Here is a 72,089-nt window from a genome sequence, read left to right on the forward strand (position 1 = left end):
CTTCTTCGTGATTGGAAATTAGAGTGACATGTGCCTGTCCAAGCACCTAGAGCTAGTCTCTCATTGGTTGCCCCTCTTCCCGTTCATGCTCTGGACAAATTGCAAACTCTATGAAACAGGGAGTTATAGGTGCTGATTCTCCAAGTGGGGAGATTGCTTGTGAAGCGGCTGGAATGGCCACCCCGAGGACCAGCAGATCAGAAGTGAGGTGCGTTTTAGAAACCTTTCCCGATCACACGGTGTACCATCCTCTGGGTTTCCCATGCATGTTTTAGATGTAGGAAGATTCCCTTGAACCTGGAGATTTGGGACTCTTGGAAAGGATAACATGCAGTATGACTTTAAAGGGTCTGAATTTGCTCACCCAACCTCAACAATCCTCTCAGCCTCAAGAGTGTCCAGCCTTATGTCTCATCCAGCTGGGGCCTAGGTTTGCTCAATCCAGGTTGCGTCACATCCCCTGAACGAATTTTGTAAGAATTTCTCCCTCTTTCACTGTCTTTTTTTTTTTTAATAATGGAGTTTAGCTGATTTTCACTGCTGTGTTTATGCCGCTTTTCACCCTCTTGATTCACTTACAGAGAGATATCAATAAATACTTTTTAGGATTCTTACCAGTCAGATATATGGTTCTGTGGAGAATAGAGTGTGTTGAGTCCAGTTCATTGAGCAATGAGTAGGTCTTGTCTATTGCATATATGGTTTATGGAACGGTGTCTGTGCTAATTTCAAACTGTTGCTTTATGCATCACCCCACCTCTCCTTTCCCCTTAAGCAGCCATAAGTGTGTTTTCTCAATGTGTGACTCTCTTCTGTTTTGTAATTCCGTTCACGTGGAGCGATTTTTACCTTCCCTCTGTAAGTGATATCTTGTGATAAGTTTCTTTTTCTCTGTGACTTATTCCCCTTAAAAGCATCATAACTAAATCCACTCATTATGCTGCTACTAGCCTTATGACATTGATTTCATGGCTGAGTGATATTCCATTGTACATAATTACCACAGCTTCTTTATCCATTTTTCTCTTTCCTGGGATATTTAAGGTGTACCGAAGTCGAGGTTCTTGTAAAGAGAGCAACCTTAAACTTTGGGGTGCCTGTGTCCTGTCGATGTTTCTTTTTCCCATGATATAAGCCCATGAGTGGAAGTGCCGTATGCTCTGTAGCTCTGTTTTTTAGATGTTTGAGGAAACACCATACACTTCTCCAGAGTGACCACTGGCAATTGACATCCCGCCCATCAGCGTAACAAAGCTCCCGTTTCTCCATGGCCTGTCCTGCATTAATGCTTTTTCCACTTTTTCAGAGTGGCCATTTTGACCAATGCGAAGTGAGACTTCTTTGTAGTGTCGATTTGCCTTGCCCCCTTGTTTGGTTGGCTAAAAAGGGCATGTGTTGTTTTTCCTGAATGTATTCCGGAAAAAACGCATACACCCTTTTTGGTCCACAGCATCATAGTGGACGTTTTCCTGCTTTTCATGTGCTTTAAAGGCGATTCCAATCTACCTCTTGAAAACTGGTTCCTGCTATTCTGCCTTTTGTTCAAATCCTCTTCATTGCCTTACCTCAGTATATTTTTGGACGATAGTTATCATTTATAACACTGCAGGTCTGTGAATAGCAGTGCCCCTGAGCTCCATTTTGCAACTCGGTTTTGTGGGAGCTGGCCGCAAAACCGCAGCATTGCTTCAGGCCCTATTCTGGTTCCGGGGGGCAGGCTGAGCCTTTGGTTAATTCTTCTTCCTGATTGGAAATTAGAGTGACATGTGCTTGTCCAAACACCTAGATCTAGACTCTCATTGGTTGCGCCTCTTCCTATTCATGCTCTGGACAAATTGCAAACTCTATGAAACAGGGAGTTATAGGTGCTGATTCTCCAAGTGGGGAGATTGTTTGTGAAGCGGCTGGAATGGCCACCCTGAGCACCAGCAGATCAGAAGTGAGGTGCGTTTTAGAAAACTTTCCCGATCACACGGTGTACCATCCTCTGGGTTTCGCATGCATGTTTTAGCTGTAGAAAGTTTCCCTTGAACCTGGAGATTTGGGACTCTTGGAAAGGATAACATGCAGTATGACTTTAAAGGGTCTGCATTTGCTCACCCAACCTCAACAATCCTCTCAGCCCCAAGAGTATCCATCCTTATGTCTCATCCAGCTGGAGTCTAGATGTGATCAATGCAGGTTGCATCACATCCCCTGAACGAATTTTGTAAGTATTTCTCTCTCTTTCATTGTCTTTTTTTTTGGAATTTATTTTTATAATGGGGTTTAGCTGATTTACACCGCTGTGTTTATGCCGCTTTACACCCACTTGATTCACTTACAAAGAGATATCAATAAATAATTTTTAAGATTCTTACTAGTCAGATATATGCTTCTGCGGAGAATAGAGTGTGTTGAGTCCAGTTCATTGAGCAATGAGTAGGTCTTCTCTATTGCATAGTTGTTATATGGAACGGTGTCTGTGCGAATTTCAAACTCTTGTTTTATGCATCACCCCACCTCTCCTTTCCCCTTAAGCAGCCATAAGTGTGTTTTCTCAATGTGTGACTCTCTTCTGTTTTGTAATTCCGTTCACGTGGAGCGATTTTTACCTTCCCTCTGTAAGTGATATCTTGTGATAAGTTTCTTTTTCTGTGTGACTTATTTCCCTTAGAATCATTGTACCTCAATCCACTCATTATGCTGCTACTAGCCTTATGACATTGATTTCATGGCTGAGTGATATTCCATTGTACATAAGTACCACAGCTTCTTTATCCATTTTACTCTTTCCTGGGATATTTAAGGTGTACCGAAGTCGAGGTTCTTGTAAACAGAGCAGCCCTACACTTTGGGGTGCCTTTGTCCTGTCAATGTTTGGTTTTCCCAAGAAAGAAGCCCAGGAGTGGAAGTGCCGTATGCTCAGTAGCTCTGTTTTTTCGATATTTCAGCAAACACCATACACTTCTCCAGAGGGGCCGTTGGCAATTGACATCCCGCCCATCAGCGTAACAAGGCTGCCGTTTCTCCATTGCCTGTCCTGCATTTCTGCTTTTTCCACTTTTTCAGGATGGCCCTTCTGCCCGATGCGAAGTGACACTTCTTTGTCGTGCTGATTTGCCTTGCCCTGTTGTTTGGTTGTCCAAAAAGGGCGTTTGCGTTTTTTCCTGAATACATTCCAGAAAAAACGCATCCGCCCTTTTTGGCCAGTTGCATCATAGTTGACGTTTTGCCGCTTTTAATGTGCTTTAAAGGCGATTCCAATCTACCTCTTGACAACTGTTTCCTGCAATTCTGCTTTGCTTTCAAATCCTGTTTGTTGTCTTAGCTCAATATGCTTTTTGACGATAGTTATCATTTATAACCCTGCAGGTTTGTGAATTGCAGTGCCCCTGAGCTCCAATTTGCAACTCGGTTTTTTGGGTGCTGGCCCCAAAACCGCAGGATTGCTTCAGGCCCTATTCCGGTTCCGAGGGCACGCTGAGCCTTTGGTTAATTCTTCTTCGTGATTGGAAATTAGAGTGACATGTGCCTGTCCAAGCACCTAGAGCTAGTCTCTCATTGGTTGCCCCTCTTCCCGTTCATGCTCTGGACAAATTGCAAACTCTATGAAACAGGGAGTTATAGGTGCTGATTCTCCAAGTGGGGAGATTGCTTGTGAAGCGGCTGGAATGGCCACCCCGAGGACCAGCAGATCAGAAGTGAGGTGCGTTTTAGAAACCTTTCCCGATCACACGGTGTACCATCCTCTGGGTTTCCCATGCATGTTTTAGATGTAGGAAGATTCCCTTGAACCTGGAGATTTGGGACTCTTGGAAAGGATAACATGCAGTATGACTTTAAAGGGTCTGAATTTGCTCACCCAACCTCAACAATCCTCTCAGCCTCAAGAGTGTCCAGCCTTATGTCTCATCCAGCTGGGGCCTAGGTTTGCTCAATCCAGGTTGCGTCACATCCCCTGAACGAATTTTGTAAGAATTTCTCCCTCTTTCACTGTCTTTTTTTTTTTTTAATAATGGAGTTTAGCTGATTTTCACTGCTGTGTTTATGCCGCTTTTCACCCTCTTGATTCACTTACAGAGAGATATCAATAAATACTTTTTAGGATTCTTACCAGTCAGATATATGGTTCTGTGGAGAATAGAGTGTGTTGAGTCCAGTTCATTGAGCAATGAGTAGGTCTTGTCTATTGCATATATGGTTTATGGAACGGTGTCTGTGCTAATTTCAAACTGTTGCTTTATGCATCACCCCACCTCTCCTTTCCCCTTAAGCAGCCATAAGTGTGTTTTCTCAATGTGTGACTCTCTTCTGTTTTGTAATTCCGTTCACGTGGAGCGATTTTTACCTTCCCTCTGTAAGTGATATCTTGTGATAAGTTTCTTTTTCTCTGTGACTTATTCCCCTTAAAAGCATCATAACTAAATCCACTCATTATGCTGCTACTAGCCTTATGACATTGATTTCATGGCTGAGTGATATTCCATTGTACATAATTACCACAGCTTCTTTATCCATTTTTCTCTTTCCTGGGATATTTAAGGTGTACCGAAGTCGAGGTTCTTGTAAACAGAGCAGCCCTACACTTTGGGGTGCCTTTGTCCTGTCAATGTTTGGCTTTCCGAAGAAAGAAGCCCAGGAGTGGAAGTGCCGTATGCTCTGTAGCTCTGTTTTTTCGATATTTCAGCGAACACCATACACTTCTCCAGAGGGGCTGTTGGCAATTGACATCCCGCCCATCAGCGTAACAAGGCTGCCGTTTCTCCATTGCCTGTCCTGCATTTCTGCTTTTTCCACTTTTTCAGGATGGCCCTTTTGACCGATGCGAAGTGATACTTCTTTGTAGTGCTGATTTGTCTTGCCCTCTTGTTTGGTTGGCCAAAAAGGGCGTTTGCGTTTTTTCCTGAATACATTCCGGAAAAAACGCATCCGCCCTTTTTGGCCAGTTGCATCACAGTTGACGTTTTGCCGCTTTTCATGTGTTTTAAAGTCGATTCCAATCTACCTCTTGATAAGTGTTTCCTGCAATTCTGCTTTGCTTTCAAATCCTTTTCGTTGTCTTAGCTCAATATGCTTTTTGACGATAGTTATCATTTATAACCCTGCAGGTTTGTGAATTGCAGTGCCCCTGAGCTCCATTTTGCAACTCGGTTTTTTGGGTGCTGGCCCCAAAACCGCAGGATTGCTTCAGGCCCTATTCCGGTTCCGAGGGCACGCTGAGCCTTTGGTTAATTCTTCTTCCTGATTGGAAATTAGAGTGACATGTGCCTGTCCAAGCACCTAGAGCTAGTCTCTCATTGGTTGCCCCTCTTCCCGTTCATGCTCTGGACAAATTGCAAACTCTATGAAACAGGGGGTTATAGGTGCTGATTCTCCAAGTGGGGAGATTGTTTGTGAAGCGGCTGGAATGGCCACCCCGAGGACCAGCAGATCAGAAGTGAGGTGCGTTTTAGAAACCTTTCCCGATCACATGGTGTACCATCCTCTGGGTTTCCCATGCATGTTTTAGGTGTAGGAAGATTCCCTTGAACCTGGAGATTTGGGACTCTTGGAAAGGATAACCTGCAGTATGACTTTAAAGTGTCTGAATTTGCTCACCCAACCTCAACAATCCTCTCAGCCTCAAGAGTGTCCAGCCTTATGTCTCATCCAGCTGGGGCCTAGGTTTGCTCAATCCAGGTTGCGTCACATCCCCTGAACGAATTTTGTAAGAATTTCTCCCTCTTTCACTGTCTTTTTTTTTTTTTTTAATAATGGGGTTTAGCTGATTTTCACTGCTGTGTTTATGCCGCTTTTCACCCTCTTGATTCACTTACAGAGAGATATCAATAAATACTTTTTAGGATTCTTACCAGTCAGATATATGGTTCTGTGGAGAATAGAGTGTGTTGAGTCCAGTTCATTGAGCAATGAGTAGGTCTTGTCTATTGCATATATGGTTTATGGAACGGTGTCTGTGCTAATTTCAAACTGTTGCTTTATGCATCACCCCACCTCTCCTTTCCCCTTAAGCAGCCATAAGTGTGTTTTCTCAATGTGTGACTCTCTTCTGTTTTGTAATTCCGTTCACGTGGAGCGATTTTTACCTTCCCTCTGTAAGTGATATCTTGTGATAAGTTTCTTTTTCTCTGTGACTTATTCCCCTTAAAAGCATCATAACTAAATCCACTCATTATGCTGCTACTAGCCTTATGACATTGATTTCATGGCTGAGTGATATTCCATTGTACATAATTACCACAGCTTCTTTATCCATTTTTCTCTTTCCTGGGATATTTAAGGTGTACTGAAGTCGAGGTTCTTGTAAAGAGAGCAACCTTAAACTTTGGGGTGCCTGTGTCCTGTCGATGTTTCTTTTTCCCATGATATAAGCCCATGAGTGGAAGTGCCGTATGCTCTGTAGCTCTGTTTTTTAGATGTTTGAGGAAACACCATACACTTCTCCAGAGTGACCACTGGCAATTGACATCCCGCCCATCAGCGTAACAAAGCTCCCGTTTCTCCATGGCCTGTCCTGCATTAATGCTTTTTCCACTTTTTCAGAGTGGCCGTTTTGACCAATGCGAAGTGAGACTTCTTTGTAGTGTCGATTTGCCTTGCCCCCTTGTTTGGTTGGCTAAAAAGGGCATGTGTTTTTTTTCCTGAATGTATTCCGGAAAAAACGCATACACCCTTTTTGGTCCACAGCATCATAGTGGACGTTTTCCTGCTTTTCATGTGCTTTAAAGGCGATTCCAATCTACCTCTTGAAAACTGGTTCCTGCTATTCTGCCTTTTGTTCAAATCCTCTTCATTGCCTTACCTCAGTATTATTTTGGACGATAGTTATCATTTATAACACTGCAGGTCTGTGAATAGCAGTGCCCCTGAGCTCCATTTTGCAACTCGGTTTTGTGGGAGCTGGCCGCAAAACCGCAGCATTGCTTCAGGCCCTCTTCTGGTTCCGGAGGGCAGGCTGAGCCTTTGGTTAATTCTTCTTCCTGATTGGAAATTAGAGTGACATGTGCCTGTCCAAACACCTAGAGCTAGTCTTTCATTGGTTGCGCCTCTTCCCGTTCATGCTCTGGACAAATTGCAAACTCTACGAAACAGGGAGTTATAGGTGCTGATTCTCCAAGTGGGGAGATTGTTTGTGAAGCGGCTGGAATGGCCATCCCGAGCACCAGCAGATCAGAAGTGAGGTGCGTTTTAGAAACCTTTCCCGATCACACGGTGTACCATCCTCTGGGTTTCGCATGCATGTTTTAGCTGTAGGAAGATTCCCTTGAACCTGGAGATTTGGGACTCTTGGAAAGGATAACATGCAGTATGACTTTAAAGGGTCTGCATTTGCTCACCCAACCTCAACAATCCTCTCAGCCTCAAGAGTTTCCAGCCTTATGTTTCATCCAGCTGGGGCCTAGGTTTGCTCAATCCAGGTTGCGTCACATCCCCTGAAAGAATTTTGTAAGAATTTCTCCCTCTTTCACTGTCTTTTTTTTTAATAATCGAGTTAAGCTGATTTTCACCGCTGTGTTTATGCCGCTTTACACCCACTTGATTCACTTACAAAGAGATATCAATAAATAATTTTTAAGATTCTTACTAGTCAGATATATGCTTCTGCGGAGAATAGAGTGTGTTGAGTCCAGTTCATTGAGCAATGAGTAGGTCTTCTCTATTGCATAGTTGTTTTATGGAAGGGTGTCTGCGAATTTCAAACTCTTGTTTTATGCATCACCCCACCTCTCCTTTCCCCTTAAGCAGCCATAAGTGTGTTTTCTCAATGTGTGACTCTCTTCTGTTTTGTAATTCCGTTCACGTGTAACGATTTTTACCTTCCCTCTGTGATATCTTTGATAAGTTTCATTTTCTGTGTGACTTATTTCCCTTAGAATCATTGTACCTCAATCCACTCATTATGCTGCTACTAGCCTTATGACATTGATTTCAGGGCTGAGAGATATTCCATTGTACATAAGTACCACAGCTTCTTTATCCATTTTTCTCTTTCCTGGGATATTTAAGGTGTACCGAAGTCGAGGTTCTTGTAAACAGAGCAGCCCTACACTTTGGGGTGCCTTTGTCCTGTCAATGTTTGGTTTTCCCAAGAAAGAAGCCCAGGAGTGGAAGTGCCGTATGCTCAGTAGCTCTGTTTTTTCGATATTTCAGCAAACACCATACACTTCTCCAGAGGGGCCGTTGGCAATTGACATCCCGCCCATCAGCGTAACAAGGCTGCCGTTTCTCCATTGCCTGTCCTGCATTTCTGCTTTTTCCACTTTTTCAGGATGGCCCTTCTGCCCGATGCGAAGTGACACTTCTTTGTCGTGCTGATTTGCCTTGCCCTGTTGTTTGGTTGTCCAAAAAGGGCGTTTGTGTTTTTTCCTGAATACATTCCAGAAAAAACGCATCCGCCCTTTTTGGCCAGTTGCATCATAGTTGACGTTTTGCCGCTTTTAATGTGCTTTAAAGGCGATTCCAATCTACCTCTTGACAACTGTTTCCTGCAATTCTGCTTTGCTTTCAAATCCTGTTTGTTGTCTTAGCTCAATATGCTTTTTGACGATAGTTATCATTTATAACCCTGCAGGTTTGTGAATTGCAGTGCCCCTTAGGTCCAATTTGCAACTCGGTTTTTTGGGTGCTGGCCCCAAAACCGCAGGATTGCTTCAGGCCCTATTCCGGTTCCGAGGGCACGCTGAGCCTTTGGTTAATTCTTCTTCGTGATTGGAAATTAGAGTGACATGTGCCTGTCCAAGCACCTAGAGCTAGTCTCTCATTGGTTGCCCCTCTTCCCGTTCATGCTCTGGACAAATTGCAAACTCTATGAAACAGGGAGTTATAGGTGCTGATTCTCCAAGTGGGGAGATTGCTTGTGAAGCGGCTGGAATGGCCACCCCGAGGACCAGCAGATCAGAAGTGAGGTGCGTTTTAGAAACCTTTCCCGATCACACGGTGTACCATCCTCTGGGTTTCCCATGCATGTTTTAGATGTAGGAAGATTCCCTTGAACCTGGAGATTTGGGACTCTTGGAAAGGATAACATGCAGTATGACTTTAAAGGGTCTGAATTTGCTCACCCAACCTCAACAATCCTCTCAGCCTCAAGAGTGTCCAGCCTTATGTCTCATCCAGCTGGGGCCTAGGTTTGCTCAATCCAGGTTGCGTCACATCCCCTGAACGAATTTTGTAAGAATTTCTCCCTCTTTCACTGTCTTTTTTTTTTTTAATAATGGAGTTTAGCTGATTTTCACTGCTGTGTTTATGCCGCTTTTCACCCTCTTGATTCACTTACAGAGAGATATCAATAAATACTTTTTAGGATTCTTACCAGTCAGATATATGGTTCTGTGGAGAATAGAGTGTGTTGAGTCCAGTTCATTGAGCAATGAGTAGGTCTTGTCTATTGCATATATGGTTTATGGAACGGTGTCTGTGCTAATTTCAAACTGTTGCTTTATGCATCACCCCACCTCTCCTTTCCCCTTAAGCAGCCATAAGTGTGTTTTCTCAATGTGTGACTCTCTTCTGTTTTGTAATTCCGTTCACGTGGAGCGATTTTTACCTTCCCTCTGTAAGTGATATCTTGTGATAAGTTTCTTTTTCTCTGTGACTTATTCCCCTTAAAAGCATCATAACTAAATCCACTCATTATGCTGCTACTAGCCTTATGACATTGATTTCATGGCTGAGTGATATTCCATTGTACATAATTACCACAGCTTCTTTATCCATTTTTCTCTTTCCTGGGATATTTAAGGTGTACCGAAGTCGAGGTTCTTGTAAAGAGAGCAACCTTAAACTTTGGGGTGCCTGTGTCCTGTCGATGTTTCTTTTTCCCATGATATAAGCCCATGAGTGGAAGTGCCGTATGCTCTGTAGCTCTGTTTTTTAGATGTTTGAGGAAACACCATACACTTCTCCAGAGTGACCACTGGCAATTGACATCCCGCCCATCAGCGTAACAAAGCTCCCGTTTCTCCATGGCCTGTCCTGCATTAATGCTTTTTCCACTTTTTCAGAGTGGCCGTTTTGACCAATGCGAAGTGAGACTTCTTTGTAGTGTCGATTTGCCTTGCCCCCTTGTTTGGTTGGCTAAAAAGGGCATGTGTTTTTTTTCCTGAATGTATTCCGGAAAAAACGCATACACCCTTTTTGGTCCACAGCATCATAGTGGACGTTTTCCTGCTTTTCATGTGCTTTAAAGGCGATTCCAATCTACCTCTTGAAAACTGGTTCCTGCTATTCTGCCTTTTGTTCAAATCCTCTTCATTGCCTTACCTCAGTATTATTTTGGACGATAGTTATCATTTATAACACTGCAGGTCTGTGAATAGCAGTGCCCCTGAGCTCCATTTTGCAACTCGGTTTTGTGGGAGCTGGCCGCAAAACCGCAGCATTGCTTCAGGCCCTCTTCTGGTTCCGGAGGGCAGGCTGAGCCTTTGGTTAATTCTTCTTCCTGATTGGAAATTAGAGTGACATGTGCCTGTCCAAACACCTAGAGCTAGTCTTTCATTGGTTGCGCCTCTTCCCGTTCATGCTCTGGACAAATTGCAAACTCTACGAAACAGGGAGTTATAGGTGCTGATTCTCCAAGTGGGGAGATTGTTTGTGAAGCGGCTGGAATGGCCATCCCGAGCACCAGCAGATCAGAAGTGAGGTGCGTTTTAGAAACCTTTCCCGATCACACGGTGTACCATCCTCTGGGTTTCGCATGCATGTTTTAGCTGTAGGAAGATTCCCTTGAACCTGGAGATTTGGGACTCTTGGAAAGGATAACATGCAGTATGACTTTAAAGGGTCTGCATTTGCTCACCCAACCTCAACAATCCTCTCAGCCTCAAGAGTTTCCAGCCTTATGTTTCATCCAGCTGGGGCCTAGGTTTGCTCAATCCAGGTTGCGTCACATCCCCTGAAAGAATTTTGTAAGAATTTCTCCCTCTTTCACTGTCTTTTTTTTTAATAATCGAGTTAAGCTGATTTTCACCGCTGTGTTTATGCCGCTTTACACCCACTTGATTCACTTACAAAGAGATATCAATAAATAATTTTTAAGATTCTTACTAGTCAGATATATGCTTCTGCGGAGAATAGAGTGTGTTGAGTCCAGTTCATTGAGCAATGAGTAGGTCTTCTCTATTGCATAGTTGTTTTATGGAAGGGTGTCTGCGAATTTCAAACTCTTGTTTTATGCATCACCCCACCTCTCCTTTCCCCTTAAGCAGCCATAAGTGTGTTTTCTCAATGTGTGACTCTCTTCTGTTTTGTAATTCCGTTCACGTGTAACGATTTTTACCTTCCCTCTGTGATATCTTTGATAAGTTTCATTTTCTGTGTGACTTATTTCCCTTAGAATCATTGTACCTCAATCCACTCATTATGCTGCTACTAGCCTTATGACATTGATTTCAGGGCTGAGAGATATTCCATTGTACATAAGTACCACAGCTTCTTTATCCATTTTTCTCTTTCCTGGGATATTTAAGGTGTACCGAAGTCGAGGTTCTTGTAAACAGAGCAGCCCTACACTTTGGGGTGCCTTTGTCCTGTCAATGTTTGGTTTTCCCAAGAAAGAAGCCCAGGAGTGGAAGTGCCGTATGCTCAGTAGCTCTGTTTTTTCGATATTTCAGCAAACACCATACACTTCTCCAGAGGGGCCGTTGGCAATTGACATCCCGCCCATCAGCGTAACAAGGCTGCCGTTTCTCCATTGCCTGTCCTGCATTTCTGCTTTTTCCACTTTTTCAGGATGGCCCTTCTGCCCGATGCGAAGTGACACTTCTTTGTCGTGCTGATTTGCCTTGCCCTGTTGTTTGGTTGTCCAAAAAGGGCGTTTGTGTTTTTTCCTGAATACATTCCAGAAAAAACGCATCCGCCCTTTTTGGCCAGTTGCATCATAGTTGACGTTTTGCCGCTTTTAATGTGCTTTAAAGGCGATTCCAATCTACCTCTTGACAACTGTTTCCTGCAATTCTGCTTTGCTTTCAAATCCTGTTTGTTGTCTTAGCTCAATATGCTTTTTGACGATAGTTATCATTTATAACCCTGCAGGTTTGTGAATTGCAGTGCCCCTTAGGTCCAATTTGCAACTCGGTTTTTTGGGTGCTGGCCCCAAAACCGCAGGATTGCTTCAGGCCCTATTCCGGTTCCGAGGGCACGCTGAGCCTTTGGTTAATTCTTCTTCGTGATTGGAAATTAGAGTGACATGTGCCTGTCCAAGCACCTAGAGCTAGTCTCTCATTGGTTGCCCCTCTTCCCGTTCATGCTCTGGACAAATTGCAAACTCTATGAAACAGGGAGTTATAGGTGCTGATTCTCCAAGTGGGGAGATTGCTTGTGAAGCGGCTGGAATGGCCACCCCGAGGACCAGCAGATCAGAAGTGAGGTGCGTTTTAGAAACCTTTCCCGATCACACGGTGTACCATCCTCTGGGTTTCCCATGCATGTTTTAGATGTAGGAAGATTCCCTTGAACCTGGAGATTTGGGACTCTTGGAAAGGATAACATGCAGTATGACTTTAAAGGGTCTGAATTTGCTCACCCAACCTCAACAATCCTCTCAGCCTCAAGAGTGTCCAGCCTTATGTCTCATCCAGCTGGGGCCTAGGTTTGCTCAATCCAGGTTGCGTCACATCCCCTGAACGAATTTTGTAAGAATTTCTCCCTCTTTCACTGTCTTTTTTTTTTTTAATAATGGAGTTTAGCTGATTTTCACTGCTGTGTTTATGCCGCTTTTCACCCTCTTGATTCACTTACAGAGAGATATCAATAAATACTTTTTAGGATTCTTACCAGTCAGATATATGGTTCTGTGGAGAATAGAGTGTGTTGAGTCCAGTTCATTGAGCAATGAGTAGGTCTTGTCTATTGCATATATGGTTTATGGAACGGTGTCTGTGCTAATTTCAAACTGTTGCTTTATGCATCACCCCACCTCTCCTTTCCCCTTAAGCAGCCATAAGTGTGTTTTCTCAATGTGTGACTCTCTTCTGTTTTGTAATTCCGTTCACGTGGAGCGATTTTTACCTTCCCTCTGTAAGTGATATCTTGTGATAAGTTTCTTTTTCTCTGTGACTTATTCCCCTTAAAAGCATCATAACTAAATCCACTCATTATGCTGCTACTAGCCTTATGACATTGATTTCATGGCTGAGTGATATTCCATTGTACATAATTACCACAGCTTCTTTATCCATTTTTCTCTTTCCTGGGATATTTAAGGTGTACCGAAGTCGAGGTTCTTGTAAAGAGAGCAACCTTAAACTTTGGGGTGCCTGTGTCCTGTCGATGTTTCTTTTTCCCATGATATAAGCCCATGAGTGGAAGTGCCGTATGCTCTGTAGCTCTGTTTTTTAGATGTTTGAGGAAACACCATACACTTCTCCAGAGTGACCACTGGCAATTGACATCCCGCCCATCAGCGTAACAAAGCTCCCGTTTCTCCATGGCCTGTCCTGCATTAATGCTTTTTCCACTTTTTCAGAGTGGCCATTTTGACCAATGCGAAGTGAGACTTCTTTGTAGTGTCGATTTGCCTTGCCCCCTTGTTTGGTTGGCTAAAAAGGGCATGTGTTGTTTTTCCTGAATGTATTCCGGAAAAAACGCATACACCCTTTTTGGTCCACAGCATCATAGTGGACGTTTTCCTGCTTTTCATGTGCTTTAAAGGCGATTCCAATCTACCTCTTGAAAACTGGTTCCTGCTATTCTGCCTTTTGTTCAAATCCTCTTCATTGCCTTACCTCAGTATATTTTTGGACGATAGTTATCATTTATAACACTGCAGGTCTGTGAATAGCAGTGCCCCTGAGCTCCATTTTGCAACTCGGTTTTGTGGGAGCTGGCCGCAAAACCGCAGCATTGCTTCAGGCCCTATTCTGGTTCCGGGGGGCAGGCTGAGCCTTTGGTTAATTCTTCTTCCTGATTGGAAATTAGAGTGACATGTGCTTGTCCAAACACCTAGATCTAGACTCTCATTGGTTGCGCCTCTTCCTATTCATGCTCTGGACAAATTGCAAACTCTATGAAACAGGGAGTTATAGGTGCTGATTCTCCAAGTGGGGAGATTGTTTGTGAAGCGGCTGGAATGGCCACCCTGAGCACCAGCAGATCAGAAGTGAGGTGCGTTTTAGAAAACTTTCCCGATCACACGGTGTACCATCCTCTGGGTTTCGCATGCATGTTTTAGCTGTAGAAAGTTTCCCTTGAACCTGGAGATTTGGGACTCTTGGAAAGGATAACATGCAGTATGACTTTAAAGGGTCTGCATTTGCTCACCCAACCTCAACAATCCTCTCAGCCCCAAGAGTATCCATCCTTATGTCTCATCCAGCTGGAGTCTAGATGTGATCAATGCAGGTTGCATCACATCCCCTGAACGAATTTTGTAAGTATTTCTCTCTCTTTCATTGTCTTTTTTTTTGGAATTTATTTTTATAATGGGGTTTAGCTGATTTACACCGCTGTGTTTATGCCGCTTTACACCCACTTGATTCACTTACAAAGAGATATCAATAAATAATTTTTAAGATTCTTACTAGTCAGATATATGCTTCTGCGGAGAATAGAGTGTGTTGAGTCCAGTTCATTGAGCAATGAGTAGGTCTTCTCTATTGCATAGTTGTTATATGGAACGGTGTCTGTGCGAATTTCAAACTCTTGTTTTATGCATCACCCCACCTCTCCTTTCCCCTTAAGCAGCCATAAGTGTGTTTTCTCAATGTGTGACTCTCTTCTGTTTTGTAATTCCGTTCACGTGGAGCGATTTTTACCTTCCCTCTGTAAGTGATATCTTGTGATAAGTTTCTTTTTCTGTGTGACTTATTTCCCTTAGAATCATTGTACCTCAATCCACTCATTATGCTGCTACTAGCCTTATGACATTGATTTCATGGCTGAGTGATATTCCATTGTACATAAGTACCACAGCTTCTTTATCCATTTTACTCTTTCCTGGGATATTTAAGGTGTACCGAAGTCGAGGTTCTTGTAAACAGAGCAGCCCTACACTTTGGGGTGCCTTTGTCCTGTCAATGTTTGGTTTTCCCAAGAAAGAAGCCCAGGAGTGGAAGTGCCGTATGCTCAGTAGCTCTGTTTTTTCGATATTTCAGCAAACACCATACACTTCTCCAGAGGGGCCGTTGGCAATTGACATCCCGCCCATCAGCGTAACAAGGCTGCCGTTTCTCCATTGCCTGTCCTGCATTTCTGCTTTTTCCACTTTTTCAGGATGGCCCTTCTGCCCGATGCGAAGTGACACTTCTTTGTCGTGCTGATTTGCCTTGCCCTGTTGTTTGGTTGTCCAAAAAGGGCGTTTGCGTTTTTTCCTGAATACATTCCAGAAAAAACGCATCCGCCCTTTTTGGCCAGTTGCATCATAGTTGACGTTTTGCCGCTTTTAATGTGCTTTAAAGGCGATTCCAATCTACCTCTTGACAACTGTTTCCTGCAATTCTGCTTTGCTTTCAAATCCTGTTTGTTGTCTTAGCTCAATATGCTTTTTGACGATAGTTATCATTTATAACCCTGCAGGTTTGTGAATTGCAGTGCCCCTGAGCTCCAATTTGCAACTCGGTTTTTTGGGTGCTGGCCCCAAAACCGCAGGATTGCTTCAGGCCCTATTCCGGTTCCGAGGGCACGCTGAGCCTTTGGTTAATTCTTCTTCGTGATTGGAAATTAGAGTGACATGTGCCTGTCCAAGCACCTAGAGCTAGTCTCTCATTGGTTGCCCCTCTTCCCGTTCATGCTCTGGACAAATTGCAAACTCTATGAAACAGGGAGTTATAGGTGCTGATTCTCCAAGTGGGGAGATTGCTTGTGAAGCGGCTGGAATGGCCACCCCGAGGACCAGCAGATCAGAAGTGAGGTGCGTTTTAGAAACCTTTCCCGATCACACGGTGTACCATCCTCTGGGTTTCCCATGCATGTTTTAGATGTAGGAAGATTCCCTTGAACCTGGAGATTTGGGACTCTTGGAAAGGATAACATGCAGTATGACTTTAAAGGGTCTGAATTTGCTCACCCAACCTCAACAATCCTCTCAGCCTCAAGAGTGTCCAGCCTTATGTCTCATCCAGCTGGGGCCTAGGTTTGCTCAATCCAGGTTGCGTCACATCCCCTGAACGAATTTTGTAAGAATTTCTCCCTCTTTCACTGTCTTTTTTTTTTTTTAATAATGGAGTTTAGCTGATTTTCACTGCTGTGTTTATGCCGCTTTTCACCCTCTTGATTCACTTACAGAGAGATATCAATAAATACTTTTTAGGATTCTTACCAGTCAGATATATGGTTCTGTGGAGAATAGAGTGTGTTGAGTCCAGTTCATTGAGCAATGAGTAGGTCTTGTCTATTGCATATATGGTTTATGGAACGGTGTCTGTGCTAATTTCAAACTGTTGCTTTATGCATCACCCCACCTCTCCTTTCCCCTTAAGCAGCCATAAGTGTGTTTTCTCAATGTGTGACTCTCTTCTGTTTTGTAATTCCGTTCACGTGGAGCGATTTTTACCTTCCCTCTGTAAGTGATATCTTGTGATAAGTTTCTTTTTCTCTGTGACTTATTCCCCTTAAAAGCATCATAACTAAATCCACTCATTATGCTGCTACTAGCCTTATGACATTGATTTCATGGCTGAGTGATATTCCATTGTACATAATTACCACAGCTTCTTTATCCATTTTTCTCTTTCCTGGGATATTTAAGGTGTACCGAAGTCGAGGTTCTTGTAAAGAGAGCAACCTTAAACTTTGGGGTGCCTGTGTCCTGTCGATGTTTCTTTTTCCCATGATATAAGCCCATGAGTGGAAGTGCCGTATGCTCTGTAGCTCTGTTTTTTAGATGTTTGAGGAAACACCATACACTTCTCCAGAGTGACCACTGGCAATTGACATCCCGCCCATCAGCGTAACAAAGCTCCCGTTTCTCCATGGCCTGTCCTGCATTAATGCTTTTTCCACTTTTTCAGAGTGGCCATTTTGACCAATGCGAAGTGAGACTTCTTTGTAGTGTCGATTTGCCTTGCCCCCTTGTTTGGTTGGCTAAAAAGGGCATGTGTTGTTTTTCCTGAATGTATTCCGGAAAAAACGCATACACCCTTTTTGGTCCACAGCATCATAGTGGACGTTTTCCTGCTTTTCATGTGCTTTAAAGGCGATTCCAATCTACCTCTTGAAAACTGGTTCCTGCTATTCTGCCTTTTGTTCAAATCCTCTTCATTGCCTTACCTCAGTATATTTTTGGACGATAGTTATCATTTATAACACTGCAGGTCTGTGAATAGCAGTGCCCCTGAGCTCCATTTTGCAACTCGGTTTTGTGGGAGCTGGCCGCAAAACCGCAGCATTGCTTCAGGCCCTATTCTGGTTCCGGGGGGCAGGCTGAGCCTTTGGTTAATTCTTCTTCCTGATTGGAAATTAGAGTGACATGTGCTTGTCCAAACACCTAGATCTAGACTCTCATTGGTTGCGCCTCTTCCTATTCATGCTCTGGACAAATTGCAAACTCTATGAAACAGGGAGTTATAGGTGCTGATTCTCCAAGTGGGGAGATTGTTTGTGAAGCGGCTGGAATGGCCACCCTGAGCACCAGCAGATCAGAAGTGAGGTGCGTTTTAGAAAACTTTCCCGATCACACGGTGTACCATCCTCTGGGTTTCGCATGCATGTTTTAGCTGTAGAAAGTTTCCCTTGAACCTGGAGATTTGGGACTCTTGGAAAGGATAACATGCAGTATGACTTTAAAGGGTCTGCATTTGCTCACCCAACCTCAACAATCCTCTCAGCCCCAAGAGTATCCATCCTTATGTCTCATCCAGCTGGAGTCTAGATGTGATCAATGCAGGTTGCATCACATCCCCTGAACGAATTTTGTAAGTATTTCTCTCTCTTTCATTGTCTTTTTTTTTGGAATTTATTTTTATAATGGGGTTTAGCTGATTTACACCGCTGTGTTTATGCCGCTTTACACCCACTTGATTCACTTACAAAGAGATATCAATAAATAATTTTTAAGATTCTTACTAGTCAGATATATGCTTCTGCGGAGAATAGAGTGTGTTGAGTCCAGTTCATTGAGCAATGAGTAGGTCTTCTCTATTGCATAGTTGTTTTATGGAAGGGTGTCTGCGAATTTCAAACTCTTGTTTTATGCATCACCCCACCTCTCCTTTCCCCTTAAGCAGCCATAAGTGTGTTTTCTCAATGTGTGACTCTCTTCTGTTTTGTAATTCCGTTCACGTGTAACGATTTTTACCTTCCCTCTGTGATATCTTTGATAAGTTTCATTTTCTGTGTGACTTATTTCCCTTAGAATCATTGTACCTCAATCCACTCATTATGCTGCTACTAGCCTTATGACATTGATTTCATGGCTGAGAGATATTCCATTGTACATAAGTACCACAGCTTCTTTATCCATTTTTCTCTTTCCTGGGATATTTAAGGTGTACCGAAGTCGAGGTTCTTGTAAACAGAGCAGCCCTACACTTTGGGGTGCCTTTGTCCTGTCAATGTTTGGCTTTCCGAAGAGAGAAGCCCAGGAGTGGAAGTGCCGTATTCTCTGTAGCTCTGTTTTTTCGATATTTCAGCAAACACCATACACTTCTCCAGAGGGGCCGTTGGCAATTGACATCCCGCCCATCAGCGTAACAAGGCTGCCGTTTCTCCATTGCCTGTCCTGCATTTCTGCTTTTTCCACTTTTTCAGGATGGCCCTTCTGCCCGATGCGAAGTGACACTTCTTGGTAGTGCTGATTTGCCTTGCCCTCTTGTTTGGTTGGCCAAAAACGGCGTTTGCGTTTTTTCCTGAATACATTCAGGAAAAAACGCATCCGCCCTTTTTGGCCAGTTGCATCATAGTTGACGTTTTGCCGCTTTTCATGTGCTTTAAAGGTGATTCCAATCTACCTCTTGACAAGTGTTTCCTGCAATTCTGCTTTGCTTTCAAATCTTCTTCGTTGTCTTAGCTCAATATGCTTTTTGACGATAGTTATCATTTATAACCCTGCAGGTTTGTGAATTGCAGTGCCCCTGAGCTCCATTTTGCAACTCGGTTTTTTGGGTGCTGGCCCCAAAACCGCAGGATTGCTTCAGGCCCTATTCCGGTTCCCAGTGCACGCTGAGCCTTTGGTTAATTCTTCTTCGTGATTGGAAATTAGAGTGACATGTGCCTGTCCAAGCACCTAGAGCTAGTCACTCATTGGTTGCCCCTCTTCCCGTTCATGCTCTGGACAAATTGCAAACTCTATGAAACAGGGAGTTATAGGTGCTGATTCTCCAAGTGGGGAGATTGTTTGTGAAGCGGCTGGAATGGCCACCCCGAGGACCAGCAGATCAGAAGTGAGGTGCGTTTTAGAAACCTTTCCCGATCACACGGTGTACCATCCTCTGGGTTTCCCATGCATGTTTTAGCTGTAGGAAGATTCCCTTGAACCTGGAGTTTTGGGACTCTTGGAAAGGATAACCTGCAGTATGACTTTAAAGTGTCTGAATTTGCTCACCCAACCTCAACAATCCTCTCAGCCTCAAGAGTGTCCAGCCTTATGTCTCATCCAGCTGGGGCCTAGGTTTGCTCAATCCAGGTTGCGTCACATCCCCTGAAAGAATTTTGTAAGAATTTCTCCCTCTTTCACTGTCATTTTTTTTTAATAATCGAGTTAAGCTGATTTTCACTGCTGTGTTTATGCCGCTTTACACCCACTTGATTCACTTACAAAGAGATATCAATAAATAATTTTTAAGATTCTTACTAGTCAGATATATGCTTCTGCGGAGAATAGAGTGTATTGAGTCCAGTTCATTGAGCAATGAGTAGGTCTTCTCTATTGCATAGTTGTTTTATGGAACGGTGTCTGTGCGAATTTCAAACTCTTTTTTTATGCATCACCCCACCTCTCCTTTCCCCTTAAGCAGCCATAAGTGTGTTTTCTCAATGTGTGACTCTCTTCTGTTTTGTAATTCCGTTCAGGTGTAACGATTTTTACCTTCCCTCTGTAAGTGATATCTTGTGATAAGTTTCATTTTCTGTGTGACTTATTTCCCTTAGAATCATTGTACCTCAATCCACTCATTATGCTGCTACTAGCCTTATGACATTGATTTCATGGCTGAGAGATATTCCATTGTACATAAGTACCACAGCTTCTTTATCCATTTTTCTCTTTCCTGGGATATTTAAGGTGTACCGAAGTTGAGGTTCTTGTAAACAGAGCAGCCCTACACTTTGGGGTGCCTTTGTCCTGTCAATGTTTGGCTTTCCCAAGAAAGAAGCCCAGGTGTGGAAGTGCCGTATGCTCTGTAGCTCTGTTTTTTCGATATTTCAGCAAACACCATACACTTCTCCAGAGGGGCCGTTGGCAATTGACATCCCGCCCATCAGCGTAACAAGGCTGCCGTTTCTCCATTGCCTGTCCTGCATTTCTGCTTTTTCCACTTTTTCAGGATGGCCCTTTTGACCGATGCGAAGTGATACTTCTTTGTAGTGCTGATTTGCCTTGCCCTCTTGTTTGGTTGGCCAAAAAGGGCGTTTGCGTTTTTTCCTGAATACATTCCGGAAAAAACGCATCCGCCCTTTTTGGCCAGTTGCATCATAGTTGACGTTTTGCCGCTTTTCATGTGCCTTAAAGGCGATTCCAATCTACCTCTTGACAAGTGTTTCCTGCAATTCTGCTTTCCTTTCAAATCCTGTTCGTTGTCTTAGCTCAATATGCTTTTTGACGATAGTTATCATTTATAACCCTGCAGGTTTGTGAATTGCAGTGCCCCTGATCTCCATTTTGCAACTCGGTTTTTTGGGTGCTGGCCCCAAAACCGCAGGATTGCTTCAGGCCCTATTCCGGTTCCGAGGGCACGCTGAGCCTTTGGTTAATTCTTCTTCCTGATTGGAAATTAGAGTGACATGTGCCTGTCTAAGCACCTAGAGCTAGTCTCTCATTGGTTGCCCCTCTTCCCATTCATGCTCTGGACAAATTGCAAACTCTATGAAACAGGGGGTTATAGGTGCTGATTCTCCAAGTGGGGAGATTGTTTGTGAAGCGGCTGGAATGGCCATCCCGAGCACCAGCAGATCAGAAGTGAGGTGCGTTTTAGAAACCTTTCCCGATCACATGGTGTACCATCCTCTGGGTTTCGCATGCATGTTTTAGGTGTAGGAAGATTCCCTTGAACCTGGAGATTTGGGACTCTTGGAAAGGATAACCTGCAGTATGACTTTAAAGTGTCTGAATTTGCTCACCCAACCTCAACAATCCTCTCAGCCTCAAGAGTGTCCAGCCTTATGTCTCATCCAGCTGGGGCCTAGGTTTGCTCAATCCAGGTTGCGTCACATCCCCTGAAAGAATTTTGTAAGAATTTCTCCCTCTTTCACTGTCTTTTTTTTTAATAATCGAGTTAAGCTGATTTTCACCGCTGTGTTTATGCCGCTTTACACCCACTTGATTCACTTACAAAGAGATATCAATAAATAATTTTTAAGATTCTTACTAGTCAGATATATGCTTCTGCGGAGAATAGAGTGTGTTGAGTCCAGTTCATTGAGCAATGAGTAGGTCTTCTCTATTGCATAGTTGTTTTATGGAAGGGTATCTGTGCGAATTTCAAACTCTTGTTTTATGCATCACCCCACCTCTCCTTTCCCCTTAAGCAGCCATAAGTGTGTTTTCTCAATGTGTGACTCTCTTCTGTTTTGTAATTCCGTTCACGTGTAACGATTTTTACCTTCCCTCTGTGATATCTTTGATAAGTTTCATTTTCTGTGTGACTTATTTCCCTTAGAATCATTGTACCTCAATCCACTCATTATGCTGCTACTAGCCTTATGACATTGATTTCATGGCTGAGAGATATTCCATTGTACATAAGTACCACAGCTTCTTTATCCATTTTTCTCTTTCCTGGGATATTTAAGGTGTACCGAAGTTGAGGTTCTTGTAAACAGAGCAGCCCTACACTTTGGGGTGCCTTTGTCCTGTCAATGTTTGGCTTTCCGAAGAAAGAAGCCCAGGAGTGGAAGTGCCGTATGCTCTGTAGCTCTGTTTTTTCGATATTTCAGCGAACACCATACACTTCTCCAGAGGGGCCGTTGGCAATTGACATCCCGCCCATCAGCGTAACAAGGCTGCCGTTTCTCCATTGCCTGTCCTGCATTTCTGCTTTTTCCACTTTTTCAGGATGGCCCTTCTGCCCGATGCGAAGTGACACTTCTTGGTAGTGCTGATTTGCCTTGCCCTCTTGTTTGGTTGGCCAAAAACGGCGTTTGCGTTTTTTCCTGAATACATTCAGGAAAAAACGCATCCGCCCTTTTTGGCCAGTTGCATCATAGTTGACGTTTTGCCGCTTTTCATGTGCTTTAAAGGCGATTCCAATCTACCTCTTGACAAGTGTTTCCTGCAATTCTGCTTTGCTTTCAAATCTTCTTCGTTGTCTTAGCTCAATATGCTTTTTGACGATAGTTATCATTTATAACCCTGCAGGTTTGTGAATTGCAGTGCCCCTGAGCTCCATTTTGCAACTCGGTTTTTTGGGTGCTGGCCCCAAAACCGCAGGATTGCTTCAGGCCCTATTCCGGTTCCCAGGGCACGCTGAGCCTTTGGTTAATTCTTCTTCCTGATTGGAAATTAGAGTGACATGTGCCTGTCCAAGCACCTAGAGCTAGTCTCTCATTGGTTGCCCCTCTTCCCGTTCATGCTCTGGACAAATTGCAAACTCTATGAAACAGGGAGTTATAGGTGCTGATTCTCCAAGTGGGGAGATTGTTTGTGAAGCGGCTGGAATGGCCACCCCGAGGACCAGCAGATCAGAAGTGAGGTGCGTTTTAGAAACCTTTCCCGATCACACGGTGTACCATCCTCTGGGTTTCCCATGCATGTTTTAGCTGTAGGAAGATTCCCTTGAACCTGGAGTTTTGGGACTCTTGGAAAGGATAACCTGCAGTATGACTTTAAAGTGTCTGAATTTGCTCACCCAACCTCAACAATCCTCTCAGCCTCAAGAGTGTCCAGCCTTATGTCTCATCCAGCTGGGGCCTAGGTTTGCTCAATCCAGGTTGCGTCACATCCCCTGAAAGAATTTTGTAAGAATTTCTCCCTCTTTCACTGTCTTTTTTTTTTAATAATCGAGTTAAGCTGATTTTCACCGCTGTGTTTATGCCGTTTTACACCCACTTGATTCACTTACAAAGAGATATCAATAAATAATTTTTAAAATTCTTACTAGTCAGATATATGCTTCTGCGGAGAATAGAGTGTATTGAGTCCAGTTCATTGAGCAATGAGTAGGTCTTCTCTATTGCATAGTTGTTTTATGGAACGGTGTCTGTGCGAATTTCAAACTCTTGTTTTATGCATCACCCCACCTCTCCTTTCCCCTTAAGCAGCCATAAGTGTGTTTTCTCAATGTGTGACTCTCTTCTGTTTTGTAATTCCGTTCACGTGTAACGATTTTTACCTTCCCTCTGTAAGTGATATCTTGTGATAAGTTTCATTTTCTGTGTGACTTATTTCCCTTAGAATCATTGTACCTCAATCCACTCATTATGCTGCTACTAGCCTTATGACATTGATTTCATGGCTGAGAGATATTCCATTGTACATAAGTACCACAGCTTCTTTATCCATTTTTCTCTTTCCTGTGATATTTAAGGTGTACCGAAGTCAAGGTTCTTGTAAACAGAGCAGCCCTACACTTTGGGGTGCCTTTGTCCTGTCAATGTTTGGCTTTCCGAAGAAAGAAGCCCAGGAGTGGAAGTGCCGTATGCTCTGTAGCTCTGTTTTTTCGATATTTCAGCGAACACCATACACTTCTCCAGAGGGGCTGTTGGCAATTGACATCCCGCCCATCAGCGTAACAAGGCTGCCGTTTCTCCATTGCCTGTCCTGCATTTCTGCTTTTTCCACTTTTTCAGGATGGCCCTTTTGACCGATGCGAAGTGATACTTCTTTGTAGTGCTGATTTGTCTTGCCCTCTTGTTTGGTTGGCCAAAAAGGGCGTTTGCGTTTTTTCCTGAATACATTCCGGAAAAAACGCATCCGCCCTTTTTGGCCAGTTGCATCATAGTTGACGTTTTGCCGCTTTTCATGTGTTTTAAAGTCGATTCCAATCTACCTCTTGATAAGTGTTTCCTGCAATTCTGCTTTGCTTTCAAATCCTTTTCGTTGTCTTAGCTCAATATGCTTTTTGACGATAGTTATCATTTATAACCCTGCAGGTTTGTGAATTGCAGTGCCCCTGAGCTCCATTTTGCAACTCGGTTTTTTGGGTGCTGGCCCCAAAACCGCAGGATTGCTTCAGGCCCTATTCCGGTTCCGAGGGCACGCTGAGCCTTTGGTTAATTCTTCTTCCTGATTGGAAATTAGAGTGACATGTGCCTGTCCAAGCACCTAGAGCTAGTCTCTCATTGGTTGCCCCTCTTCCCGTTCATGCTCTGGACAAATTGCAAACTCTATGAAACAGGGGGTTATAGGTGCTGATTCTCCAAGTGGGGAGATTGTTTGTGAAGCGGCTGGAATGGCCACCCCGAGGACCAGCAGATCAGAAGTGAGGTGCGTTTTAGAAACCTTTCCCGATCACATGGTGTACCATCCTCTGGGTTTCCCATGCATGTTTTAGGTGTAGGAAGATTCCCTTGAACCTGGAGATTTGGGACTCTTGGAAAGGATAACCTGCAGTATGACTTTAAAGTGTCTGAATTTGCTCACCCAACCTCAACAATCCTCTCAGCCTCAAGAGTGTCCAGCCTTATGTCTCATCCAGCTGGGGCCTAGGTTTGCTCAATCCAGGTTGCGTCACATCCCCTGAACGAATTTTGTAAGAATTTCTCCCTCTTTCACTGTCTTTTTTTTTTTTTTTAATAATGGGGTTTAGCTGATTTTCACTGCTGTGTTTATGCCGCTTTTCACCCTCTTGATTCACTTACAGAGAGATATCAATAAATACTTTTTAGGATTCTTACCAGTCAGATATATGGTTCTGTGGAGAATAGAGTGTGTTGAGTCCAGTTCATTGAGCAATGAGTAGGTCTTGTCTATTGCATATATGGTTTATGGAACGGTGTCTGTGCTAATTTCAAACTGTTGCTTTATGCATCACCCCACCTCTCCTTTCCCCTTAAGCAGCCATAAGTGTGTTTTCTCAATGTGTGACTCTCTTCTGTTTTGTAATTCCGTTCACGTGGAGCGATTTTTACCTTCCCTCTGTAAGTGATATCTTGTGATAAGTTTCTTTTTCTCTGTGACTTATTCCCCTTAAAAGCATCATAACTAAATCCACTCATTATGCTGCTACTAGCCTTATGACATTGATTTCATGGCTGAGTGATATTCCATTGTACATAATTACCACAGCTTCTTTATCCATTTTTCTCTTTCCTGGGATATTTAAGGTGTACTGAAGTCGAGGTTCTTGTAAAGAGAGCAACCTTAAACTTTGGGGTGCCTGTGTCCTGTCGATGTTTCTTTTTCCCATGATATAAGCCCATGAGTGGAAGTGCCGTATGCTCTGTAGCTCTGTTTTTTAGATGTTTGAGGAAACACCATACACTTCTCCAGAGTGACCACTGGCAATTGACATCCCGCCCATCAGCGTAACAAAGCTCCCGTTTCTCCATGGCCTGTCCTGCATTAATGCTTTTTCCACTTTTTCAGAGTGGCCGTTTTGACCAATGCGAAGTGAGACTTCTTTGTAGTGTCGATTTGCCTTGCCCCCTTGTTTGGTTGGCTAAAAAGGGCATGTGTTTTTTTTCCTGAATGTATTCCGGAAAAAACGCATACACCCTTTTTGGTCCACAGCATCATAGTGGACGTTTTCCTGCTTTTCATGTGCTTTAAAGGCGATTCCAATCTACCTCTTGAAAACTGGTTCCTGCTATTCTGCCTTTTGTTCAAATCCTCTTCATTGCCTTACCTCAGTATTATTTTGGACGATAGTTATCATTTATAACACTGCAGGTCTGTGAATAGCAGTGCCCCTGAGCTCCATTTTGCAACTCGGTTTTGTGGGAGCTGGCCGCAAAACCGCAGCATTGCTTCAGGCCCTCTTCTGGTTCCGGAGGGCAGGCTGAGCCTTTGGTTAATTCTTCTTCCTGATTGGAAATTAGAGTGACATGTGCCTGTCCAAACACCTAGAGCTAGTCTTTCATTGGTTGCGCCTCTTCCCGTTCATGCTCTGGACAAATTGCAAACTCTACGAAACAGGGAGTTATAGGTGCTGATTCTCCAAGTGGGGAGATTGTTTGTGAAGCGGCTGGAATGGCCATCCCGAGCACCAGCAGATCAGAAGTGAGGTGCGTTTTAGAAACCTTTCCCGATCACACGGTGTACCATCCTCTGGGTTTCGCATGCATGTTTTAGCTGTAGGAAGATTCCCTTGAACCTGGAGATTTGGGACTCTTGGAAAGGATAACATGCAGTATGACTTTAAAGGGTCTGCATTTGCTCACCCAACCTCAACAATCCTCTCAGCCTCAAGAGTTTCCAGCCTTATGTTTCATCCAGCTGGGGCCTAGGTTTGCTCAATCCAGGTTGCGTCACATCCCCTGAAAGAATTTTGTAAGAATTTCTCCCTCTTTCACTGTCTTTTTTTTAAATAATCGAGTTAAGCTGATTTTCACCGCTGTGTTTATGCCGCTTTACACCCACTTGATTCACTTACAAAGAGATATCAATAAATAATTTTTAAGATTCTTACTAGTCAGATATATGCTTCTGCGGAGAATAGAGTGTGTTGAGTCCAGTTCATTGAGCAATGAGTAGGTCTTCTCTATTGCATAGTTGTTTTATGGAAGGGTGTCTGTGCGAATTTCAAACTCTTGTTTTATGCATCACCCCACCTCTCCTTTCCCCTTAAGCAGCCATAAGTGTGTTTTCTCAATGTGTGACTCTCTTCTGTTTTGTAATTCCGTTCACGTGTAACGATTTTTACCTTCCCTCTGTGATATCTTTGATAAGTTTCATTTTCTGTGTGACTTATTTCCCTTAGAATCATTGTACCTCAATCCACTCATTATGCTGCTACTAGCCTTATGACATTGATTTCATGGCTGAGAGATATTCCATTGTACATAAGTACCACAGCTTCTTTATCCATTTTTCTCTTTCCTGGGATATTTAAGGTGTACTGAAGTCGAGGTTCTTGTAAACAGAGCAGCCCTACACTTTGGGGTGCCTTTGTCCTGTCAATGTTTGGCTTTCCGAAGAAAGAAGCCCAGGAGTGGAAGTGCCGTATTCTCTGTAGCTCTGTTTTTTCGATATTTCAGCAAACACCATACACTTCTCCAGAGGGGCCGTTGGCAATTGACATCCCGCCCATCAGCGTAACAAGGCTGCCGTTTCTCCATTGCCTGTCCTGCATTTCTGCTTTTTCCACTTTTTCAGGATGGCCCTTCTGCCCGATGCGAAGTGACACTTCTTGGTAGTGCTGATTTGCCTTGCCCTCTTGTTTGGTTGGCCAAAAACGGCGTTTGCGTTTTTTCCTGAATACATTCAGGAAAAAACGCATCCGCCCTTTTTGGCCAGTTGCATCATAGTTGACGTTTTGCCGCTTTTCATGTGCTTTAAAGGTGATTCCAATCTACCTCTTGACAAGTGTTTCCTGCAATTCTGCTTTGCTTTCAAATCTTCTTCGTTGTCTTAGCTCAATATGCTTTTTGACGATAGTTATCATTTATAACCCTGCAGGTTTGTGAATTGCAGTGCCCCTGAGCTCCATTTTGCAACTCGGTTTTTTGGGTGCTGGCCCCAAAACCGCAGGATTGCTTCAGGCCCTATTCCGGTTCCCAGTGCACGCTGAGCCTTTGGTTAATTCTTCTTCGTGATTGGAAATTAGAGTGACATGTGCCTGTCCAAGCACCTAGAGCTAGTCTCTCATTGGTTGCCCCTCTTCCCGTTCATGCTCTGGACAAATTGCAAACTCTATGAAACAGGGAGTTATAGGTGCTGATTCTCCAAGTGGGGAGATTGTTTGTGAAGCGGCTGGAATGGCCACCCCGAGGACCAGCAGATCAGAAGTGAGGTGCGTTTTAGAAACCTTTCCCGATCACACGGTGTACCATCCTCTGGGTTTCCCATGCATGTTTTAGCTGTAGGAAGATTCCCTTGAACCTGGAGTTTTGGGACTCTTGGAAAGGATAACCTGCAGTATGACTTTAAAGTGTCTGAATTTGCTCACCCAACCTCAACAATCCTCTCAGCCTCAAGAGTGTCCAGCCTTATGTCTCATCCAGCTGGGGCCTAGGTTTGCTCAATCCAGGTTGCGTCACATCCCCTGAAAGAATTTTGTAAGAATTTCTCCCTCTTTCACTGTCATTTTTTTTTAATAATCGAGTTAAGCTGATTTTCACTGCTGTGTTTATGCCGCTTTACACCCACTTGATTCACTTACAAAGAGATATCAATAAATAATTTTTAAGATTCTTACTAGTCAGATATATGCTTCTGCGGAGAATAGAGTGTATTGAGTCCAGTTCATTGAGCAATGAGTAGGTCTTCTCTATTGCATAGTTGTTTTATGGAACGGTGTCTGTGCGAATTTCAAACTCTTTTTTTATGCATCACCCCACCTCTCCTTTCCCCTTAAGCAGCCATAAGTGTGTTTTCTCAATGTGTGACTCTCTTCTGTTTTGTAATTCCGTTCAGGTGTAACGATTTTTACCTTCCCTCTGTAAGTGATATCTTGTGATAAGTTTCATTTTCTGTGTGACTTATTTCCCTTAGAATCATTGTACCTCAATCCACTCATTATGCTGCTACTAGCCTTATGACATTGATTTCATGGCTGAGAGATATTCCATTGTACATAAGTACCACAGCTTCTTTATCCATTTTTCTCTTTCCTGGGATATTTAAGGTGTACCGAAGTTGAGGTTCTTGTAAACAGAGCAGCCCTACACTTTGGGGTGCCTTTGTCCTGTCAATGTTTGGCTTTCCCAAGAAAGAAGCCCAGGTGTGGAAGTGCCGTATGCTCTGTAGCTCTGTTTTTTCGATATTTCAGCAAACACCATACACTTCTCCAGAGGGGCCGTTGGCAATTGACATCCCGCCCATCAGCGTAACAAGGCTGCCGTTTCTCCATTGCCTGTCCTGCATTTCTGCTTTTTCCACTTTTTCAGGATGGCCCTTTTGACCGATGCGAAGTGATACTTCTTTGTAGTGCTGATTTGCCTTGCCCTCTTGTTTGGTTGGCCAAAAAGGGCGTTTGCGTTTTTTCCTGAATACATTCCGGAAAAAACGCATCCGCCCTTTTTGGCCAGTTGCATCATAGTTGACGTTTTGCCGCTTTTCATGTGCTTTAAAGGCGATTCCAATCTACCTCTTGACAAGTGTTTCCTGCAATTCTGCTTTCCTTTCAAATCCTGTTCGTTGTCTTAGCTCAATATGCTTTTTGACGATAGTTATCATTTATAACCCTGCAGGTTTGTGAATTGCAGTGCCCCTGAGCTCCATTTTGCAACTCGGTTTTTTGGGTGCTGGCCCCAAAACCGCAGGATTGCTTCAGGCCCTATTCCGGTTCCGAGGGCACGCTGAGCCTTTGGTTAATTCTTCTTCCTGATTGGAAATTAGAGTGACATGTGCCTGTCCAAGCACCTAGAGCTAGTCTCTCATTGGTTGCCCCTCTTCCCATTCATGCTCTGGACAAATTGCAAACTCTATGAAACAGGGGGTTATAGGTGCTGATTCTCCAAGTGGGGAGATTGTTTGTGAAGCGGCTGGAATGGCCATCCCGAGCACCAGCAGATCAGAAGTGAGGTGCGTTTTAGAAACCTTTCCCGATCACACGGTGTACCATCCTCTGGGTTTCGCATGCATGTTTTAGCTGTAGGAAGATTCCCTTGAACCTGGAGATTTGGGACTCTTGGAAAGGATAACCTGCAGTATGACTTTAAAGTGTCTGAATTTGCTCACCCAACCTCAACAATCCTCTCAGCCTCAAGAGTGTCCAGCCTTATGTCTCATCCAGCTGGGGCCTAGGTTTGCTCAATCCAGGTTGCGTCACATCCCCTGAAAGAATTTTGTAAGAATTTCTCCCTCTTTCACTGTCTTTTTTTTAAATAATCGAGTTAAGCTGATTTTCACCGCTGTGTTTATGCCGCTTTACACCCACTTGATTCACTTACAAAGAGATATCAATAAATAATTTTTAAGATTCTTACTAGTCAGATATATGCTTCTGCGGAGAATAGAGTGTGTTGAGTCCAGTTCATTGAGCAATGAGTAGGTCTTCTCTATTGCATAGTTGTTTTATGGAAGGGTATCTGTGCGAATTTCAAACTCTTGTTTTATGCATCACCCCACCTCTCCTTTCCCCTTAAGCAGCCATAAGTGTGTTTTCTCAATGTGTGACTCTCTTCTGTTTTGTAATTCCGTTCACGTGTAACGATTTTTACCTTCCCTCTGTGATATCTTTGATAAGTTTCATTTTCTGTGTGACTTATTTCCCTTAGAATCATTGTACCTCAATCCACTCATTATGCTGCTACTAGCCTTATGACATTGATTTCATGGCTGAGAGATATTCCATTGTACATAAGTACCACAGCTTCTTTATCCATTTTTCTCTTTCCTGGGATATTTAAGGTGTACCGAAGTCGAGGTTCTTGTAAACAGAGCAGCCCTACACTTTGGGGTGCCTTTGTCCTGTCAATGTTTGGCTTTCCGAAGAAAGAAGCCCAGGAGTGGAAGTGCCGTATGCTCTGTAGCTCTGTTTTTTCGATATTTCAGCAAACACCATACACTTCTCCAGAGGGGCCGTTGGCAATTGACATCCCGCCCATCAGCGTAACAAGGCTGCCGTTTCTCCATTGCCTGTCCTGCATTTCTGCTTTTTCCACTTTTTCAGGATGGCCCTTCTGCCCGATGCGAAGTGACACTTCTTGGTAGTGCTGATTTGCCTTGCCCTCTTGTTTGGTTGGCCAAAAACGGCGTTTGCGTTTTTTCCTGAATACATTCAGGAAAAAACGCATCCGCCCTTTTTGGCCAGTTGCATCATAGTTGACGTTTTGCCGCTTTTCATGTGCTTTAAAGGCGATTCCAATCTACCTCTTGACAAGTGTTTCCTGCAATTCTGCTTTGCTTTCAAATCTTCTTCGTTGTATTAGCTCAATATGCTTTTTGACGATAGTTATCATTTATAACCCTGCAGGTTTGTGAATTGCAGTGCCCCTGAGCTCCATTTTGCAACTCGGTTTTTTGGGTGCTGGCCCCAAAACCGCAGGATTGCTTCAGGCCCTATTCCGGTTCCCAGGGCACGCTGAGCCTTTGGTTAATTCTTCTTCCTGATTGGAAATTAGAGTGACATGTGCCTGTCCAAGCACCTAGAGCTAGTCTCTCATTGGTTGCCCCTCTTCCCGTTCATGCTCTGGACAAATTGCAAACTCTATGAAACAGGGAGTTATAGGTGCTGATTCTCCAAGTGGGGAGATTGTTTGTGAAGCGGCTGGAATGGCCACCCCGAGGACCAGCAGATCAGAAGTGAGGTGCGTTTTAGAAACCTTTCCCGATCACACGGTGTACCATCCTCTGGGTTTCCCATGCATGTTTTAGCTGTAGGAAGATTCCCTTGAACCTGGAGTTTTGGGACTCTTGGAAAGGATAACCTGCAGTATGACTTTAAAGTGTCTGAATTTGCTCACCCAACCTCAACAATCCTCCCAGCCTCAAGAGTGTCCAGCCTTATGTCTCATCCAGCTGGGGCCTAGGTTTGCTCAATCCAGGTTGCGTCACATCCCCTGAAAGAATTTTGTAAGAATTTCTCCCTCTTTCACTGTCTTTTTTTTTTAATAATCGAGTTAAGCTGATTTTCACCGCTGTGTTTATGCCGTTTTACACCCACTTGATTCACTTACAAAGAGATATCAATAAATAATTTTTAAAATTCTTACTAGTCAGATATATGCTTCTGCGGAGAATAGAGTGTATTGAGTCCAGTTCATTGAGCAATGAGTAGGTCTTCTCTATTGCATAGTTGTTTTATGGAACGGTGTCTGTGCGAATTTCAAACTCTTTTTTTATGCATCACCCCACCTCTCCTTTCCCCTTAAGCAGCCATAAGTGTGTTTTCTCAATGTGTGACTCTCTTCTGTTTTGTAATTCCGTTCACGTGTAACGATTTTTACCTTCCCTCTGTAAGTGATATCTTGTGATAAGTTTCATTTTCTGTGTGACTTATTTCCCTTAGAATCATTGTACCTCAATCCACTCATTATGCTGCTACTAGCCTTATGACATTGATTTCATGGCTGAGAGATATTCCATTGTACATAAGTACCACAGCTTCTTTATCCATTTTTCTCTTTCCTGGGATATTTAAGGTGTACCGAAGTCGAGGTTCTTGTAAACAGAGCAGCCCTACACTTTGGGGTGCCTTTGTCCTGTCAATGTTTGGCTTTCCGAAGAAAGAAGCCCAGGAGTGGAAGTGCCGTATGCTCTGTAGCTCTGTTTTTTCGATATTTCAGCGAACACCATACACTTCTCCAGAGGGGCCGTTGGCAATTGACATCCCGCCCATCAGCGTAACAAGGCTGCCGTTTCTCCATTGCCTGTCCTGCATTTCTGCTTTTTCCACTTTTTCAGGATGGCCCTTTTGACCGATGCGAAGTGATACTTCTTTGTAGTGCTGATTTGTCTTGCCCTCTTGTTTGGTTGGCCAAAAAGGGCGTTTGCGTTTTTTCCTGAATACATTCCGGAAAAAACGCATCCGCCCTTTTTGGCCAGTTGCATCACAGTTGACGTTTTGCCGCTTTTCATGTGTTTTAAAGTCGATTCCAATCTACCTCTTGATAAGTGTTTCCTGCAATTCTGCTTTGCTTTCAAATCCTTTTCGTTGTCTTAGCTCAATATGCTTTTTGACGATAGTTATCATTTATAACCCTGCAGGTTTGTGAATTGCAGTGCCCCTGAGCTCCATTTTGCAACTCGGTTTTTTGGGTGCTGGCCCCAAAACCGCAGGATTGCTTCAGGCCCTATTCCGGTTCCGAGGGCACGCTGAGCCTTTGGTTAATTCTTCTTCGTGATTGGAAATTAGAGTGACATGTGCCTGTCCAAGCACCTAGAGCTAGTCTCTCATTGGTTGCCCCTCTTCCCGTTCATGCTCTGGACAAATTGCAAACTCTATGAAACAGGGGGTTATAGGTGCTGATTCTCCAAGTGGGGAGATTGTTTGTGAAGCGGCTGGAATGGCCACCCCGAGGACCAGCAGATCAGAAGTGAGGTGCGTTTTAGAAACCTTTCCCGATCACATGGTGTACCATCCTCTGGGTTTCCCATGCATGTTTTAGGTGTAGGAAGATTCCCTTGAACCTGGAGATTTGGGACTCTTGGAAAGGATAACCTGCAGTATGACTTTAAAGTGTCTGAATTTGCTCACCCAACCTCAACAATCCTCTCAGCCTCAAGAGTGTCCAGCCTTATGTCTCATCCAGCTGGGGCCTAGGTTTGCTCAATCCAGGTTGCGTCACATCCCCTGAACGAATTTTGTAAGAATTTCTCCCTCTTTCACTGTCTTTTTTTTTTTTTTTAATAATGGGGTTTAGCTGATTTTCACTGCTGTGTTTATGCCGCTTTTCACCCTCTTGATTCACTTACAGAGAGATATCAATAAATACTTTTTAGGATTCTTACCAGTCAGATATATGGTTCTGTGGAGAATAGAGTGTGTTGAGTCCAGTTCATTGAGCAATGAGTAGGTCTTGTCTATTGCATATATGGTTTATGGAACGGTGTCTGTGCTAATTTCAAACTGTTGCTTTATGCATCACCCCACCTCTCCTTTCCCCTTAAGCAGCCATAAGTGTGTTTTCTCAATGTGTGACTCTCTTCTGTTTTGTAATTCCGTTCACGTGGAGCGATTTTTACCTTCCCTCTGTAAGTGATATCTTGTGATAAGTTTCTTTTTCTCTGTGACTTATTCCCCTTAAAAGCATCATAACTAAATCCACTCATTATGCTGCTACTAGCCTTATGACATTGATTTCATGGCTGAGTGATATTCCATTGTACATAATTACCACAGCTTCTTTATCCATTTTTCTCTTTCCTGGGATATTTAAGGTGTACTGAAGTCGAGGTTCTTGTAAAGAGAGCAACCTTAAACTTTGGGGTGCCTGTGTCCTGTCGATGTTTCTTTTTCCCATGATATAAGCCCATGAGTGGAAGTGCCGTATGCTCTGTAGCTCTGTTTTTTAGATGTTTGAGGAAACACCATACACTTCTCCAGAGTGACCACTGGCAATTGACATCCCGCCCATCAGCGTAACAAAGCTCCCGTTTCTCCATGGCCTGTCCTGCATTAATGCTTTTTCCACTTTTTCAGAGTGGCCGTTTTGACCAATGCGAAGTGAGACTTCTTTGTAGTGTCGATTTGCCTTGCCCCCTTGTTTGGTTGGCTAAAAAGGGCATGTGTTTTTTTTCCTGAATGTATTCCGGAAAAAACGCATACACCCTTTTTGGTCCACAGCATCATAGTGGACGTTTTCCTGCTTTTCATGTGCTTTAAAGGCGATTCCAATCTACCTCTTGAAAACTGGTTCCTGCTATTCTGCCTTTTGTTCAAATCCTCTTCATTGCCTTACCTCAGTATTATTTTGGACGATAGTTATCATTTATAACACTGCAGGTCTGTGAATAGCAGTGCCCCTGAGCTCCATTTTGCAACTCGGTTTTGTGGGAGCTGGCCGCAAAACCGCAGCATTGCTTCAGGCCCTCTTCTGGTTCCGGAGGGCAGGCTGAGCCTTTGGTTAATTCTTCTTCCTGATTGGAAATTAGAGTGACATGTGCCTGTCCAAACACCTAGAGCTAGTCTTTCATTGGTTGCGCCTCTTCCCGTTCATGCTCTGGACAAATTGCAAACTCTACGAAACACGGAGTTATAGGTGCTGATTCTCCAAGTGGGGAGATTGTTTGTGAAGCGGCTGGAATGGCCATCCCGAGCACCAGCAGATCAGAAGTGAGGTGCGTTTTAGAAACCTTTCCCGATCACACGGTGTACCATCCTCTGGGTTTCGCATGCATGTTTTAGCTGTAGGAAGATTCCCTTGAACCTGGAGATTTGGGACTCTTGGAAAGGATAACATGCAGTATGACTTTAAAGGGTCTGCATTTGCTCACCCAACCTCAACAATCCTCTCAGCCTCAAGAGTTTCCAGCCTTATGTTTCATCCAGCTGGGGCCTAGGTTTGCTCAATCCAGGTTGCGTCACATCCCCTGAAAGAATTTTGTAAGAATTTCTCCCTCTTTCACTGTCTTTTTTTTAAATAATCGAGTTAAGCTGATTTTCACCGCTGTGTTTATGCCGCTTTACACCCACTTGATTCACTTACAAAGAGATATCAATAAATAATTTTTAAGATTCTTACTAGTCAGATATATGCTTCTGCGGAGAATAGAGTGTGTTGAGTCCAGTTCATTGAGCAATGAGTAGGTCTTCTCTATTGCATAGTTGTTTTATGGAAGGGTGTCTGTGCGAATTTCAAACTCTTGTTTTATGCATCACCCCACCTCTCCTTTCCCCTTAAGCAGCCATAAGTGTGTTTTCTCAATGTGTGACTCTCTTCTGTTTTGTAATTCCGTTCACGTGTAACGATTTTTACCTTCCCTCTGTGATATCTTTGATAAGTTTCATTTTCTGTGTGACTTATTTCCCTTAGAATCATTGTACCTCAATCCACTCATTATGCTGCTACTAGCCTTATGACATTGATTTCATGGCTGAGAGATATTCCATTGTACATAAGTACCACAGCTTCTTTATCCATTTTTCTCTTTCCTGGGATATTTAAGGTGTACCGAAGTCGAGGTTCTTGTAAACAGAGCAGCCCTACACTTTGGGGTGCCTTTGTCCTGTCAATGTTTGGCTTTCCGAAGAAAGAAGCCCAGGAGTGGAAGTGCCGTATGCTCTGTAGCTCTGTTTTTTCGATATTTCAGCAAACACCATACACTTCTCCAGAGGGGCCGTTGGCAATTGACATCCCGCCCATCAGCGTAACAAGGCTGCCGTTTCTCCATTGCCTGTCCTGCATTTCTGCTTTTTCCACTTTTTCAGGATGGCCCTTCTGCCCGATGCGAAGTGACACTTCTTGGTAGTGCTGATTTGCCTTGCCCTCTTGTTTGGTTGGCCAAAAACGGCGTTTGCGTTTTTTCCTGAATACATTCAGGAAAAAACGCATCCGCCCTTTTTGGCCAGTTGCATCATAGTTGACGTTTTGCCGCTTTTCATGTGCTTTAAAGGCGATTCCAATCTACCTCTTGACAAGTGTTTCCTGCAATTCTGCTTTGCTTTCAAATCTTCTTCGTTGTATTAGCTCAATATGCTTTTTGACGATAGTTATCATTTATAACCCTGCAGGTTTGTGAATTGCAGTGCCCCTGAGCTCCATTTTGCAACTCGGTTTTTTGGGTGCTGGCCCCAAAACCGCAGGATTGCTTCAGGCCCTATTCCGGTTCCCAGGGCACGCTGAGCCTTTGGTTAATTCTTCTTCCTGATTGGAAATTAGAGTGACATGTGCCTGTCCAAGCACCTAGAGCTAGTCTCTCATTGGTTGCCCCTCTTCCCGTTCATGCTCTGGACAAATTGCAAACTCTATGAAACAGGGAGTTATAGGTGCTGATTCTCCAAGTGGGGAGATTGTTTGTGAAGCGGCTGGAATGGCCACCCCGAGGACCAGCAGATCAGAAGTGAGGTGCGTTTTAGAAACCTTTCCCGATCACACGGTGTACCATCCTCTGGGTTTCCCATGCATGTTTTAGCTGTAGGAAGATTCCCTTGAACCTGGAGTTTTGGGACTCTTGGAAAGGATAACCTGCAGTATGACTTTAAAGTGTCTGAATTTGCTCACCCAACCTCAACAATCCTCCCAGCCTCAAGAGTGTCCAGCCTTATGTCTCATCCAGCTGGGGCCTAGGTTTGCTCAATCCAGGTTGCGTCACATCCCCTGAAAGAATTTTGTAAGAATTTCTCCCTCTTTCACTGTCTTTTTTTTTTAATAATCGAGTTAAGCTGATTTTCACCGCTGTGTTTATGCCGTTTTACACCCACTTGATTCACTTACAAAGAGATATCAATAAATAATTTTTAAAATTCTTACTAGTCAGATATATGCTTCTGCGGAGAATAGAGTGTATTGAGTCCAGTTCATTGAGCAATGAGTAGGTCTTCTCTATTGCATAGTTGTTTTATGGAACGGTGTCTGTGCGAATTTCAAACTCTTTTTTTATGCATCACCCCACCTCTCCTTTCCCCTTAAGCAGCCATAAGTGTGTTTTCTCAATGTGTGACTCTCTTCTGTTTTGTAATTCCGTTCACGTGTAACGATTTTTACCTTCCCTCTGTAAGTGATATCTTGTGATAAGTTTCATTTTCTGTGTGACTTATTTCCCTTAGAATCATTGTACCTCAATCCACTCATTATGCTGCTACTAGCCTTATGACATTGATTTCATGGCTGAGAGATATTCCATTGTACATAAGTACCACAGCTTCTTTATCCATTTTTCTCTTTCCTGGGATATTTAAGGTGTACCGAAGTCGAGGTTCTTGTAAACAGAGCAGCCCTACACTTTGGGGTGCCTTTGTCCTGTCAATGTTTGGCTTTCCGAAGAAAGAAGCCCAGGAGTGGAAGTGCCGTATGCTCTGTAGCTCTGTTTTTTCGATATTTCAGCGAACACCATACACTTCTCCAGAGGGGCCGTTGGCAATTGACATCCCGCCCATCAGCGTAACAAGGCTGCCGTTTCTCCATTGCCTGTCCTGCATTTCTGCTTTTTCCACTTTTTCAGGATGGCCCTTTTGACCGATGCGAAGTGATACTTCTTTGTAGTGCTGATTTGTCTTGCCCTCTTGTTTGGTTGGCCAAAAAGGGCGTTTGCGTTTTTTCCTGAATACATTCCGGAAAAAACGCATCCGCCCTTTTTGGCCAGTTGCATCACAGTTGACGTTTTGCCGCTTTTCATGTGTTTTAAAGTCGATTCCAATCTACCTCTTGATAAGTGTTTCCTGCAATTCTGCTTTGCTTTCAAATCCTTTTCGTTGTCTTAGCTCAATATGCTTTTTGACGATAGTTATCATTTATAACCCTGCAGGTTTGTGAATTGCAGTGCCCCTGAGCTCCATTTTGCAACTCGGTTTTTTGGGTGCTGGCCCCAAAACCGCAGGATTGCTTCAGGCCCTATTCCGGTTCCGAGGGCACGCTGAGCCTTTGGTTAATTCTTCTTCGTGATTGGAAATTAGAGTGACATGTGCCTGTCCAAGCACCTAGAGCTAGTCTCTCATTGGTTGCCCCTCTTCCCGTTCATGCTCTGGACAAATTGCAAACTCTATGAAACAGGGGGTTATAGGTGCTGATTCTCCAAGTGGGGAGATTGCTTGTGAAGCGGCTGGAATGGCCACCCCGAGGACCAGCAGATCAGAAGTGAGGTGCGTTTTAGAAACCTTTCCCGATCACATGGTGTACCATCCTCTGGGTTTCCCATGCATGTTTTAGGTGTAGGAAGATTCCCTTGAACCTGGAGATTTGGGACTCTTGGAAAGGATAACCTGCAGTATGACTTTAAAGTGTCTGAATTTGCTCACCCAACCTCAACAATCCTCTCAGCCTCAAGAGTGTCCAGCCTTATGTCTCATCCAGCTGGGGCCTAGGTTTGCTCAATCCAGGTTGCGTCACATCCCCTGAACGAATTTTGTAAGAATTTCTCCCTCTTTCACTGTCTTTTTTTTTTTTTTTAATAATGGGGTTTAGCTGATTTTCACTGCTGTGTTTATGCCGCTTTTCACCCTCTTGATTCACTTACAGAGAGATATCAATAAATACTTTTTAGGATTCTTACCAGTCAGATATATGGTTCTGTGGAGAATAGAGTGTGTTGAGTCCAGTTCATTGAGCAATGAGTAGGTCTTGTCTATTGCATATATGGTTTATGGAACGGTGTCTGTGCTAATTTCAAACTGTTGCTTTATGCATCACCCCACCTCTCCTTTCCCCTTAAGCAGCCATAAGTGTGTTTTCTCAATGTGTGACTCTCTTCTGTTTTGTAATTCCGTTCACATGGAGCGATTTTTACCTTCCCTCTGTAAGTGATATCTTGTGATAAGTTTCTTTTTCTCTGTGACTTATTCCCCTTAAAAGCATCATAACTAAATCCACTCATTATGCTGCTACTAGCCTTATGACATTGATTTCATGGCTGAGTGATATTCCATTGTACATAATTACCACAGCTTCTTTATCCATTTTTCTCTTTCCTGGGATATTTAAGGTGTACTGAAGTCGAGGTTCTTGTAAAGAGAGCAACCTTAAACTTTGGGGTGCCTGTGTCCTGTCGATGTTTCTTTTTCCCATGATATAAGCCCATGAGTGGAAGTGCCGTATGCTCTGTAGCTCTGTTTTTTAGATGTTTGAGGAAACACCATACACTTCTCCAGAGTGACCACTGGCAATTGACATCCCGCCCATCAGCGTAACAAAGCTCCCGTTTCTCCATGGCCTGTCCTGCATTAATGCTTTTTCCACTTTTTCAGAGTGGCCGTTTTGACCAATGCAAAGTGAGACTTCTTTGTAGTGTCGATTTGCCTTGCCCCCTTGTTTGGTTGGCTAAAAAGGGCATGTGTTTTTTTTCCTGAATGTATTCCGGAAAAAACGCATACACCCTTTTTGGTCCACAGCATCATAGTGGACGTTTTCCTGCTTTTCATGTGCTTTAAAGGCGATTCCAATCTACCTCTTGAAAACTGGTTCCTGCTATTCTGCCTTTTGTTCAAATCCTCTTCATTGCCTTACCTCAGTATTATTTTGGACGATAGTTATCATTTATAACACTGCAGGTCTGTGAATAGCAGTGCCCCTGAGCTCCATTTTGCAACTCGGTTTTGTGGGAGCTGGCCGCAAAACCGCAGCATTGCTTCAGGCCCTCTTCTGGTTCCGGAGGGCAGGCTGAGCCTTTGGTTAATTCTTCTTCCTGATTGGAAATTAGAGTGACATGTGCCTGTCCAAACACCTAGAGCTAGTCTTTCATTGGTTGCGCCTCTTCCCGTTCATGCTCTGGACAAATTGCAAACTCTACGAAACACGGAGTTATAGGTGCTGATTCTCCAAGTGGGGAGATTGTTTGTGAAGCGGCTGGAATGGCCATCCCGAGCACCAGCAGATCAGAAGTGAGGTGCGTTTTAGAAACCTTTCCCGATCACACGGTGTACCATCCTCTGGGTTTCGCATGCATGTTTTAGCTGTAGGAAGATTCCCTTGAACCTGGAGATTTGGGACTCTTGGAAAGGATAACATGCAGTATGACTTTAAAGGGTCTGCATTTGCTCACCCAACCTCAACAATCCTCTCAGCCTCAAGAGTTTCCAGCCTTATGTTTCATCCAGCTGGGGCCTAGGTTTGCTCAATCCAGGTTGCGTCACATCCCCTGAAAGAATTTTGTAAGAATTTCTCCCTCTTTCACTGTCTTTTTTTTAAATAATCGAGTTAAGCTGATTTTCACCGCTGTGTTTATGCCGCTTTACACCCACTTGATTCACTTACAAAGAGATATCAATAAATAATTTTTAAGATTCTTACTAGTCAGATATATGCTTCTGCGGAGAATAGAGTGTGTTGAGTCCAGTTCATTGAGCAATGAGTAGGTCTTCTCTATTGCATAGTTGTTTTATGGAAGGGTGTCTGTGCGAATTTCAAACTCTTGTTTTATGCATCACCCCACCTCTCCTTTCCCCTTAAGCAGCCATAAGTGTGTTTTCTCAATGTGTGACTCTCTTCTGTTTTGTAATTCCGTTCACGTGTAACGATTTTTACCTTCCCTCTGTGATATCTTTGATAAGTTTCATTTTCTGTGTGACTTATTTCCCTTAGAATCATTGTACCTCAATCCACTCATTATGCTGCTACTAGCCTTATGACATTGATTTCATGGCTGAGAGATATTCCATTGTACATAAGTACCACAGCTTCTTTATCCATTTTTCTCTTTCCTGGGATATTTAAGGTGTACCGAAGTCGAGGTTCTTGTAAACAGAGCAGCCCTACACTTTGGGGTGCCTTTGTCCTGTCAATGTTTGGCTTTCCGAAGAAAGAAGCCCAGGAGTGGAAGTGCCGTATTCTCTGTAGCTCTGTTTTTTCGATATTTCAGCAAACACCATACACTTCTCCAGAGGGGCCGTTGGCAATTGACATCCCGCCCATCAGCGTAACAAGGCTGCCGTTTCTCCATTGCCTGTCCTGCATTTCTGCTTTTTCCACTTTTTCAGGATGGCCCTTCTGCCCGATGCGAAGTGACACTTCTTGGTAGTGCTGATTTGCCTTGCCCTCTTGTTTGGTTGGCCAAAAACGGCGTTTGCGTTTTTTCCTGAATACATTCAGGAAAAAACGCATCCGCCCTTTTTGGCCAGTTGCATCATAGTTGACGTTTTGCCGCTTTTCATGTGCTTTAAAGGTGATTCCAATCTACCTCTTGACAAGTGTTTCCTGCAATTCTGCTTTGCTTTCAAATCTTCTTCGTTGTCTTAGCTCAATATGCTTTTTGACGATAGTTATCATTTATAACCCTGCAGGTTTGTGAATTGCAGTGCCCCTGAGCTCCATTTTGCAACTCGGTTTTTTGGGTGCTGGCCCCAAAACCGCAGGATTGCTTCAGGCCCTATTCCGGTTCCCAGTGCACGCTGAGCCTTTGGTTAATTCTTCTTCGTGATTGGAAATTAGAGTGACATGTGCCTGTCCAAGCACCTAGAGCTAGTCTCTCATTGGTTGCCCCTCTTCCCGTTCATGCTCTGGACAAATTGCAAACTCTATGAAACAGGGAGTTATAGGTGCTGATTCTCCAAGTGGGGAGATTGTTTGTGAAGCGGCTGGAATGGCCACCCCGAGGACCAGCAGATCAGAAGTGAGGTGCGTTTTAGAAACCTTTCCCGATCACACGGTGTACCATCCTCTGGGTTTCCCATGCATGTTTTAGCTGTAGGAAGATTCCCTTGAACCTGGAGTTTTGGGACTCTTGGAAAGGATAACCTGCAGTATGACTTTAAAGTGTCTGAATTTGCTCACCCAACCTCAACAATCCTCTCAGCCTCAAGAGTGTCCAGCCTTATGTCTCATCCAGCTGGGGCCTAGGTTTGCTCAATCCAGGTTGCGTCACATCCCCTGAAAGAATTTTGTAAGAATTTCTCCCTCTTTCACTGTCATTTTTTTTTAATAATCGAGTTAAGCTGATTTTCACTGCTGTGTTTATGCCGCTTTACACCCACTTGATTCACTTACAAAGAGATATCAATAAATAATTTTTAAGATTCTTACTAGTCAGATATATGCTTCTGCGGAGAATAGAGTGTATTGAGTCCAGTTCATTGAGCAATGAGTAGGTCTTCTCTATTGCATAGTTGTTTTATGGAACGGTGTCTGTGCGAATTTCAAACTCTTTTTTTATGCATCACCCCACCTCTCCTTTCCCCTTAAGCAGCCATAAGTGTGTTTTCTCAATGTGTGACTCTCTTCTGTTTTGTAATTCCGTTCAGGTGTAACGATTTTTACCTTCCCTCTGTAAGTGATATCTTGTGATAAGTTTCATTTTCTGTGTGACTTATTTCCCTTAGAATCATTGTACCTCAATCCACTCATTATGCTGCTACTAGCCTTATGACATTGATTTCATGGCTGAGAGATATTCCATTGTACATAAGTACCACAGCTTCTTTATCCATTTTTCTCTTTCCTGGGATATTTAAGGTGTACCGAAGTTGAGGTTCTTGTAAACAGAGCAGCCCTACACTTTGGGGTGCCTTTGTCCTGTCAATGTTTGGCTTTCCCAAGAAAGAAGCCCAGGTGTGGAAGTGCCGTATGCTCTGTAGCTCTGTTTTTTCGATATTTCAGCAAACACCATACACTTCTCCAGAGGGGCCGTTGGCAATTGACATCCCGCCCATCAGCGTAACAAGGCTGCCGTTTCTCCATTGCCTGTCCTGCATTTCTGCTTTTTCCACTTTTTCAGGATGGCCCTTTTGACCGATGCGAAGTGATACTTCTTTGTAGTGCTGATTTGCCTTGCCCTCTTGTTTGGTTGGCCAAAAAGGGCGTTTGCGTTTTTTCCTGAATACATTCCGGAAAAAACGCATCCGCCCTTTTTGGCCAGTTGCATCATAGTTGACGTTTTGCCGCTTTTCATGTGCTTTAAAGGCGATTCCAATCTACCTCTTGACAAGTGTTTCCTGCAATTCTGCTTTGCTTTCAAATCCTGTTCGTTGTCTTAGCTCAATATGCTTTTTGACGATAGTTATCATTTATAACCCTGCAGGTTTGTGAATTGCAGTGCCCCTGAGCTCCATTTTGCAACTCGGTTTTTTGGGTGCTGGCCCCAAAACCGCAGGATTGCTTCAGGCCCTATTCCGGTTCCGAGGGCACGCTGAGCCTTTGGTTAATTCTTCTTCCTGATTGGAAATTAGAGTGACATGTGCCTGTCCAAGCACCTAGAGCTAGTCTCTCATTGGTTGCCCCTCTTCCCGTTCATGCTCTGGACAAATTGCAAACTCTATGAAACAGGGGGTTATAGGTGCTGATTCTCCAAGTGGGGAGATTGTTTGTGAAGCGGCTGGAATGGCCATCCCGAGCACCAGCAGATCAGAAGTGAGGTGCGTTTTAGAAACCTTTCCCGATCACACGGTGTACCATCCTCTGGGTTTCCCATGCATGTTTTAGCTGTAGGAAGATTCCCTTGAACCTGGAGATTTGGGACTCTTGGAAAGGATAACCTGCAGTATGACTTTAAAGTGTCTGAATTTGCTCACCCAACCTCAACAATCCACTCAGCCTCAAGAGTGTCCAGCCTTATGTCTCATCCAGCTGGGGCCTAGGTTTGCTCAATCCAGGTTGCGTCACATCCCCTGAAAGAATTTTGTAAGAATTTCTCCCTCTTTCACTGTCTTTTTTTTTTAATAATCGAGTTAAGCTGATTTTCACCGCTGTGTTTATGCCGCTTTACACCCACTTGATTCACTTACAAAGAGATATCAATAAATAATTTTTAAGATTCTTACTAGTCAGATATATGCTTCTGCGGAGAATAGAGTGTATTGAGTCCAGTTCATTGAGCAATGAGTAGGTCTTCTCTATTGCATAGTTGTTTTATGGAACGGTGTCTGTGCGAATTTCAAACTCTTTTTTTATGCATCACCCCACCTCTCCTTTCCCCTTAAGCAGCCATAAGTGTGTTTTCTCAATGTGTGACTCTCTTCTGTTTTGTAATTCCGTTCAGGTGTAACGATTTTTACCTTCCCTCTGTAAGTGATATCTTGTGATAAGTTTCATTTTCTGTGTGACTTATTTCCCTTAGAATCATTGTACCTCAATCCACTCATTATGCTGCTACTAGCCTTATGACATTGATTTCATGGCTGAGAGATATTCCATTGTACATAAGTACCACAGCTTCTTTATCCATTTTGCTCTTTCCTGGGATATTTACGGTGTACCGAAGTCGAGGTTCTTGTCAACAGAGCAACCTTAAACTTTGGGGTGCCTGTGTCCTGTCGATGTTTCGTTTTCCCATGATATAAGCCCATGAGTGGAAGTGCCGTATGCTCTGTAGCTCTGTTTCTTAGATGTTTGAGGAAGCACCATACACTTCTCCAGAGTGACCATTGGCAATTGACATCGCGCCCATCAGCGTAACAAAGCTCCCGTTTCTCCATGGCCTGTCCTGCATTTCTGCTTTTTCCACTTTTTCAGGGTGGCCCTTTTGACCAATGCGAAGTGAGACTTCTTTGTAGTGTCGATTTGCCTTGCCCCCTTGTTTGCTTGGCTAAAAAGGGCATGTGTTTTTTTTCCTGAATATATTCCGGAAAAGACTCATACACCCTTTTTGCTCAACAGCATCATAGTGGACGTTTTCCTGCTTTTCATGTGCTTTTAAGGCGATTCCAATCTACCCTTGAATACTGTTTCCTGCAATTCTGCCTTGCTTTCAAATCCTCTTCGTTGCCTTACCTCAATATATTTTTGGACGATAGGTATCATTTATAACACTGCAGGTCTGTGAATTGCAGTGCCCCTGAGCTCCATTTTTCCACTCTGTTTTTTGGTATCTGGCCGCAAAACCGCAGCGCTGCTTCAGGCCCTATTCTGGTTCCAGGGGGCAGGCTGAGCCTTTGGTTAATTCTTCTTCCTGATTGGAAATTAGAGTGACATGTGCCTCTCCAAACACTTAGAGCTAGTCTCTCATTGTTTGCGCCTCTTCCCGTTCATGCTCCGGACAAATTGCAAACTCTACGAAACAGGGAGTTGTAGGTGCTGATTCTCCAAGTGGGGAGATTGTTAGGGAAGTGGCTGGAATGGCCACCCCGAGCACCAGCAGATCAGAAGTGAGGTGCGTTTTAGAAACCTTTCCCAATCACACGGTGTACCATCCTCTGGGTTTCCCATGCATGTTTTCGCTGTAGGAAGATTCCCTTCAACTTGGAGATTTGGGACCCATCGAATGGATACCATTCAGTATGACTTTAAAGGGTCTGCATTTGCTCACCCAACCTCAACAATCCTCTCAGCCCCAAGAGTGTCCATCCTTATGTCTCATCCAGCTGGAGTCTAGATGTGATCAATGCAGGTTGCATCACATCCCCTGAACGAATTTTGTAAGAATTTCTCTCTCTCTCATTGTCTTTTTTTTTGGAATTTATTTTTATAATGGGGTTTAGCTGATTTTCACCGCTGTGTTTATGCCGTTTTCCACCCACTTGATTCACTTACAAAGAGATATCAATAAATAATTTTTAAGATTCTTACTAGTCAGATATATGCTTCTGCGGAGAATAGAGTGTGTTGAGTCCAGTTCATTGAGCAATGAGTAGGTCTTCTCTATTGCATAGTTGTTTTATGGAACGGTGTCTGTGCGAATTTCAAACTCTTGTTTTATGCATCACCCCGCCTCTCCTTTCCCCTTAAGCAGCCATAAGTGTGTTTTCTCAATGTGTGACTCTCTTCTGTTTTGTAATTCCATTCACGTGGAGCGATTTTTACCTTCCCTCTGTAAGTGATATCTTGTGATAAGTTTCTTTTTCTCTGTGACTTATTCCCCTTAAAAGAATCATAACTAGCTCACTCCCTCTTGCGAGAGCTCCAGAATCACAACTGGCTGCTGGACAATCATTGACAGGAAGACCCTGGACTTCACCAAGGAGGATACCCTACGTCCAAGGACAGAGGAGAAGCCACAGTGAGACGGTAGGAGGGGCGCAATCAGAGTAAAATCAAATCCCATAACTGCTGGGTGGGTGACTCACAGACTGGCGAACACTTATACCACAGAATTCCACCCACTGGAGTGAAGGTTCTGAGCCCCACGTCACGCTTCCCAACCTGGGGGTCCGGCAACGGGAGGAGGAATTCCTAGAGAATCAGACTTTGAAGTCTAGTGGGAATTGATTGCAGGACTGTGACAGGACTGGGGGAAACAGAGACCCCACTCTTGGAGGGCACACACAAAGTAATGTGTGCATTGGGACCCAGGGGAAGGAGCAGTGACCCTGGGGGAGACTGAACCAGACGTACCTGCTGGTGTTGGGGGGTCTTCTGCCGAGGCAAGTGGTGGCTCTGTTTCACCGTGGGGATAAGGACACTGGCAGCAGAGGTCCTGGGAAGTTCTCCTTGGCGTGAGCCCTCCCAGAGTCTGCCATTAACCCCACCAAAGAGCACGGGTAGGCTCCAGTGTTGGGTTGCCTCAGGCAAAACAACCAACAGGGAGGGAACCCAGCCCCACCCATCAACAGTCAAGTGGATTAAGGTTTTACTGAGCTCTGACGGCCACAGCAACATGGAGGGAACCCAGCCCCACCCATCAACAGTCAAGTGGATTAAGGTTTTACTGAGCTCTGACCGCCACAGCAACAGTCTGCTCTACCCACCACCAGAGCCTCCCATCAAGCCTCTTAGATAGCCTCAACCACCAGAGGGCAGACAACAGAAGCAAGAAAAACTACAATCCTGCAGCCTGTGGACCAAAAACCACAGTTACAGAAAGACAGAGAAGATGAAAAGGCAGAGGGCTATGTACCAGATGAAGGAACAAGAAAAAACCCCAGAAAAACAACTAAATGAAGTGGAGATAGGCAACCTTCCAGAAGAAGAATTCAGAATAATGATAGTGAAGATGATCCAGGACCTCGGAATAAGAATGGAGGCAAAGATTGAGAAGATGCAAGAAATGATTAACAAAGACCTAGAAGAATTAAAGAACAAACAAACAGAGATGACCAATACAATAACTGAAATGAAAACTACACTAGAAGGAATCAATAGCAGAATAACTGAGGCAGAAGAACGGATAAGTGACCTGGAAGACAGAATGGTGGAATTCACTGCTGCAGAACAGACTAAAGAAAAAAGAATGAAAAGAAATGAAGACAGCCTAAGAGACCTCTGGGACAACATTAAACGCAACAACATTCGCATTATAGGGGTCCCAGAAGGAGAAGAGAGAGAGAAAGGACCAGAGAAAATATTTGAAGAGATTATAGTCGAAAACTTCCCTAACATGGGAAAGGAAATAGCCATCCAAGTCCAGGAAGCGCAGAGAGTCCCATACAGAATAAACCCAAGGAGAAACACGCCGAGACACATAGTAATCAAAGTGGCAAAAATTAAAGACAAAGAAAAATTACTGAAAGCAGCAAGGGAAAAACGACAAATAACATACAAGGGAACTCCCATAAGGTTAACAGCTGATTTCTCAGCAGAAACTCTGCAAGCCAGAAGGGAGTGGCATGATATACTTAAAGTGATGAAAGGGAAGAACCTACAACCAAGATTACTCTACCCGGCAAGGATCTCATTCAGATTTGATGGAGAAATCAAAAGCTTTACAGACAAGCAAAAGCTAAGAGAATTCAGCACCACCAAACCAGCTCTACAACAAATGCTAAAGGAACTTCTCTAAGTGGGAAACACAAGAGAAGAAAAGGACCTACAAAAACAAACCCAAAACAATTAAGAAAATGGTCATAGGAACATACATATCGATAATTACCTTAAACATGAATGGATTAAATGCCCCAACCAAAAGACATAGACTGGCTGAATGGATACAAAAACAAGACCCATATATATGCTGTCTACAAGAGACCCACTTCAGACCTAGGGACACATACAGACTGAAAGTGAGGGGATGGAAAAAGATATTCCATGCAAATGGAAATCAAAAGAAAGCTGGAGTAGCTATACTCGTATCAGATAAAATAGACTTTAAAATAAAGAATGTTACAAGAGACAAGGAAGGACACTACATAATGATCCAGGGATCAATCCAAGAAGAAGATATAACAATTATAAATATATATGCACCCAACATAGGAGCACCTCAATACATAAGGCAACTGCTAACAGCTAAAAAAGAGGAAATCGACAGTAACACAATAATAGTGGGGGACTTTAACACCTCACTTACACCAATGGACAGATCATCCAAAATGAAAATAAATAAGGAAACAGAAGCTTTAAATGACACAATAGACCAGATAGATTTAATTGATATATATAGGACATTCCATCCAAAAACGGCAGATTACACGTTCTTCTCAAGTGCGCACAGAACATTCTCCAGGATAGATCACATCTTGGGTCACAAATCAAGCCTCAGTAAATTTAAGAAAATTGAAATCATATCAAGCATCTTTTCTGACCACAACGCTATGAGATTAGAAATGAATTACAGGGAAAAAAACGTAAAAAAGACAAACACATGGAGGCTAAACAATACGTTACTAAATAACCAAGAGATCACTGAAGAAATCAAACAGGAAATAAAAAAATACCTAGAGACAAATGACAATGAAAACACGACGACCCAAAACCTATGGGATGCAGCAAAAGCGGTTCTAAGAGGGAAGTTTATAGCTATACAAGCCTACCTAAAGAAACAAGAAAAATCTCAAGTAAACAATCTAACCTTACACCTAAAGAAACTAGAGAAAGAAGAACAAACAAAACCCAAAGTTAGCAGAAGGAAAGAAATCATAAAGATCAGAGCAGAAATAAATGAAATAGAAACAAAGAAAACAATAGCAAAGATCAATAAAACTAAAAGTTGGTTCTTTGAGAAGATAAACAAAATTGATAAGCCATTAGCCAGACTCATCAAGAAAAAGAGGGAGAGGACTCAAATCAATAAAATCAGAAATGAAAAAGGAGAAGTTACAACAGACACCGCAGAAATACAAAACATCCTAAGAGACTACTACAAGCAACTTTATGCCAATAAAATGGACAACCTGGAAGAAATGGACAAATTCTTAGAAAGGTATAACCTTCCAAGACTGAATCAGGAAGAAACAGAAAATATGAACAGACCAATCACAAGTAATGAAATTGAAACTGTGATTAAAAATCTTCCAACAAACAAAAGTCCAGGACCAGATGGCTTCACAGGTGAATTCTATCAAACATTTAGAGAAGAGCTAACACCCATCCTTCTCAAACTCTTCCAAAAAATTGCAAAAGAAGGAAAACTCCCAAACTCATTCTATGAGGCCACCATCACCCTGATACCAAAACCAGACAAAGACACTACAAAAAAAGAAAATTACAGACCAATATCACTGATGAATATAGATGCAAAAATCCTCAACAAAATACTAGCAAACAGAATCCAACAGCACATTAAAAGGATCATACACCACGATCAAGTGGGATTTATCCCAGGGATGCAAGGATTCTTCAATATACGCAAATCAATCAATGTGATACACCATATTAACAAATTGAAGAAGAAAAACCATATGATCATCTCAATAGATGCAGAAAAAGCTTTTGACAAAATTCAACACCCATTTATGATAAAAACTCTCCAGAAAGTGGGCATAGAGGGAACCTACCTCAACATAATAAAGGCCATATATGACAAACCCACAGCAAACATCATTCTCAATGGTGAAAAACTGAAAGCATTTCCTCTAAGATCAGGAACGAGACAAGGATGTCCACTCTCACCACTATTATTCAACATAGTTCTGGAAGTCCTAGCCACGGCAATCAGAGAAGAAAAAGAAATAAAAGGAATACAAATTGGAAAAGAAGAAGTAAAACTGTCACTGTTTGCGGATGACATGATACTATACATAGAGAATCCTAAAACTGCCACCAGAAAACTGCTAGAGCTAATTAATGAATATGGTAAAGTTGCAGGTTACAAAATTAATGCACAGAAATCTCTTGCATTCCTATACACTAATGATGAAAAATCAGAAAGAGAAATTATGGAAACACTCCCATTTACCATTGCAACAAAAAGAATAAAATACCTAGGAATAAACCTACCTAGGGAGACAAAAGACCTGTATGCAGAAAACTATAAGACACTGATGAAAGAAATTAAAGATGATACCAACAGATGGAGAGATATACCATGTTCTTGGATTGGAAGAATCAACATTGTGAAAATGAGTATACTACCCAAAGCAATCTACAGATTCAATGCAATCCCTATCAAATTACCAATGGCATTTTTTACGGAGCTAGAACAAATCATCTTAAAATTTGTATGGAGACACAAAAGACCCCGAATAGCCAAAGCAGTCTTGAGGCAAAAAAATGGAGCTGGAGGAATCAGACTCCCTGACTTCAGACTATACTACAAAGCTACAGTAATCAAGACAATATGGTACTGGCACAAAAACAGAAACATAGATCAATGGAACAAGATAGAAAGCCCAGAGATTAACCCACGCACCTATGGTCAACTAATCTATGACAAAGGAGGCAAAGATATACAATGGAGAAAAGACAGTCTCTTCAATAAGTGGTGCTGGGAAAACTGGACAGCTACATGTAAAAGAATGAAATTAGAATACTCCCTAACACCATACACAAAAATAAACTCAAAATGGATTAGAGACCTAAATATAAGACTGGACACTATAAAACTCTTAGAGGAAAGCATAGGAAGAACACTCTTTGACATAAATCACAGCAAGATCTTTTTCGATCCACCTCCTAGAGTAATGGAAATAAAAACAAAAATAAACAAGTGGGACCTAATGAAACTTCAAAGCTTTTGCACAGCAAAGGAAACCATAAACAAGACGAAAAGACAACCCTCAGAATGGGAGAAAATATTTGCAAATGAATCAACGGACAAAGGATTAATCTCCAAAATATATAAACAGCTCATTCAGCTCAATATCAAAGAAACAAACACCCCAATCCAAAAATGGGCAGAAGACCTAAATAGACATTTCTCCAAAGAAGACATACAGACGGCCACGAAGCACATGAAAAGATGCTCAACATCACTAATTATTAGAGAAATGCAAATCAAAACTACAATGAGGTATCACCTCACTTCTGTTAGAATGGGCATCATCAGAAAATCTACAAACAACAAATGCTGGAGAGGGTGTGGAGAAAAGGGAACCCTCTTGCACTGTTGGTGGGAATGTAAATTGATACAGCCACTATGGAGAACAGTATGGAGGTTCCTTAAAAAACTAAAAATAGAATTACCATATGACCCAGCAATCCCACTACTGGGCATATACCCAGAGAAAACCGTAATTCAAAAGGACACATGCACCCGAATGTTCATTGCAGCACTATTTACAATAGCCAGGTCATGGAAGCAACCTAAATGCCCATCAACAGACGAATGGCTAAAGAAGATGTGGTACATATATACAATGGAATATTACTCAGCCATAAAAAGGAACGAAATTGAGTCATTTGTTGAGACGTGGATGGATCTAGAGACTGTCATACAGAGTGAAGTAAGTCAGAAAGAGAAAAACAAATATCGTATATTAATGCATGTATGTGGAACCTAGAAAAATGGTACAGATGAGCCAGTTTGCAGGGCAGAAGTTGAGACACAGATGTAGAGAATGGACATATGGACACCAAGGGGGGAAAACTGCGGTGAGGTGGGGATGGTGGTGTGCTGAATTGGGCGATTGGGATTGACATGTATACACTGATGTGAATAAAACTGATGCCTAATAAGAACCTGCAGTATAAAAAAACAAACAAAACAACTAATACTAAACTTTCATTGGGTTATTTGTATGGAAATATGTTAATATAAATGTTTCAGACATTACATGAAATTTCTAAAAATCTTATATTTGTATTTGTATGGAAATATGTATGGAAATAAGTTAATATAAATGTTTCAGACATTACATGAAATTTCTAAAAATCTTATATTTGTATTTGTATGGAAATATGTATGGAAATATGTTAATATAAATGTTTCAGATATTACAGGAAACTTCTAAAAATCTTATATGTTCTGGTATAATGTTATAAGTAATAATCCTAGTTATTACTTTAAAATGTATATCTCAGAAATAACTAATTTTCTTGTCAACTGCATTATTATGAACTTTCATCAAATCTTTAACCATGGTCATTTTTAAGTCTTCTGTCATTTACAGACAGTTCTGGGTGTACTCTGATGATTTTGCAAATATGTTCCTATAAAAGGGTTTCAGCTTCAAGAAATTCATGGAAAAGACTCTGACAAGTACAGGTTTCTGGTAACTGACTGTACTGCTGAACTGAATGAATAAGCATTTTCAGAACTCTAATGAAAAACTGATGAACTCATAAATGTGCTAACAAAAGATCAAGATGAAAAAAAAAATTAATTACATGGGACTGAGTGAACTGATGAGGATGAGTATAATTTTTGTGACTTTCTGTCTGAATTAAAAAAAAAATCCCACAAGGACTCAGAGGCAAAGAATATACAAATCAATTTTCACTGCAAAGTAAAGGAGCTGTTACAGTGGAGGATTACTGAACTGAATGTCAATATTATGACATAGTATGAGTGTGTTTCATGTTTGGTAATTGCAATCATTGTTGCTTTTGTTGTGGTCATCCATGTACAATGCTTGGTGTCAGTCTATTTATCTCTTGTAAAAATAAAATACAGTGTGTGTGTGTGGAAAAAAAAAACATATTTCCCCCCTAGACACTCCAAAATGTGTTTTCATTGAGTAAAATTAGATATTTTTTAAAGTAAAAAAATAAATAAAAAAGAATCATAACTAAATCCACTCATTATGCTGCTACTAGCCTTATGACATTGATTTCATGGCTGAGTGATATTCCATTGTACATAATTACCACAGCTTCTTTATCCATTTTGCTCTTTCCTGGGATATTTAAGGTGTACCGAAGTCGAGGTTCTTGTAAAGAGAGCAACCTTAAACTTTGGGGTGCCTGTGTCCTGTCGATGTTTCGTTTTCCCATGATATAAGCCCATGAGTGGAAGTGCCGTATGCTCTGTAGCTCTGTTTTTTAGATGTTTGAGGAAACACCATACACTTCTCCAGAGTGACCATTGGCAATTGACATCCCGCCCATCAGCGTAACAAAGCTCCCGTTTCTCCATGGCCTGTCCTGCATTTCTGCTTTTTCCACTTTTTCAGGGTGGCCCTTTTGACCAATGCGAAGTGAGACTTCTTTGTAGTATCGATTTGCCTTGCCCCCTTGTTTGCTTGGCTAAAAAGGGCAAGTGTTTTTTTTCCTGAATATATTCCGGAAAAAACGCATACACCCATTTTGGTCAACAGCATCATAGTGGACGTTTTCCTGCTTTTCATGTGCTTTTAAGGCGATTCCAATCTACCGCCTGAAAACTGTTTCCTGCAATTCTGCCTTGCTTTCAAATCCTCTTCGTTGCCTTACCTCAATATATTTTTGGACGATAGTTATCATTTATAACACTGCACGTCTGAGAATTGCAGTGCCCCTGAGCTCCATTTTTCCACTCGGTTTTTTGGGATCTGGCCGCAAAACCGCAGCATTGCTTCAGGCCCTATTCTGGTTCCAGGGGGCAGGCTGAGCCTTTGGTTAATTCTTCTTCCTGATTGGAAATTAGAGTGACATGTGCCTCTCCAAACACTTAGAGCTAGTCTCTCATTGTTTGCACCTCTTCCCGTTCATGCTCCGGACAAATTGCAAACTCTACGAAACAGGGAGTTATAGGTGCTGATTCTCCAAGTGGGGAGATTGTTAGGGAAGCGGCTGGAATGGCCACCCCGAGCACCAGCAGATCAGAAGTGAGGTGCGTTTTAGAAACCTTTCCCAATCACACGGTGTACCATCCTCTGGGTTTCCCATGCATGTTTTCGCTGTAGGAAGATTCCCTTCAACTTGGAGATTTGGGACCCATCGAATGGATACCATTCAGTATGACTTTAAAGGGTCTGCATTTGCTCACCCAACCTCAACAATCCTCTCAGCCCCAAGAGTGTCCATCCTTATGTCTCATCCAGCTGGAGTCTAGATGTGATCAATGCAGGTTGCATCACATCCCCTGAACGAATTTTGTAAGAATTTCTCTCTCTTTCATTGTCTTTTTTTTTGTAATTTATTTTTATAATGGGGTTTAGCTGGTTTTCACCGCTGTGTTTATGCCGCTTTATACCCACTTGATTCACTTACAAAGAGATATCAATAAATAATTTTTAAGATTCTTACTAGTCACATATATGCTTCTGCAGAGAATAGAGTGTGCTGAGTCCAGTTCATTGAGCAATGAGTAGGTCTTCTCTATTGCATATTTGTTTTATGGAACAGGGTCTGTGCGAATTTCAAACTCTTGCTTTATGCATCACCCCACCTCTCCTTTCCCCTTAAGCAGCCATAAGTGTGTTTTCTAAATGTCTGCCTCTCTTCTCTTGTAATTCAGTTCATGTGGAGCGATTTTTACCTTCCCTCTCTATGTGATATCTTGTGATAAGTTTCATTTTCTGTGTGACTTATTTCCCTTAGAATCATCGTACCTAAATCCACTCATTATGCTGCTACTAGCCTTATGATATTGAATTCTTGGCTGAGTAATATTCTATCGTACATAAGTACCACAGCTTTTTTATCCATTTTTCTCTATCCTGGGATATTTAGGGTGTACCGAAGTCTAAGTTCTTGTAAACAGCGCAGCCCTAAACTTTGGGGTGCCTGTGTCCTGTCGATGTTTGGTTTTCCCAAGAACGAAGCCCAGGAGTGGAAGTGCCTTATGCTCTGTAGCTCTGTTTTTTATTTATTTCAGCAAACACCATACACTTCTCCAGAGAGGCCGTTGGCAATTGATATCCCGCCCATCAGCGTAACAAGGCTCTCGTTTCTCCATGGCCTGTGCTGCATTTCTGCTTTTCCCACTTTTTCTGGATGGACCTTTTGACCAATGTGAAGTGAGACTTCTGTGTAATGTTGATTTCCTTGCCCTCTTATTTGGTTGGCTAAAAAGCGCGTTTGCGTTTTTTCCTGAATACATTCAGGAAAAAACGCATACGCCCTTTTTGGCCAACTGCATCATAGTCGACGTTTTGCCGCTTTTCATGTGCTTTAAAGGCAATTTCAATCTACCTCTTGAAAACTGTTTCCTGCAATTCTGCCTTGTTTTCAAATCCTCTTCGTTGTCTTCCCTTAGTATACTTTTGGACGATAGTTATCATTTATAACCCTGCAGGTTTCTGAATTGCAGTGACCCTGAGCTGCATTTTTCAACTCGGTTTTTTTGGAGTTGGCCGCAAAACCTCAGGATTGCTTCAGGCCCTATTCTGGTTCCGGGGGGCAGGCTGAGCCTTTGGTTAATTCTTCTTCCTGATTGGAAATTAGAGTGACATGTGCCTGTCCAAACACCTAGAACTATTCTCTCATTGGTTGCCCCTCTTCCCGTTCATGCTCCGGATAAATTGTAAACTCTACAAAAAGGGAATTGTAGGTGCTGATTCTCCAAGTGGGGAGATTGTTAGTAAAGCGACTGGAATGGCGAACCCGAGCACCAGGAGATTACAAGTGAGATGCGTTTCAGAAACCTTTCCCGATCACACTGTATACCATCCACTGGGTTTCCCATGCATTTTTTCGCTGTAGGAAGATTTCCTTGAACCTGGAGATTTGGGACCCATAGAATGGGTACCACGCAGTATTACTTTAAAGGGTCTGCATTTGCTCTCCCAACCTCACCAACCCATCAGCCCCAAGAGTGTCCAGCCTTATGTCTCATCCAGCTGTGGGTCTAGATATTGTCAGTCCAGGTTGCTTCACTGCCCCTGAACGAACTTTGTACGAATTTCTCTCTCTTTCACTGTCTTTGTTGGGGTTTTTTTTGGAATTTATTTTTATAATGGGGTTTAGCTGATTTTCACTGCTGTGTTTATGCCGCTTTACACCCACTTGATTTAGTTATAGAGAGATATCAATACATAGGTTTTAAGATTCTTACTAGTCAGATATATTCTTGTGCGTTGAATAGGGGTTGTTGAGTCCAGTTCACTGAGCATGGGGTAGGTCTTGTCTGTTACATATTTGGTTTATGGAACGGTATCTGTGCTAATTTCAAACCCTTGTTTTATGCCTCACCCCACCTCACCTTTCCAGTTAAGCAGCCATACATTGTTTTCTAAATGTGTGACTCTGTTCTGTTTTGTAATCAGGTCATGTGTAGCGATTTTTACTTTCCCTGCTTAAGTGATATCTTATGATAAGTTTCTTTTTCTGTGTGACTCTTTCACTTAGAAACATCGTACCTAAATCCACTCATCATGCTGCTACTAGCCTTATGACATTGATTTCATGGCTGAGTAATATTCCATCGTACATAAGTACCACAGTTTCTTTATCCATTTTTCTCTTTCCTGGGATATTTAAGGTGTACCGAAGTCGAGGTTCTTGTAAACAGAGCAGCCCTAAACTTTGGGGTGCCTGTGTCCTGTCGATGTTTGTTTTTCCCAAGATATAAGCCCATGAGTGGAAGTGCTGTATGCTCTGTTGCTCTGTTGTTTAGATGTTTTAGGAAATACCATATATTTCTCTAGTGTGTCCGTTGGCAATTTACATCTGGCCCATCAGGGTAACAAGGCTCCCCTTTCTCCCTGGCCTGTACTGCATTTCTGTTTTTTTCAGTTTTTCCTGATGGCCCTTTTGACCAATGTGATGTGAGAATTCTTTGCAGTGCTGATTTACATTGCCTGCTTGTTTGGTTTGCCAGAAAGGGCGTATGCGTCTTTTCCTGAATATATTATCATGATAATATTATCATTATATAATATGTATTTTGTACATTAATGTTACTGATATTATTATTATTTTATTTACATGTAGTAATATTATATTAATGCTATTCATTTAGTATATCATATCATCCAAATTTTATCAACCAGTCTTTTATAAAAAGATCAGAAACACATATTCCAATAGAACAGTGTTACCCTGGTTGTATGATAATTGGTGTTTGAATTCTTTTTCTTATATTTCTTCCTATATTTTTGGATATTTTTGTAAGTAAAGCTGCTGTCATTGTGTATAATCTCCAGGGTTAGACTCGGAATGGTAAGAAATACCGTTCTTTTATAATCAGGAAAAATGTTAATGAAACAATTCCTCAACAGTGCCTTCCACATCATTTGAACTAGACTTTGGTCCTTGTAGCTGCAGGGTGTTTGAAGGGAATGAGAATTTATGGACTGCATTGATTTTTGCACTGCTTTTTTTTCTTTCTTTTTACCTAGAACCCACTGAGGGACCATTCTGCCATGTGTAGTAAGTCCTTTTTGGAAGTACCAGTGGGAGTTACAAATCAAAGCCTGGGACAGTTGGACAAGGCCTCCTGCTCTGTGCAGGAGGGCGTTGGAACCAACAAATCCCCTGGGAGATTTCCGTGGGAATTCACTTTGGGAGTGAAGAGCGCCGGGGGTCTCTCAAATCTGGGAGGTGTAACTTTTACCAGTTGTGCACTTGAACTTAAATTACTGCTGAGGACAGTGAGGCCTGAGAAAATTTTCTGAGGTCAAGTACGTGCAGCCTCCAGCTTCTTTGGAAGGCCTGACTCATCTAAGGCCAGGCCTAGTAGCGGGTGAGCTTGGGGAAAGGTCCCTTGGTCTCCTTCCCCTGTCCCTCTTGGTGACTGCTCAGTGCTTCTGTCTCTGAGATCCCACTGGACTCCCTCTCCCTGTTACTCCTCTCTTTCTTTGGGTCTGACAGGCTTCAGTGGTACCCCCAGGCCCTGTGTCTGTACCTCTTGTCAAACTTACTTGTCGAGGGTCCTATACCTTCTGTAGTTCTGATTTCTGCCAGTCTGGCAAACTTCACTGCAGTTCTTGGAAAACCGGCACACACACTGTACCCCTTCCCGGATAGTGCTTGAATTTGCATTGAAGTTGTGACCCTATGGCCAATGACAGGCAGGGACCCCAAGAGCCCTAGAGCCCTTTTCTAGGTTTTGCACAGCCAGCCCTGAATGTCCCTGTGTTGCTCAGCCTATTGTAAAGACAGCGTGCTCACTTCCGTAAGAAACCAGTCCCATCTATGGGATTCCTGGCTCTTCTCCTGGACAATCCATCTTTCATCATTTGGGAGAACTATTTATTTGTGTATCTTTTTTTGCCCTTTAACTTTGTTAAGTAGGTAATACTTTTGAGTAGGTCCAACTTCAAAAATTTATGAAAACATGGAGAGCAAACTGTCCCACCTCTGTTCCCCATCTGCCCAGTTCACTCTCTCCTCATCAAGGGGGATGGAGGGCTAGAGCCAGCTTTTCCAGATGGCAGTCCAGTGGTCTCAACTCCATTTATTGGATGGTCCATTTTCCTCCACTGATTGGAGAGACGATCATAATGTCCCATAATGTATTTGGATCTATTTCTGGACTTTGTATTCTGTTCTGCTGCCTATTTATATGCCAGCATCACTGAGAACTGAGGACAGAAGCAGCTGTGTAAGCCTTCCTCTTCCTCACCCCGCTCAAAACTTCTCCTCCTTTCACATTTCACTGCCGATGTTACCTGAAAACTGGGTTTGCCTCTTGGTGGGTGTCGAGCCAACAGACACAACCAAGCCAAAGACTGGGAGAAGGAAGGATTTATTATTACTTGTAGCAAGTAAGGAGAACACCAGGGATCTTTCCCAAAGCAGTGTCACCCTGAACAGCTAAATTGAGGAAGTTTTAAGCTAAGGGTACATACATATTCATGAAGGGGCTTGAGCAGAGGAGAATTTAGCATAGAATTGGGGCAAAGGTCGACAGAGTCCAAGATTTAGTTGATTGAAGTCAGGAGGGTCAACATCATCATTCCATCCTCCACCTGGATGGGAGCCTTAATTCCCACAGAACTCAAAGATATATTATGTATATCACTTGAGGAACCAGGACCCTGCCCCAAGGCTGCACTATTATTTCTTACTGCTCCTCCCTTGTTTCTGCATTCCCTCCCTTAAGAACATTAATTACGGAGACCTGTTCAAAGGCAAGCATTGTGGCCAGGCTTAGATCACAAAATGGCTTAGGCCAAAATGGGTTCTTTTATGTCAAGCAAGCCATTCCTGGTTCTCTTTCTCCGGGGAGCCCCTACCCTATCTGCTTACACTGATATGAATAATATTCCTCACAGTGACGTCTGTGGTACCTGTTATTATCCCCATTTTATGGATTAAGAAAACGAGGAACAGAGAAGTTGAAGTAACTCACACAAGGCCACACCAGCTGTCATGTGGAAAAGCAATAGGAGTCCTGAGACAGATATCTAGCTACCATGTCATCTATATTCTTTTTCAGAATATGATGATGATAATGAATACTAGTAACTACAGTTTATTGAGTATCCGCTAAGCATTGTGTTGAGCGCTTCAAGTACTTGGCATATAGCATCTCATTTAACTTACTCTCCATAATAACCCTGTAAGTAGATATGATTATCAGATTTGTCCACATGGGAAACTGAGGCTCAGAGGGGGTTATCTAAATTGCTAAAGGCCAAGGAAGGCCTTTGCTCCAAAGACCATGCTGTTTACAATTATGCTGTACTGATCCTTCATTTTCACAATCACGATCAAATATTCTTCCTTATTCCTTTGATCTCACCTCTTTGTCAGCCACCAGACATAAAGCAGTTTCCAGAGGTGCAGAGGCAGGGATGCATAGGTGTGTAAGGCTCCTTTGACTTTCTCTTCTCAACTCCTGAGGCAGTCCCACTTTCCTCACACCTTCTGACACTTTTTTGCTTTCTTAGGTTATGAAATTCTCTTGAACAACATGTAAACTCTCACTGCAGGGTCTTTGTCTTCTAAGGCAATCCATAAATGTGTTGATGTCAAGAAAGCTGATTGGGAGGTCCGTGGTAGGTAAAAGAAGGAAAGCGAGGAGTGAATCAGCTAAGGGAGAACCTTAAAACCCAAACAGGGAAACTCAGACTTGATGGACAGGCAGTGGGGAACCTCAAAAGATTCTTGAGTTGGGAATAAGACACAAAAATGGTGTTTAAGGAAAAGTAGTTACGGCCCATCTGCGCTCTGTGTAATCCCTGCAAAGAAAGGAAAGAACCAGGACAACAACTAAACCCAATGAACCTTGTCTGTAAAGGCTTTGATCTTCAGGTCACTTTACTTTGTCCATCTGATCCAAACATTGTATCATCTGATTGACCTAATACCCCACTATTTTTCTCTGTGGATTAAAAGTCCTGAGAGTCTAGGAGGACAGAGAAATGCTTCCTCCTTTGGATCGATCTCTTTATTCCAAAGACTGGGAGGAACCTTAGGCAGACTTCAGAGCCCTTAACTCAGATGATAATGTGCTTCAGCATCTGACTCCTGCCTTATCTCTCTGACCATCACCTTCTGGCTTTCTCTGCTGTGCCTCCATCCAAACTGAACACTTTCAGTTCCCACATGTGCTGTGTTCCATTTTGCCCCTGGGCTGTTTCCTGGAATAGTTTTTGCCTCTTCTTGTCTAATTCCTTCTCCTTAAGGAGGCCTCCCTCCTCCCTCTAAGGGGGGTTGGGTGCTTTTACTATGGCTCATCAGCATCCTGCCATCTCCCGGTCGTTTCTGCCGGCTCTGTGATGGTCTGATAGCTCGCTTGTTCCCTGGACTCTGAGCTCCTAATGGGAAAGGGCCATGCCTCACTTGTCTCCAGGATGGCGCACAACAGCTGTCCAGAAAGCACTGGCACGTGGATAATGAAGGAACATTGCCATCGGCTGACTGTCCCCATCTGTTGCACCAACTGACTAGTTGGTGGCTCTTGGTTCCTTGAATCTCCTTGTTATCTCAACAGGAAAACCTTTGCTCCCAACTCAAAGGCAAAGGAACTCCTTCCTTCCCCAAAAGAAGACCTTTCTTTCTGGATCCCTGACCTCCTGCCCTTCTAGGTCCTGACTCTCTCCCCAGCCCTGCCAGTAACACCCCTCACAGCCTCCTTTCCTCGGGCCAGTAAATCAAAAAGCACTACTTCCACTGGTCGTGTCACCTTCTAAAGCTACCAGGCCACTCTGACAAAGACTCTCTCTCTCTTCTTTTTTTTTCGGCCACACTGTGCAGCTTGTGAGATCTTAGTTCCCTGACCAGGTATCAAACCCAGGCCTACGGCAGTGAAAGCGCCAAGTTTTAACCACTGGACCCCCAGGGAATTCCCAAAGACTATGTCTGTGACCATACCTGAGTCAGTCTCCTCTGAGTCCTCCTCTTGTCTAATCCTTGACCTTGGGCTCTGTCCTTGACCTGCTTAGTCCAGTCTTAGCGAGAATCCTGCTGAGTCAGTTTAACAAAAATCTCCTCACCCTTCGTGCCTGATCACCCTGGATATCTGATCAATGTCCTCATCCTCCACCTTTGGTATCATCACTCTGGCCCGCCTTCAGCAAGAATCTCTCCCCTAGTGCAGAACCCCCATTGCAGTAGTCCCTCTTGAATACAATTTTCATTACCATGTTTAACAAGTGTCATGAATCATATTTCTTTAATAGCATCGCCCCTGCCCCAACTCTGTATACCTTGTCCTGAGCCTCAGGCCTACTTTTCCATCATTTCCATCATTTTCCCATCACTTACTTCTTGTCCCCCTCCTCCTAGTAGCACTTCAGACTTTATTCTCTCTCTCGGCTAATGACTCCCTTCCTTTACCTTCTGTGCTCTCTCAGCACTTGATTTCCTCCTCTTCTATTTTCTCCCCAAGGTGGTACTTGTCCACCTACTTCTTAAATCTAGATTTTTCCAAGTTCATGTTTTTAACCCTCTGCTCCTCTTGCTCTGAACACACTGCCTCTCCAGCGAGTGAACCCCCCCCCCCACCAAGGGCCTCAAAATGGATATTGCTGAACCATCAGGTTGGTTGAAGCCTCTTAAGAAATCCTCACAGGTTATCTGGGAGTCCAAACACAGGAGGTGTTAGCAGGCATCAGCACAGCCTGTGCCCCCCAAGATCAGAATCCCTCCTGCCTGGGGTGATAGGCTGGCCCTCAGGTGTCTCTCAGAGAGTGTCTGAATGAATGGAGGGGATCTGTCGACATGGCCCCCAGTACTGCTATGAGCCCATCTACCACTTACCCAACTCCCTGGACATCCATGGGAGCAGCCACTTGCAGGGACCACCACTGCCCATTGAGGACAAGGGCCCACGGAGCAATGGAAGGGGTTAGTGTTCCAGGTGCCCAGGGACCAACGTATGTCATCCAAGGTGTGGGTCAGTCAGGGTGTCCTGGTGGGCACCACTCCTAGAGTCTTCACATTCACTGATTAATTATTTTTACAGCTTCTGTACTTTTCAGTGGCATCCAAACCAGCTGTAGGCTGATTGTTATAATAATTTTTGTACATTTTGCAGATCTCCTTGTCATCATTATTTTGAAAAAGTTGATTGAATTTGAAATCGGTTTACATTATCACAAAAATGTCAATATTACTTATTTGTCAGTAAAGAAAAAGAGTTATTAGATTATTCCAATATAATTCCAGTGTAGACTTTTGAATGATTGTAAAAATGATTTAAAAATTTGTCTTACCTCTTTGTGTGAACAAAGTTTCATGTTGATGGAGATCACCAAGAATGTGAAGAATTGTCGTTAAAGCATTGTTCCCGAGTTACATGTAACCATTCCAACCTGTGTCCCCCTGAGAGAATGGGGAGAGTTTATAAAAAGTATGTTCACTGACACAAATTCAAGTGTATCACTTAAATATTTCAAAACATTTCATTTGGAAATTTTCTGTAAATTCAATATTTAATACCTTTCTGCAACCTTAGTATTTTATTTTTCTTCTATTGATATAAATAAAATATAATGCTTTTTCCCCTACTAAACTCTAAATTTTCTTCGGTTTACCCCAGGACATGATGCAAATGCTATCATTTTCTCTGTGTGCTATAACATAAAAGATGTTGGGAATTTTTAAAAACAACTTTATTGAGGTATAATTTACATACTATACGGTTCACCGTTTTAAGTGTACAAGTCAATGACTTGGAGTCATGCAACTGTCACCATCCATTTTTAGAATTTGTTCCTCATCCCAATAAGATGGGAAGTTAGTTTTGAAGGAGAGTAAGAAGGGACCAGAAGGTATTCCTGGAGAGGGCAGACCTTTGGGTCCTGAGCAGCCAGAGGGTGAGTATAAAGGTGCTGAATTCCAAGGAGCGGTGCCCCAAAGGGACAAGGAAGGCCAAGGAAAGTGCTGCTGATTAGGGGAGGGTTTGTGGGTCAGCTCAAATGCCAGCTCCTCCAGGAAGGTGTTTCCAGCTCGCATGCAGCCTGCTTCTTCCTCTCCTGGGTTCCAGTGCCCACTCTCAAGGTATAATTACAGGTCGATTTTTGGTTTGTGGCTCTACTCTTCCTGCTAGACTGAGTCCCCTCTTTGTGCCCCCAGAATTTAGTTCCATCTGTGGCACCCAGCAGGGCCTCCATAATCAGTTGGCACAATGGATAAATGATTTCCAGCCGTTTGCCCTCTTCTCCAAGGTCATGGGAGTTAACCAGAGGCGTGCAGGGCGATTCCCCACAGTGACTGGAGAAGAATCGACTGTCTCCATGAGTGGGTCCACAGTACGGGCCGGATGCGGGGCCCCGGGTTCTTGACTGGCCCTGCTTCTGACCATTTGTCCCTCTGTGCTGTCACTGCACCTTTCAGCTGTTCCACTGCCTCCAAAATGAGAGTGTGAGATCATGCATTGACTGGGTTACCTTCCAGCTGTAAATCCCCATGATTCTGATGGTGCATCCCTCTCCCAGCGTCTAGTGGAGCTGCCTGCATTTGAAGGGACAATTTCCAGGGAGCAAGGGAGGCAATTGTAAAGTTTTCTAGCCCCTGGCTCTGCCTGGGTACTTGGTGTCATAGCGTTTGCCCAGACTACTGTAGCCATCCCCAGACACCAATGAAGGTGACAAGCAGACAGATTGCCTTCACCACCTCAAGAAGCAGGTGTATTGGCAAGGTGGCTTCTTTCGGTACCGGAAAAATGAAGAGGTTGAAAGCAGGCACATCAAGCTGTTTTTGAGTGCACTTAGCAGCCGCCCAGACCTGCAACCCCCTTTTTAAAAGCAGAGTTACTTCCCTAATAATAGCGCTCCATTATGCTTTATCACTAGACTCTCAGCTCTGCTCCATATTTCCCCTCGGTGTTCCCCTGCTCACTAACCCATTTATCCTTTCATAAACGTACACTTAAAGCCGACATAAAATACAGCCATGACGCCACAGGAAAGCTTTCTGGTGATGCCTTGAGCTGACAGAGTGCTTGTGGCCGTGACACAGAAGCCTCCCCACACTGTTTGTGGTTCCCAGGTGCCTCAAGTAGGTTTCTGGGGTTGGAGTGAGAGCTGCTTCTTGGTGTCCAGTGGAAGGGATTTTAGGACTTCAGTGCTGACCCCTTGGTGTTAGGGCAGGAGGGGCAGCCCGAGGGGAGGCAGTGACCCACCCCCCAACCACATCCCCCCAACTCCCTGGGCATCACAGGACCAGTCTGGGCACCCAGGACAGATCACACCTGACTCTGGTTTTCCTGTCTCAACCTGTTGTTTAATTAACATAACAAATCTTGGCAACTGGTGGCTGCCCTCTGCTTCTCATCCCCCCTCCTCCTCCTCCCTTCTGTATGCTAATTAGTGCAAAAGCAGGGAGCAAGTCTTCATGGAGTGATTTGCCTTTGTAGTAATGATTATTCTGGGAACAGCCCAACCTTCTCCAAACAGGTAAACACCCACACCATGAGTTTGAACCACATGCTTCCTTCCTCATAGATTTTGGGCTTTGCTAAGGCCAGGATTAAGAACCCAATTTTTGAAGAGCATAATATCACATTTGTCTCCTCTGGTTCTAAAAGACAAAAGGGATTGTGAGGAGAGAAGGGGAGATAACACCTCCAGGGGATGTGAGTCATTTAAAGGTGTTGGCTCCTCTTCTTTGCAGAAAGTCGACCCTTCTCTGCAAAGGTGGAAACCTAGTCTAGCCAACTGTCATGTGGAATATCTCAAAAAAGCCTCTGCTAGCACCTCCCCATCTATAAAGCGGCTCCCGCCCCAGAGAGCTCTCAGCCATGCTGGCGCATCGGGGCCTCACGGGCCAGGGACTTACACAAGTCTGTGCCTGGAGCACCGTGCACAGCAGCAGCCTGGAGAGGGATCCGAGGACAGAGGGATGGAGGCGGTGCCCCTCCAAGGCTTCCAGAGGCAGGCAGACCTTCAGCCCCATCCCTGGGTCCTCTCTAGGGCACTTGCCAACAGACCCCTGTGGCTAGTTAGTCCCCTAGCAAGGTTATATTGTAACATGGTAACAGAAAAGGAGTTTTTGACCTCTGCCCACTAGGTGGTGTTTTAAAGGGTAGATAGTGCACACAGACGTAGAGAACGGACATATGGACACCAGGGGGGGAAGAGGGGGTGGGATGAATTGGGAGATTGGGATTGACATATATATATACACTACTATGTATAAAATAGATAACAAATGAGAACCTACTGTATAGTACAGAGAACTCTACTCAGTACTCTGTGGTGACCTAAATGGGAAGGAAATCCAAAAAAGTGGGGTTACATGTATACGTGTGGCTGATTCACTTTGCTATACAGCAGAAACTAACACAACATTGTAAAGCAACTATACTCCAATAAAAATTAATTAAAAAAAAAAAGAATAGATAGTGCATATTGTGTTTGAGGGGATTTCGTTTATTGTGTCTTTTTTCCTCCCTAGTACTCTCTTCCACCTTGGAGGTTAATCTCCTTCGTTTCGTCCCCACTTTCACTCCCTCTGCCAAACACACAGTCATATAACCTTAATCATTTCACTTTCTCCCCATCTCTTCTCACACTGTTCTCACCTGTTCAGGGGTTGGGAAGGCCTGGGCTCTGTGTGGGAGTATTCAGTAATCAATTAGCGATGTCTGCCAGGGATGGGGATGTGGATGGTACCAAGTAAGCTGTTTATCTACCATTCCTACCCTTTAAAAATTTCTTTTTTGATTGTGATAAAATCCATATAACTTACAATTTACCATCTTAACCATGTATTAATACACTAAATACTACCATCAGTAGTATTCAGTGTATTCACATTGTTGTGCAACCAACCTCCAGATCTTTTTCATCCTGCAAAACTGAAACTAGACTCATGAATCAATAGCTCCCCGTCCCCCCTCTCCTCCCAGCCCCTGGTAATCACCATTCTACTTTGTTTCTATGAGCCTGACTACTCTAGAATGGAATCATACAATATTTGGTTTTTTGTGTCTGGCTTATTTCACTTAGCAGAATGTCTTCAAGCTTCATCCAGGTTGTAGCATGTGTCAGAATTTCCTTTCTTCCTAAGGCTTAACAATATTCCATTCTGTGTATATTCCACATTTTGTTTATCGATTCACCTGTCAAAGGACATTTGGTTTACTTCCATCTTTGAGCTACTGTAAATAATGCTGCTATGAACATGGCTGTGCAAATACCTGATCCTTTTAAAAAATTTCCAACAATTCAATGATCTAACCCAGTGGTTTTCAACTCTGTTTATATTAGAACCACCTGTAGAGCTTTTTAAAAATACTGTCCCCTGAAACACCACCCTAATTAAATCTAAATGTCTAGTGGTAGAGTCCATTGACCAGAATCAGAGGTGCTGGGTACAAATACTGATTCTTGGGAGACTGTGATTCAGTTGGTCTGGGATAGGGCCCAGAAATCTTTACATTGAAAAAAGAACCTCAGGATATTTTCATGATTGGGCATTTTAGAAATTACCATCTAAATCATCAATTAAAGGTCACCCTGACCCCCACAAAACTTTTATCCTTTGGTCATAAATGGCCTCAAATCGTTTGCTAGTTATCTTGGTCTTATATCCCCACCTGGATTGTAAATTCATAAACTTGTAGAATTTCTGAACTCAAAGAGACCCTAGAGACAAGATAATCTGTTCCACGGAGGCCACACCTCAGTCAATTTCAGGGCTGGGTCTAGAAGCAGTTCAAAATTCCCTCCACTCAATGGTAATTTAAATTTTTGCTTTCCCACAATGCCAAGGCAGGCCAGCACTTTACTTTTAAGAAAGATTGTACATGATTACTGTCGTTCTGGTGAAAGGGTTGGTGTTTACATGTAGACCTCCTGCTGCTCTGAGAAACCCCTGTCAATCGATAACTGGTATGGGGTCATGAAGTGTAAGGAATCGAATTACAAAATGGTCTAAACTGTGCCTGCCATAGCACCAGGTGCCAATATAACTGACTTGACTTTTAGGCCAGGTTCAAATCCACATCTGCTGTGAGACCCTGGACCAGTATGGATGTAATTATACTTTCTTAATTAAGTCATAAATCATAAGAGTTCACATTAATGGAACACTGATTATTCATCAGGTGGCATGCTAGAGGGATTACATGGAAAATTTGATAGGTCTAGGAAGAAACTAAAGCTTAGAACTTTTAAGTGACTTGTCTAGAGTGCCTTGCTAGCAAGTGGCTAGCAAGGCTTGGATTTGAAGTCGGTATGATTTCTCAGTCCATTCTCTTAATCACTGTGCTATTTTGTGTCAATAAAAAGAGATGAGGTGAATAAAATGTTTAGCATAGTGCCTAGAAGCTCAGTAAGTGGCCATCATCACCATCATCATCATCACCATCATCACCATCATCATCATCATTATCATCATTGCAACAGCAAGTAACCCTTACATAGCTCTTATTATGTGCCAGAAAGGCACTATTTTAAGCACTTAACATGGATTTATTTGCAAAATACCCCTATGAAGTAGTACCATTATAACAGATTTTATAGATGAGGAACCTCAGGCACAAAAAAGATTACATAACACAAAGCTATACAACTAGTAAGTGACAGAGGTGGGATTCAAACTAGGGAATCTGGCTCCAAACTTTAACGCCATTAACCCGTGCACTCTGCTGCCTTTCAGGTGGTAAATGGTAAGTAGTGCTACTACTAATGGTTAGTAATAAGACCCTCGGTTGCTTTCAACACAGTGTTTTCTTACATTCTTTCCTGTAGGCATCCCCTTAAGATAAAAATAAATATGGTAATAGATTCGAGTGTCCTTTTTATGTCTCCCTTTTCTGCCCACTCAAAATTCTTATACGGTTCAATCTAATACTATTTCACGGCACCTGATTTCTTAGTCATTTTGGAAGTGACCTCTGGGAAAGGGATATTCTTGGTGTTATTACATTTTTTAACCTGAAAGAGACCTTTGAGATTCTCTTAGGACAGATGTCTCTAAAATAGAGTGCTTGTACCCTACAGGATGCACAAGGTTATCCCCTGGGATTGGGGAAGAGAAAAATACAAATATAAAACCAAAGAAATTAAAGGCCGTGGTGATCTTCCTGTTGTTAAGTCCAACGGGCCACTCCTAGACATTATTATAGTGACTCCTCGGCTGGTCCTTGCCGAACACCCCCTTCTTGAACCATTCATCTCCCTTAACTGAGTGAGGTCACTCTTGTACCTTTTATTCTGTCTCTCTCTCTGACTGCTCCTTCTCAGTATCCCGGTCCCTGTATTTAAAAGAATTTTTTTAAAAAATAGTATATGGATTGACACAGTATCTTCACTTGCTCTAGGGGTCACGTATAGTAGGTCCTGTGTCCGAGTCAAAGGTGGAGGGTCTATAGCATGGGCAAAGCTGCCTTCCTTGTTTCATTTCCTTTTGGCATGTTTATGCAAGCTGTTATGGGTTGAATCATTCCCACAAAAAGGTGTGTTGAAGTGCTAACCCCCTAGTACCACAGAATGGGATTTATTTGGAAATGGAATTGGTTGTAGATGTAATGAGACCATATTGAATTAAGGTGGGACACCTAATGTAGCTGATGTCATTATAGGAAGAGGAGAAGAGACACAGAGGTAGAGACAGGGAGAGAAGACAGCCACATGAGATGGGGCATATATTGGAATGAAGAATCAATAAGGCAAGGAATGCCAAGGATTGCCAGCAAACACCAGCAGCTAGAAGAGGTAAAGAAAGATTCTCCTCTTCAGGTTTCAGAGGGAGTCTGACCCTGCTGACACCCTGATTTCAGACTTTTAGCTTCCAGAACTGTGAAGAAATACATTTCTGTTGTTTTAAGCCCACTTAGTTTGTGGAACTTTGTTATGGCAGCCACAGGAAACTAATTAGACACACCTATGTAGGTAGATTTATGAATTATATTTCTGTTTAAATGAAACTATCCCTCACCAAATGGGCACTCTGCAAAGACAGCCCCATTTGAAGATTACACCTCTGATGCAAGGTCAAGTGGACCACAGGGACGTGGCAGCACTGCCCCTCTCTCCATTGACCACTATCGTGAGGAAAAAATGATGACAGCTCCATCAAACCTGGTAGGAAGTCAGCCAAAATGTCTTGAGATTACCAAGATATTTGATCTATTGATTATCATCTACTATTATTATGATAAATCAATCTTACCTCAGTTCATATTAGGCCTTGAGGTATTAGCTGATGATGGTATCAAGCCATCACAATCAACAGGACGTTTAATATTCCTTATTTCATCTTTCTCTCATCCTATTAAATATTTTATTTTTATGCCCTTTAATAATACATGCAATATTTCTTCATTAAAGCACCTTATAAATGAAAGGATAAATAAATGCATATGTATCAGTAGTATGTACTCATTTTTTTTTTTATTGATGGGACACATAATCAAGTCAACACACACACCCCTTTTATGCATGAGGAAGCAGGTCTTGGATGGTTATGTGAATGCGTTACCCAAGGTCACAATTTGAATTTGGTTCTTCTGACTCTAGGCTGGGGTCAAGCTTCTACACCATTCTCTCTCCTTCAGAGATGTAGTGAGATGCACACTTTGCCTGATTTTAGCATCAGGAGGCCTTGGGCAATTTTGAGTAAGCTGCTCCTGTTTAGCAAGCCTTGTGAGAAGCAGAGGTGTTCCAGCAGGGGCAGGCAAATGTGGACTTGAATTCTGGCTCTACTTCTCACTAGTTGTGTGACCTGGGGTAAGTACTTTGACCTCTCTGGTCCTCACTTTCTTTAATTATAAGATGCAAATAATTGTGTTTTTTGGCATAGGATTTTTTAAAAGAATAAATTATATAATGTTGTCAAAGTGTAAACTACATGATAGTAGTAAAGTCTAGTAGTAAGAGCTGATGTTACTGTTGAAATTATGAAGGTATAGGAGATATAGTTCTGTCTTATATATGGAGTGGTTCCTGCAGACCAATGGATAAGAGCCATTTCCAAATGTGAATATGATTCACGTGGCTGGGCATGTGGCACAGAGGTAGTGTGGTGCTGCAAGTGGCTCCCCAGCCCAGGGAGCCCAGTGATGGCTTCTGTGGGCTGAAATTGGCTGAATGGGAGACCTGTAATTCCTACTACCTTTCCTTGAGTCCTGGTCATATTCTTGGTACTAAGAAATCCGCATGGCTGAATGGGAGTCACTTAATGCTCTCGTCTTGGTCACAGGCAAATGTCTCGATGGGGAGTCCTCTTTCTCACCTCTATCCACTCCTCAATCCGCTTTTGTCCATCAACTGCCTGGAAGTTGCCCAACCAAGGGCCATAGTGGCCTCCTTGTTGTCAGGTCTAGTAGATACCTCTTGAGAGTTACCATGCCACCTTGGCTGTTTTGGTCACTGTTTGGGAGCATTTGACCCCTTCCTTCTTCTGGAAGCATTCTTTCTTAATTGAGGAACACCACACTCTCTTGAATTTCCTCCTTTCTGTGCATGTCCTTTCTCACTCTCTGGCTCACATTCTTCTACTTTATATTTATATCCTGGGAATTCTCCCAGTTCTGCCTCAGGTCTCTGTTCTTCCTGGACGATCCCATCTATGGGCTTGGCTTCCAATGGCCTTGGCATCACTGATTCTCAAACAGAGGGAGGGCTGTCAGAAATGATGGGCGATGCACCAGCTATCACCAACATTCACTGTCATACTGGTCCTTTTTGGGGATGGTGGTTTCTCAGTTGTATATGTGTGTGTATGTAATGTGTGTATCTGTTGAGAAACTCTTATTTGATGCTGACAGATCCCAATCCATCACCTGTACGTGTAGGTGCTACTACACATGTCTACTTGGATGTCCACTAAGCACATCACACTCAGTCTAACCCAAGTGACACTAAGTTCTCCCATAACCTTGCTCCTTTCCTTGCATCTCCACTTTCAGTGAGTGACACCACCATGCAAACAGTTGCTCAGGCCAAAACTTGGCTGTCATCCTTGCTTGTATTGTTCCATTACCCCTGATCCGATGCCTGCAATCAATTACCAAGCCCTTGTGAATCTACCTTCTGAAAATCATTTGCCTCAGATCATTTCTCCTCTTTCCATGTATGCTACCCTCCTCACTTCCACCCTCCAGTCCATTGACCACATGGAGCCTTCTCAATGCAATCTCATCATGGCACTCCCCTGCCTGAGTGCTTTTGTGGTTTCCTGTTGCCCTCCAGATTCAGCTGGGCTCTGCCTACCTCTTCAGCCTCATTTCTTGCTTCTTCTCACCATACTCTGCACATTTTGGTCATACTTAGGGAGACCTATAATTGATCTTCCAGACAAAATATATTTGAGAATGGAAGAGGGTGCTGTTAATAATTATTCTGGGACAGTAAGAGAGAACTAGAACTCTCCCAAGGAAAGCGGGAGGTACAGTCAACACAAATCACACTGAACCTTTGGTTCCTCACACATGATTTGTTTACTTTCATCCATAGACCTTGGGTTTGATGTCCCCTCTTTGCCTTTCTGAGACCTCCACCCCCTCTGTGTGTTCTCCTAGCATCCTGTACCTCACCCATTTAGCATGTAAAACACTCCATTTTAACTGTCTTTTTTTCCCCACCCTCATCTAAGGGAAAAAGAAGAAGTTAGTTTGGATCTCCAGTTACTTTCATGCTTTTACCACTCCCTAAACTGCT

This window comes from Balaenoptera acutorostrata, chromosome 8, assembly GCF_949987535.1.
Source record: "Balaenoptera acutorostrata chromosome 8, mBalAcu1.1, whole genome shotgun sequence".
In the NCBI taxonomy this organism is placed as follows: Eukaryota; Metazoa; Chordata; class Mammalia; order Artiodactyla; family Balaenopteridae; genus Balaenoptera; species Balaenoptera acutorostrata.